Here is a 72,089-nt window from a genome sequence, read left to right as displayed (position 1 = left end):
TTCTATACTTCCATCGACATTTTTGTAAAATTAAATTCTCAGATATTTGCGGTAGACATTAACATTTTAAACTTTAGCTATTGCTCACTTGTAAATTGATTATTAATTTGAAAGCTATTAAACATAATTTACCATTGACTACTAGGCGCTAGATTTATTTATTTATTTTTTTAAAAAAAGAATGAAATTTATTATTGAACTACCGACACTAAATTCTGTGATTGACCATTGCCAACAACGAAAAAAGCTTACAAAAATACACGTCATTATAATAAGAAAGTTTCAAAATTCCAAATCCAAATCTACTTTTGGTTTGACAAATCTACCAAAAGTCACCCAACTCAGCACAATACAACACCCACTGATTCACACACAAACAAGATTGAACCTTTTATTGGGAATTTCATCTTATAAGATAGATGGTTATTCAATTGAATTTGAGATGGATACTCATGTTATATCAGAGTCGATAAAACCGAAACAAGTATTTGATTCAATAAAAAAAATCCAAGTACCTAGTAGATTCAACACTATGGGAGCGTTTCTGTAACTATGTTTTGTTCTTCAAGCAAGAAGAAAGTACCTGGAAATAGCCAGCAGTCAAACCAACAGCCTGATCATCAAGCCATTGCAGTCCCAAGCGCCATGGCAAACAACAAGACCAAGTAAAATTCAAATTTCCTTTGTCAACACGTAACCTACTCTCTCTACTTCTCTACTTCCCACCAATAAGCCCCATTCAAACACCAACCCATTTCCATTTCAACTATAAATAAACCTTCAACCTCTCAGCCATTTCATCAAACAATTTCTCTTCATTCCACCCTTAACTTCTCTCAGACATTTCATCAAACACCTTCTCTTCATTTCAACTCTTCAGTTCTTTAAACTTCGTTCTTTTCCTCAGACATTTCATCCAACACCTTCCTTTCGTTTCAACCTTCTGAACCGCAATTTCTTTCAGACATATCGTCGAACACCTTACCTTACCTTCACTCCAGACCCCACTGCAACCCAGAGGCTTCTAAAATGAATTTTGGGAAATTGGGTGTTTTTCTGATTGTCCTCGTTGTTGCCGTGGCGTTGCTGAGCAATATCGCCGCCGTGGACGCCGCTAGGGTGGTACCCGGAGACTTTGCTAGCGTCAATCACTTGGAGATGTACCCGTCGGCGTACGAGCAGGCAAAACATACGGTGTCGTGTTGGCTCGGCCGCTTGTCGTCCGGACCCAGCCCCAAAGGTCCTGGCCACTGATTTCTCCGCCGGCGGCCGACTGTCCTCCGCCGTTATAGGCCTTCGCCGAGGAAGCTCATATTTTTTTCCCTCTCCCTCTTTTTTTAATTCATCTTCTTTAATTCTTTAATGTATTTTTTTTCTTTTATTTTCCGACTTAAACATACAGACTGGCCGAAGACCGTCTTGACCAAAAAAAAAAAAAAAAAGTTTTTCCTTTTTTCCTTTAATCTTTTACTCGAAAATATATACATCATGTAAAGAAGCTTCGGATTCGAGTTTTCTATTGTAATGTTATGATGTTAAAAAAAATAGAAATGTCATACACAAGAAATATAAAATAGAGATGTTTTTTTAATTTATTAATGTCATGTAATTCTTCCTCGTTTATTCTTTAGAGTTGATTTGAACCTAATTTTATAGAACCAAATAATAATATCTTTATTAATTGTCGTAATTATAACTCAAACACGAACTATCTTTTTTACTATATATTGTTGAAATGACAATTCGAAAAAATAATTATAAGTATAAAACCAATTATAATCTCTAAACTTCTATGCTATTTATTCCATTGTAATATTTAAACATTCAAAATATATATTTTAGTTCTTACCTTTTTCAAAAGACATTATTTTCCTCCTCCAACTTTCACGATATCTATTATGAAAAAAGAACGATTTAGATCTTTTGTCTGCGCCAAAAATTTGCTTATGGTCCAATACTCATGTGGTTTTGAATACATACTCATGCTACCATGTTAGCACAAATACTAATCTAAGTTATTAATTTTTTTAAATCAAAATGGATGTAAGGACCAAAACAATTACTTTTTAAAAATTAAAAACTTAATGCTCCGTTTGATAACTATTTAGTTTCTGGTTTTTTATTTTTGTTTTTTTTGAAATCAACCCTATTTTATCTACATTTTTTACGATAATTTATATTGGTTGAATTGTTAGCCAAATTTCAAAAACAAAACAAAAAAAGTTACTTTTTTTAGTTCTCAAAATTTTGCTTGCTTTTTAAAACTATCGGTGAAAAATAGATAACAAAGGAAGACATTGGAGGTAAAAGTGATGTTCATAAACTTAGTTTTCAAATATATCTAATATACTTTATATTTTGTATATTATTTACAAAACTAATTTATCAATTTATGGTCAACATGTGCACATGTACTTTCTTTGTATTCATGTACATTTAAATTTTTATTTACTTCTTGAAATATTATTTTGTTATCATATTATTGTCGACTTATAATAGTTTAATTCATTCTATAAATAACCATTTTGAATTTTGAATGGAATGTACTATTATATTCATTCTATAAATAACCACATATATATATATATATATATATATATATATATTTCTTTTAGCGTACGTTTGATTTCGTTGTTATTTTCATTCAATTTAACAACGATATATTTCATGTGATATAATTCTTAAGTTTTGTTGTAGGACCATCATAGTAATCCTAGAGGAAATGAATACGATTTAATTAAACTAATTAATTTTTTTTTAATGTAGACCTAATTTAACAAATTAACAAACCTTTTACTAACAAATAATTTAAATAATAAATTCAATCCAAAATAGTCAAATAATTAAAACCAACACTCATCCAACCTAATCTTAATAAAAAGATTTGTATGAGATATGTAAAGATCAATTCAATCAACCTAAATGAACATTAAACAATTAATTTAAGGAACAAATATTGTGATTAATTTATGAGATTTTTATATGGATGACCCTTTAAGGTCAAATGAAAAATGGGTACTTTTTTTAAATTGAATAAAAAGTAGTTTTCTGCTTGTTTCAGCATCCTGTAAATTTACTCATTCGACCTTAAAATCATCCGCTTGTTAGTGTTGACAATCAACATACAGACACAATTTGGATCTTAAACACTCTAACTACATTAATTTTAGTAAACATGGAAGTTCATACTTTGCAGAAAATAGGGTTTAGAAAGACAACCATTGAAGAACTCCTGAAATGCTCCAAATTTCTTCTTGTAATCTTGAAGTAGACTAGCACAAGGATTTTTTCACTAAATTATTGGACTTAGATTGAGTGGTAGAACCCAAATTGAGATGGATTAGAGGTGAAATTTGGAATTAGAGAGTGAAAAGTGCAGAAATCTCAAAACCATAATATTTCTTCTCAATTTTGTGAAATCGCATGAAGAATTAATCTCATTAAAACTTAGTCTTTTATAGAATAACAACATGCAAGTGAGACTAACCATAAAATGACAATTAATAATGCACTAAAAAAATTGATTAAGTGGAAGAAGAATGGAAAACGTGGGAAAAACCCACTTTTCATTTAAAAACAATTAATTTTCTAATTTAATTTTAATCAAACTAAATTAAAACAGAAAATTAATTTTAATTTTTTTAATTCTTAAATTTAAAAAATTAATTTAAATAAATAAATAATTAAACATTTTAGTTAATTAATTTAAAATTAATTTAATATCAAATATTAAATTAATAAAACACCTAATCTAAATATGAATCACTCTTCATATATATATAATATTTAAATCAAATTTAAATATTTTCAACTCTCCAATTATGCTTAATTCGATAACTAAATGCTAATTATATTGCATATAATAATCCAAACCCGAATCCGAATTTGGACATTTTCAAATTCTCTCAACACGCTATTCTAAGGTTTAATCCATTTACGAGCTAGTAAAGAGACTTAATGGACCTACACATCATGAGCTCCAACGATTTGAGATTAACTGGCTAAACTCCTTTAATCGAATTAATTAATATTTGTTAACTATCGAGACACTTCACTATAACTTAGTAGTTGCACTCTTCTCACTCTAGATATATTTCTATCTACTTGATTTAACCATATTTAGTAAGTCGATCATTCACAGGCCATTCGTATTAACAGTTGGTCAAAATTACCGTTTTACCCCTATAATACACCTCGCTCCTTAAGTCTTCATTGATCCACTAATGAACAATTGGTTTATAATCCTACCAATAAACTAAGTTCTTCTCAGTCAGAGAGAGGGCGGGGCCACTTGTTTAAGACTAGGATCAGTACTTAAGGGAACAACCTATCTACCATCCCCAAAGTGGGTAGGAGAAAATTCCATCTTGCAAGACTATGTTCGCAGCTATCTACTCAATCTTACACCTAAAATGAGAGGCTTATTGAGCGGTGATGTTGAGCCACTCTTACCCATGTAAATTAAAGGATACTTTCGAATAAATAGGAGTTCATAGTTAGCTCAGGATTAAGATCAAGTTAGCTTAGGTCATCAGGTTGAAATAGTCAGTTTTAACAGTAAACGATGTTATAAAGAAATTTGACTATTTTGTGGTTTGATCTTATGCAAATATCTTTTGCATTGGTTGCTCTCACTCGCATGTCTCCACATGAATGATTTCGGGATCATATCGTTTGTATCAAATATAAAGCGGCAGCATCCATAGTGTCCCCAAGACAGGGTACCCAACCTTATCCTTATACTCATAGACCGTTTTGGCTATATACTCAAATCCGATCCTCTTTTTATGTCTCCACATAAAGTTTAAGCATTTATGCTATAACTAGGGGTTCGTTTAGTTTATTGGATTTAGGCTTTATATGTTCCATAACAATTTTATTGAATACACCTTAATAACAACTTTATTGCAAAATAGAATATGTTTAAAGATTACGAACGAACATACAACCCAACATACTCTCACTTGGACTAAAACTCCAGTAAGAGAGAAAGAAATACAATAAACTAGGGCATCAGATACCCATGAATTATCCCACTTGCCCTAGATTTATTTGTCTCGTAATTCTAGTCCGACTAGGTAACCCTCGAATACTTTAGTCGTGAAAGCCTTTGTAAATGGATCAATTAGATTGTCTTCTGAGGCTAACTGTGCGACAATCACGTCTTCTCGGTGTACTATCTCCCTAATGAGATGGTACTTGCGCTCGATGTGCTTCTCGCGCTTATGGCTTTGTAGTCATTTTGAGTTTGCAACTGCTCCAATTTTATCACAATAGAGAATGATTGGCAAATGCATATTTGGAACGACTTCCAAATCGGTCAAGAACTTTCTTAGCCATACTGCTTCTTTTGCTGCTTTAGATGCAACTACATACTTCGCTTCCACAATGGACTCAACAATACAACTTTGCTTTATACCCTCCATACTACTACTCCTCCATTTAAAGTGAATACTAATCATGAAGTAGATTTTTTAGAATCCACATCAGTTTGAAAATCATAATCAATGTATCCATTTAGAGTGAATACTAGTCTCTCGTTCTCCAAATATACTTAAGGATGTTTTAATGACAGTCCAATGATTATATCCAGGATTGGAATGAAATTTGCTGACTATACCAACTGCATCGCAGATATCTAGTCATGTACACGACATGACATACAATAAACTGCCAATTGCTGATGCATAAGGAATTCATTTCATAACCTCAATCTCTTGAGATATCTAGGGCATTGTTCTTTAGATAAATGAATTCCATGCCTAAAAGATAATAGACCCCTCTTGGAATTTTGCATCTTATATCTAGACAACATCTTGTCAATGAAAGATGCTTGAGATAAGGCTAGCATTTTGTTCTTGCGATTTCAAACTATTTGGATTCCAATAACATACTGTGCATCTCCCAAATCTTTCATTTGAAATTGCGATGCTAGTCATCTCTTAACGTCAGCAAAAAATCCTACCTCATTCCCAATGAGTAGAATATCATCAACATACAGTACCAGAAAAACTACAGTTTTGTGGATAATTTTTTTTTTTTTTTTTTTTTTGTAAATACAAGGTTCGTCAACATTTTATTCAAAACCATAAAATTTGATTGCAGGGTAAAATCTTATATTTTAGGATTTAGATGCTTGTTATAATCCATAAATGGATATTTTAAGCTTGGAAATCTTTTGCTCTTGATTTTGTTTAATGAATCCCTCTGGTTGAGACATATAGATACTCTCTTCACGATAGTCATTCAGAAAAGTTGTCTTGACATCCATTTGCCATATTTTATAATCATAAAAGGCAGCAATAGATAAGAGTATTCTAATTGACTTAATCATGGCAACTTGAGAGAAGGTTTCCCATCCCTTCTCTTTGGGTAAATACTTTTACCATGAGTCTAGCTTTGTAGGTTTGTATCTAACCAGCTTGGTCTCACTTTCTTTTGTAGATCCATTTGCAACTAATAGGTTTTACCCCATCTGGTTGATCTATAAGTTCCCAGGCTGAATTAAAGTACATAAACTTCAATTCGAGCTCTATGGCTTTTATCCATTGGTCTCGATCCACTTCTTCCATTGTTTGTTTAAAGATCAATGGATCCTCCAATTCATCATCAGGTATGATGACCTGAGTTTCTGTTAAACCCATGTAACGGTCAGGCTATTGAAGAACTCTCCCACTACATCGAGGCATTCTCAACTCTTGAGAATGATGCGATAGATCAGTTCCATCAACAACTCTTGTTGAACGACCAACCTAATCAACAACTCTTGTTGATATATTTGTAGTTTCTTTGGACATCTCATTTAATACTAGTTTACTGCAAGATTGATGATTTATTATATGGCCTTCCTCTAAAAATGTAGCATTTGTCGATGCAAATACTTTATCATCTTAAGAATCATAAAATATACCATCTTTTATTTCTTTGGGGTATCCTACAAATAGGCATACTTTTGAACGTCGTTCCAATTTCTTTGGATTTTACACAAATACATGTGTTGGACATCCCCAAATCTTAAAGTGACGTAAACTACCTTTATGCCCTCTCCATAACTTGTATGATGTTTTTGATACACTTTTCGAGTGAACCATGTTCAAAATATGTACTGCAGTCTGTACTACGTATCCCTAAAATGATTTAGGTAACTGAGCATAACTCATCATTGAACGAATCATGTCTAATAGGGTTTTATTTCTCCTCTCCACTACACCATTTGTTGTGGTGTACCGGATATTGTGAGTTGAGAATGGATTCCATGTTTCATCAAATAGTTTTGGAATTTCAAGTTGATATACTCCTCATTTTGATCTGATCAAAGTTTTTTAATCTTTTTACCTAATAAGGTCTCAACCTCTGCCTTATACTCTTTGAACTTTTCAAGAGTTTTAAACTCGTGATGCATTAGGTAGCCATATCTAGAATAATCATCAATAAAACTATTGAAATATTCATATTCTCCTCATGCTTTAACATTCATTGGACCACAGACGTCTGAATGTATAAGCTCTAGAGGTTCTTTGACTCTTTGACCTTTTCCTATAAAAGATATTTTAATCATTTTACCCTAAATACATAATTCACACGGAGGTAGAGTGTTGTCTTCTAATTGATTTAGGAGTCCACTATTTACCAATCTCTTAATCTTATTGAGATTTATGTGTCCAAGTCTTAAGTGCCAAAGATAAGTATTAGGAGAAACGAAAGATTTTGAATTTCAGCTGTTTTAAACATCTTTATATTTAAAATAGCATTTGTCTCCGTTGGTTTTAACATATATAAGTTATTTTCAAGTTTAACAAAACATAATTGAAAACCTCTTGAACTAATGAACACTCATTGATATCAAAAGTAACTTTATACATATGTTCTAATAAACAGGAGATTGATATTAAGTTCCTTTTCATATTTGGTACATAATATACATTTTCTAAAAAAAATGTAGGCATCTTCGGAAAATAACTTAAAATCTCCCACTGCATAAGTTGAAATAGCTTCACTTGTTCCCACTTTGAAAGTCATCTCTGAAGGAACTCTTACTCAAGAGACCTACGAGCGGAAGCGGATCTTTCCAATTCATTGTGACAGAATTACCGCATATACATTCAAACATACTTTCATAGTACTAAAGGGATCAGAAAATCATACCAGATGAAGATTTCTCGAGTCTGAAGCCTAATCGCCTACCTCGAATAGTCACCACTTGAATAGAAGGAATCGGAGAAGACAACACCACTTAGAGCCTTCAGTATTCTTGGAGTGAGAATCCAAAGTGTGGGCTTTGTTCGGATTTGGTAGAGGGAAGGAGGAAGAGCGACCGTATACAACGATCAAACAAGTGGGAGAAGAGGTTGTCTATCGCATAGACAGGGTGCTTGATTGTTTAGGTGAAGTATATGATTGTGTAGTAAAAGTAAACAATCGTGTAGAAAAAGGTAAACGATCGTGTAGGAAAAACTAAGCGATCGTCTATACGATCGTTTAGTAAATACCGGGAGCTAAATGACCGCTTAGGAAAAAGGTAAACGATCGTTTAGATAATAGCACGTGATGGTGTAATCGGTATGCGATCGCTTAGCAATATCGTATATGTAAGCGATCGTGCAATCCTATCGTATAGGCACTGATTTTCTAAACTTCACAATACTCGCACACCCCGAGATAAACATACCGTCTGCTATTTATAATGCACTCGTCCGTTATTTTAAACGAAGAGGCGCCTTCCCATTTCCTTTTAAAATCGTCCAATTAATGTGAACTTATCACATTCATAACTTATAAATTAATATCAAATATTAATTATAATATTTTTCCTCTACTAGATATAAATCATATTTATATCCAATTTTCTCCAAATTAATATAGCTCATACATAAAGTTAATTATATCATATTTAATTAACTCGTTCAATTATATCATATATAATCGAACTCCCTCTTGTCAATTTGAACATTTCAAATTGACCCAAAAATTGACTCTCAACTTGTATCCAAGCTACCAATGGGACCTTATTGACCTATGGCTCGAAGCTCCAACGGTACGTGAATAGCTGACTAAACTCTTTAGTCACGATATCCACCATCTGTTAACTGCCAGACATTCCACTAAAGACCGACAGTTGAACTCTTCTTGCCATAGAAGTATTTCTATATCTATTGGATATAACCAATCGTCAGTACGATGACCCTTCACAGATGCTCATAAGTACACCTGGGCCAAATTACCGTTTTGCCCCTTTAGTTACATCTCACTCCTTAAGTACCACTGATTCCTTTAATGAACAATACAACATAGTCCAACTATGTGTGAACACCTCTCAGGCCAAGAGAAGGTGTGTGGTGCCACATCGTTCAAGCCCCGAAATCAGCCCTTAAGGGAGCTATCTATCTACTTACCCCTGTCTCGGGGAAGGAGTGAATTCCATCTTGTGTAGCTAAGTTCCCAACTCCCAAATCAGACGAATCCCCAAAATGGTAGGTTTGAGTCGGTGTTCTGGCCACTCGCACCCATGCAAAACAGAGGACCACATTCAATGGCAGGAGTTTCCAACTCACTTAGGATTGAGGTCATGTTACCTATGGTAATCCTAGTGAAGTGAAGTCTCAGTTATGAACGGTGTTATATAACGAGACGTTAACACTTCGTGGTCAGGTCTTATACAAACTTTTTGTATAGGACGCCCCCGCTCGCATGTCCCCTACACGAATGATTAGGATCAGATCATCTGTAACAAGTCACAACACTTGTGACCATTCCACAAAGCGGGCTGCATCCATAGCATTACCAGGATAAGGTTTCCCTCCTATATCTATATACTACAGACCATTTTGGTTATCACTCAAGACAGGATCCACTTGTATGTCACCACATACATGCTTAAGTTACATATAGATAACCAAAGATTTTAAGTTTATTGGTTTGTGGTAAAATGAAAAACATCTAAATGTGCAAAGTCAAGTAGAGAAGTAAATATCATTTATATTATACATCACAAGTGTTCGTACAAAGTTGTTTAAAAACTACTGGACACGAGACTTTAGGGCACAACCCCAACAATCTCATTATCTGCCAGCTGTTTCCAAGAACTAATTTCTTGAATGAATGTGCAAATATGGTTAGCGGCATCTAAATCTAATATCCAGGTCAAATGAGAATTTTCTACTAAATATGTTTCAATTACTAGTAAATCAAATTTACCTTGTTTTGCCTTTTCAACCTTCTTCTCAGTAAGGTATTTTAGGCAGTTTCTTTTCAATGCCCATCTTCGTTGCAATGGTAACATTTATCTTTTGCAACTTTCATCTTGCTCTTTATTTGTAGGAGCTTTATTTTTTCCCCCTTCCTTCTAGAAGGTCCAAACTTTTTACCAGAAGGTTTAATCCCAGATGACGATCCCTTATGGAATTTTCTAGGGGTTACTGAAGGCAATTGAACACGAGGATTTTCATGAAGAGCGGAAAGATCATTCCAAATTACAATTGTCTATGAACTTTACAATTACAATCTAAAACAGAAACATACGGTTATGTATTAAATATAGAAATTACAGCATGTTATATATATGATCAAGAACAAGAGTAACACACTTTTGTCGACTCATCACAAAGCTTCTTGATCACGAACGCTCGATCACAGCAACACCGCAACACATGAACACTTGTCCAACACGGCCGCTACATTGCACGAACATCGCGTACTCAAACTCAGCGATCGCCTTAGTCATAAACACCCAGAACAACACGAACGGTCTCCACAAAACCTCGACAGTGTCAAGTGGAGTATGAAATCACCAACAAGGCTACCTTGGTATTCTCGATCTGAGAATCTAGAGGGTGGGCTCTGTGTGGACTTGGTTTGAGGCAGACAAACAGATGAAACCACAATCGTGTAAACGATTAAGCAAGTAGGAGATGGAAGAACCTATCGTATAGGTCGATGCCCAATCGTTTAGGAAAAGCTAAATGATCGTCCAGCAAAAGCTATGCGATCCTTTAGCTCATCGCTTAGCTGTGTGTCTGTTGCCTACTAACACTCCACGATCATTTAGCTAACTCTAAGCTGTCGCTTTGTAAATCCAATTTACTTGACAACTTATCGTGAAAATTTTTCTGAGATTGGAAATCTCAAATTCAACAAAATTCTTTTCTTACTAAAATTAGGAAAACATTTTTTCTTTTATCTCACGGTTACCATGAAACCACCAATAACCTCCCATTCAATTGGTTATTAGAGAAAAAGAGATAATTACCCAATAATTAATATTATTATAAATATAAATGATAACTAACTTATCATACTATATTTATAACGTATAGTTTTAATATTTTATCTCATGAAACATATAAACCATAACTTTTTTTCTATTCCATGGCACTTAATGTAAATCCCATTTACATCAATCCTCCACTAGATGTATCTCATACACCATACCGATCATATCAAATATAATCGAATTACCGCTTGTTAATTTGAATATTTCAAATCAACACCAAGAACTGATCGTCAATTGAATCCATTGAGCTACCAAAGGGACCTTATGGACTTATAGCTCGAAGCTCCAACGGTACGTGAATAACTGACTAAACTCTTTAGTCACGGGATCCACCATCCGTTAACTACCAGACACTCCATTAAAGACTGACAGTTGAACTCTCCTTACCACAGATATATTATGTGTCGATCTTAACCAAACAACAAGGCGACAGCCCTTCACAGATTGCTCGTAAGTACAGCTCGGCCAATAACCGTTATGCCTCTGTAGTTACATATAACTCCTTAAGTACCACTGATCTTCTAATGAACATAAATCATAATTCTACTATGACTGAGTCCTCACTTCCAAAGAGAAGCTGTGGCCACTATGTTCAAGCCCCGGAATCAGCCCTTAAGGGAGCAATCTCTCTACTTATCCCTGCTTTAGGAAAGGAGTGAATTCCATCTTATGTATTGAGTTCCCAGCTCCCAAATCAGACAAGTCCCCAAAAAGGTAGGCATGTTGAGTTGGCAATCTGGCCACTCTCACCCATACTAATCAAAAGACCACCCTCAAAGGCAGGAGTTTCCAAAACACTCAAGATTGAGGTCGTGTCACCTATGGTCGTTTAGGTGAGATGTAAGTCTCTAGTATCAACTGCGTTATATACAGAGTCTAGTCATCTCGTGGTCTGGTCTTATATAAACTCTTTATATAGGACACCCCTGCTAGCATGTCTCCACATGAATGATCAGGATCTACCATCTGTAGTAGTTTACAACACTTGCAAACCCCTACAAAGCGGGCCGTATCTGTAGTGTCACTGGGATCAGGTATCCCACCTTAATCCTTATACTACATACCTATTTAGGTTATCTTTTAAGGCATGATCCACTTGTATATCACATATACATGTCTAAGTTTACATAAGATAACTATGGAGCTTTGTTTATTGGATATGAGTAAATGCCAAAATGAAATAACAGTTATTTTATTCATAAAACAATGTATATAATTACAAACAACGAGACTCCGGGAGAATTAGGACACTAATCCCAACAGTTACAACATTTGCTTCCCCTTCCTGACCTTTATTTTTCATAAGAGATTGGTAAGTTTGAAACTCATTAAGAAGAGTAGTAAGATTATATTCTATTTTGTTCATTACTGCATTTGTATGAAATTGCAAGAAACTATTCGAAAGAGATTCCATGATGAAGCTGACTTGGCTTTTCTCGTTTATGACAACCTTATTTGCCTCTGCAATATTGAAGTGGACCATCATGTCCAGGATATGTTCTCTAACAGAAGTCCCCTTCTTCATACGGGAATTGTAAACATATTTGATAGCATCATGCCTAATAGATGTGGACGATTGTCTAAACATTGCTTGCAATGATTCCATAATCTCCTTAGTGGTGACCATACTCTCATGTTTTTTATTCAACACATCAGATATGCTGGCTAAAATATAGGCTCAAACTTTCTCATTTTCCTTAACCCATCTGTCATACGCATCCTGAACATTTCGATTTGCAGTTGAGTTGGAAAATAGAGGACATTCCTCCATTAAAACAAACCTCAAATCATCTACTATTAGTATTGTATTGATGTATAATTTTCAGGTTGAATAACCTTCGTCGTTAAATTTATTGGAAGTTAAAAGTCGGATAATTGAATTCAACATGCTGAAAAAAACAAACAAATTCTATTAGTAAACTGCTTCTAAATCCAATTTTTATTTTAGAAAAAAATAATAATGTACCTATATTTCATTATTAATTGCAACGATACTTTAGTGAGTCGGAATAGATTTTACTGAGGGGCAGTCAAATACTCCTTCACTGAAACAAGACATTCTTGACTAAATACGAATATCATAATAACTATTTATTCCTATAGCTATTTAGTTATCATTTTCGGTCAAGAACTTACTAACATTTAATAACTCTTGTAAGTGTGACCCTTCATTTTTAGATTTCAGGGAACAATATCAACAAGCTCTCGAATTGGAAAACAATATTGAAGATGGAACTAAGAAACCCTATTCATTTGTGAAGTTTGAGTTGTTCCGAATCCTATGTTACAATCTTCCGAGGGAATAGTCTCTGAAAAGATGACTAGCTAATACCACCTAAAAACGTCAGTAGGCGCCACATAGGAATCTCACGGTTCAAACTAATGGAAGAGACGCAGGATATGTTGACACATTTCCTTCACCCACTTACTATGAACTACTTCCCCCTATTCACCTTGTTATTGACCCATGCAAACATTTTTTGAATGGAGTAGTCACGGTAAAAACGACATGAAGCCGAGCATGGATCTCACGGTGTGAACTTTGAGGAACGAGAGAGCTAAGAACAATATATCGTATATATTATTAATCTCCCAATAAAGTGTTCTCTTTGTTTGGGTATATGTTTTACTCATGTATATTCTGGCTAAAAACAACCTAAGTTTAGATATATTATCCAAGTATAATGTTGATATTTGGATTTAACCTACGACGTCTAAGTGATAAACTAATTTACTACCACATCGCTCACACATGCTCATAAAACTGGGTTAAAAACGCTCAAAGGCCGGCTAAAATTCCCAGGTAGCAGGTGTTCAGTAAACTGTCAACTTAAGTATTTCCACCCTTAGACGGGATTATAGCCTGAGCGAGTTTATAACCAAAGTTTTACAAGAAAACGACCGATTTTAACTATTTAAAGCAAGTTGTTATTTATTAAACCTAAGTGAGCATGCATCTTATCTTTGTTATAGATTTTAAATCTCTAATTCATTTTATAACACTTTATAAAACTATAGACATGTTAATCAACCCATAACAATTGCCAAGCATTTCACAATTAAATATAACAATTTATATTAAATACATGATACCCTAAATCATGCATACAATATATTATAACTATTTATAACATACTTTCAATGCATGCTACATACTTCCTATGGTGGAATTTTAAATCTACATGACATACTTTATGCACATTCATGATTTAATTTAATTAAACATACATTCATAATGCATAAATAATTAAACATACATTGAAATGGACTGATTTTGGCATCCTAAGTAAGAAAACAACCTAAATTATTACAAAAAAATTAAAAACAAGTCTTGAACTAGTATTGGACTGCTCGTTTCGACCCAAATCGGCTCCAAACTGCCCAAACCGACCTGTAAAGCATCTAGATGGCTGAACCATCCAAGAACCATTTGAACCGGACCTCCAAAGGCCAAACTGGCTAAACCTAGTAACATCCGAACTGGCTATCTGGCGCGCGCACGTTTCTGGGCTTGTCGAAGAACAACGCTGTAACTGTTTATGAGCAGTGTTACAACGCTGTGAGACAGAAGCCTCTATTACTACTTCCAGTTGCTGAGCTTGCTTCATTTCTTCTTCAAATACAACTTAATCGCAACTCTATTGGCTCTAACAAATTTAAAGACTCTTAATCACACATTAAAACCCATAAACAAGGAGCCAATTACAACAATTACAACATAGTTGAAGAGAAAACTAATGCCAAAACCATAATATATCCATTTTAGTACTCATTTCATATATCTCAATTAAACACCCACCAAACTAAAACTAACATAAATTGAGTGCTTGAAACATGCTTTAATACCAGTTGTTGGTGTTGACAATCAACATATGGAAGCAATTTAGATCTTAAGCACTCTAACTACATTAATTTTGATAAAGAAATATGGAAGTTCATACTTTGCCGAAAATAGGGTGTAGAAAAACAACCTTTGAAGAACTCTTGAAATGCTCCAAATCTCTGCAAATTTCTTCTTGTAGTCTTGAGGTACACTACCACAAGAAGTTCTCCACTAAACTCTTGGCTTTAGATTGGGTGGTGGAACCTGATAACTTGTAGAAATACAAGTTATTTATGCCACCTTATCTAGATATTGCGGCCAAAATTTAGTAAATATGTGCCGATTGTATGAAAATTAGCCTAGTATTACAATAATTATAAATGTTTGCAATTACACCCACTAACACCATAAAGATGGAAGACAAGCCAAATTTTATTCTGTTTTGTAGGAGACCAAGTCACCGCTTGCGCTCAAGGTTCACGAGAAACTGATCAACGCATCTCTGTCACATTGCGCCCGTCAGTCAACAATGAAGAGACAATTACCGCAATGACGGCGCAATGCGACCGTCGATCCAGAGCTGTGTGCAACCGCATACGGTAATAAAAACAACACCGCATGCGAATCCATGATCGAAAGATGTAGCTGAGCAATGTAAAAGTGGAGGATTGAGACACGTGTACAATTAACGGTTGTGAAGAATTGACGGTCTGATTGCATAACAGAAGGAATAATATCCCTCCATCTTCAGAATTACCATAGCCATCAGTGGAGACCACAAGGCCGGAGTCAAAGACCTGCACCTATAAATACCCCATAGATTTCAGAGAAAATGAATGTTACTGGATACAGGGTAAATGCTACAAAACTGTTGAGAGAAAAGACTGAGTTGAGTGCTTAAGTGAAGAAATCCGGGAAGAAGACGAGATAAGGCCGAGAGGTGAATCTCATAATTAATCTACCAAACACCCGATTGAAAGCTCTGTGCAAAGATCCCTACTACCGGTAGAGCAAGCCTGAGAGGGAAGCTCTTCCTACCATCAAATCCATCCTATCCGGTAAGCAGATCTCCATCGAATTAGTGCCACGACATTAGCACTTGTTTGTATCTGTTCTATTTTTTTCATCGTTGTATTTCACTTTCTCATTCTCTTTTCATTCACCCACCATGTATCAAACGCTTAATAGACATATTAAATGTTTCGATAGCTTTCATATACCATTCTCTGTCTATTTCCGTTTCTCCATTAATCATTTTCTCCATTATGTCTTCCTAATTCCCTGATAAGCAATATGAATTAACCAAGTACTTAGTCTGTGTTAAAGATATAAAATGCGTTTAGCTAAGGCATGCTAGACGACATCTTCACATGTGAGAGCAGAAATGAAGATGTCATTCCGACCTATCGAGAGAAGGTCAGAAGAATGCGTTAATTAAAGCGAGTAGTACTTCCAGACATGGAAACAACCTTGCGTTCATTACGTTAATCACTGAAAGGTGTACGCCAAGAGAAGAGCGGAACAACATTTGTAGCTTCAACGCAATTGAGAACTTGCATTGTTATATTCTTTGTCTTTGTCTTTCTGTTCTATTCATAAGACTTGCCGCCGCATTCTACGTCTTTGCACAACTTTCACAGCTAGCCTTGACCCCAACATCTTGTAACATGAAGCCTATATCTTGTATCATCTAGCTTAGGTTTATTGTATTTCATTTTACTATCGCATCTTTACTGCTTTACTTTATTTTATCGCAATTTATATACCTGTACAAACACATTTTTAAAGATTGAAAACCTGGTCGCATATATCATGAACATACCACAATAACCTAAATCGGTCCTCATGTTCGACCTCGGATCACACCGAGAAACTTGCGGTGGAATTACACTTGGTTCTATCGTAAGGAAACTTGTGACAACGCATGGCATACTACGTGAACATCCATCATTAATGCATATCTAGCGGTAGTATCACATCATTTCAAGCATAGAACATCATCAATCATACCTATTAAAATCTGCGTTACAAGTCTATGGCGCCATTGCCGGGGACTTGGTTAACGTTTTATTGTTTGAGTGTGTTTTTGGTATTTTGCAAGACAGATGTCATTGTACTGGTTGTTCAACGTGGAGAGAAGCCTGACGGTTTATGAGGCCTAGTGCTGAATCGGAATTCATAACTGACCTTAAGATCGAGCGAATTTTCCATGCAAGGGTACGTCAGAATCGAATTAGGCGAAACAAGACAGCCAGCATGGCGAAAAATAACGATAATGCGGTATTGGCTGTGAACCAAGGGGCTTTTCGACCAGATCAGGATCCTGTCTTCATGGCGCTGATCGCAACATCCCGATGCGTAATTATGCAGCACCCAATTTGTATGATTTTTCACCTGGAATCTCGAGGCCGACTGTGGAAGAGAACGTGCATTTTGAGATTAAGTCGGTCATGTTGCAGATGATTCAAAATGGCGGGCAGTTCGGGGGTCTGCAAGGTGAAGACCTACAAGCCCATTTGACCAACTTTGTCAAGATGTGCGACAATTTTTCCTTACCTAGCGTGACCCCAGAAAATATAAGATTGTATCTGTTCCTTTACACCTTGAGAGACTAGGCTAAGAGGTGGGCTTACTCGCTTGAGCCAAATGAGATCACTTCATGGGAGCAATTGGTGGAGCGGTTCATGAAGAAGTTCTTCCCACCTGCCGTCAACACAAGACGATGAAAGGATGTGTTAAACTTTGAACAAAAGGAGAATGAGACCCTGAGCACCGCCTGGGTGCAATTCAGGAGACTGGTGAAAAACTGCCCGCATATCAAGATTCCCAATTGCGTCTTGATGGAAACATTTTACAATGGCTTGAACAGAGCAACGCAGGCTGTTGCTGATGCCTCCGCGACAGGAGGTTTTATGGATAAGACATACACGGAGGCCAAAGTCATCCTCGACCGTATCTCGCGGAATATGGATGATTGGATCGAAGATGTTTATGGAGGCCGAGGCGTCGATAGAAGGAAAACTGAAATAGCCATTGTCCCTACGGAGATAGTGACCACGTTGGCCGCGTAGATGGCCACGTGACCTCGATTCTTCAGTCAATGGCAATCAACCAAGGAGCCATTGCTCCACAATCAGCGCAACCCACTACACCGACTCAAATGGCCGCAATCAGTTGCGTCAATTGTGTAGGGGCTCACGGAGCTGATGTGTGGTTCCATTGAACCTTCAGCAAGTGTGTGCTATCCAGAACAACCCCTTCAGCAACACCTATAATCCGGGCTGGAGGAGCCATCCTAATTTCGGTTGAGGAGGTAAACCCAACCTAGGGGTGCCAATGAACCATCAAGGGGGAAATAGAGGAAATCCCCCTTTTCACCACAACCAGGACAATCAAGACCGCATAACCAGCAACCATCATGGTCTAACACCTCGGGAAGCTCGTTAGAGACACTGCTGAAGCAGTATATGGATAAAAATGATGCAGTGATGCAAGCACAAACGTTCTCTATAAGGAATCTGGAGATCCAAGTGGGCCAGCTGGCCTCTGAGCTAAGAACGGGAACATTGCCCAATAATTTAGAATCCCCGGGATCTACAGGGATGGAGTAATGTCCTTAAGACATTGAGTAGGCAAGCTTAACCGCCTGCGGAGATGTGGATTACGATCACCCAGGATAACACAATTTTCGGTCCATATCTCAATACTATGTTTAATGCTTTATTGAATTTCTGTCTCTTTAAATTCTGAATTTTGTTTTCAATTCTTCATTTAATTCAATTTTGACTTTATGAATTTATTTCCTCATTCAATTCTCTGCATTTAATCCTGTCTCATCTTTAGTTATTTGACTTTTTTTTTTTTTTTTTGTAATCAATGCGGTGTGCCTTAATTGCTAAATGATTAAGTAATAAAGGAAAATCTATTGCTGCAAGCCACAACACTTGCGTTGATGAAAAGATATAATAAAAATAATAACAAAAACATCTAACAACAAATATGCAAGGCGGTAATGGACGCATATCAAACAAATTAGGAATGCTTTGCGTTCACCTAACTCAACGGCATTGAGTTGAGGGGTGTGTTGCACTCGCATATGTCCTTTGCCCATCCTTAGCCAAATGCACTATGTTGAGGTATCGTCCAGAAATGCGTTGGTTAAGGGGTGTGTTGCGGGGATATATGCGTTGTTGCCCGTCCTCTGCAAAGATACAATTGCATTGTTGAGCATATTGCGTTATTCTTTTTCATGCGTCCATTTAAATAAAATATTAAAGAAAAATTCGTTTGGCAATTTGGGAAGAAGTTCAATCGATTCGTATCCTCAAGCAATTATGACTTGGCAGATGAAAGGACACTTTTTATGAAATTCTATAAATGAGAGATGTGGAACGACGTGCCTGTTGAGCTGCTCGAGGCTAGTCGCCGCAAAAATCGCGTTGGGCCCCACCACGACCCAACTTATAAATACGACCTCCTCCTTCATTGGAAACCATTTACCTCACTTTGGCAAACCAGAAACCCTAAGCGTCTTGCATCCCAAACCTTTCTGTCTTCCCAACAGCTCGAGTTTTTACCAGACCTTGCCAAGCTCGTATCCATGGCTGACCAAACCCCAAACTAATCCGCTTTACCTTCCACCCCTGATCAAGTAGCTAAGCGAGAGGCAGCATTCCTGGCTGCCAGTCGCAGGCTTGCCGCCCAAGCCCACACCATTCCCAGACTCGCCGGAAGATCCTGGAGAAATCCCTTGACCGTTAGGCCTCATGTGTTCAAGAGAGGAGGAAGCACCGAGAGCATTCCTACGCCAACACCTGCCATCTCTACTGAAAGCGAAAGGAAGAGACACGATGATATGGAGGTTTTTGGAAACATCCTAAGTACCTTGGAGCAAGAAGGTGGACTGCCTGAGGCAGGGGTTGTAAACCAACCACTGCCTATGGAAGAGGAGGTGGCGGTAGTGGCGGATGAAGTAGTGGTGGTGGAAGAAGTGGTGGTTGAAGAAGAAGAAACAGGGAATGATGTCTTGGTCCCAAAAACTCATGAGGCAACTATCATCGTAGAAGCCTATGACGGACCTCCACGAAGAGAAGAAGAAGCGATTGTGTGAGAAAGGAAAGAGAAGAAGAAGAGATTACGATGGAGGAGGTTAAAGAAGGTGAGCTTGCGTTGGAGACCCCTGTCATTACGTTGGAGGAGGTTGCAAGGGATGCGTAACCAAAAGGGGCTAAGAAGAAAAAGAAGAAGAAGAAGAGTAAGGGAAAAAAGATTGAAGAGGCGGAGTCTTCACATCATCGCAAGGAAAGAAAGAACAAAGAGCAAAAGGATGATGATGAAGATGAAGAGGCCAAGAAGAAGAGAAAGAAGAAGGAGAAAGAGGAGAGAAGATTGCGCCGGTGTGAAGAGAGACGCTTGAGAAAAGAAGAGGAAGCGAAACAGAGGGCTGCAAGCCCTGATAGAGAATCAACCTCCGTAAGGAAGGATAGGGGAGAAACGGCACAGTTATTGGAATTAGCGCAACCCATACTAACGAAAATAGTAGCGACCGAAGAAGGAGAAGAAGCAGAGGGAACCCCCCTAATATGACGTTGTAAGGAGAATGCGCCGCAAGAGTCCACAATTGACCTTCAAAGATTAATTTTGGCATTGGAAGGGAAAGAGAGAAAAAAGAAAAGAAGAGGAGGAGAAGCAAGAAAAGATGGAGAGGGGCAAGCTCATCATCGCATAAGGGGATAGAAGAAGAAGATTAGAGTTTGAAGAAATGCAACGCAACAATGAGCTTGCCAGACTTGAAGGGATCTATAAGGGCGAGAAGGAACAGCGCCTGTTGCTGGCCTCTGAGCAATTCGAAGAAGAGTTTGCGAAAGAAGAAAGAGAAGAAGAAGAAGGAAGAAGCGCGAAGCCAATAAGAAGTGCTTATTTAATAGCAAGGGCAAAGAGCTCACTGAGCGTGAGAAAGAAGAGCAACGCAGAGAGCGGGAAAAGAGAGAACGACAAGTAGCCCATCTTGCGTTGGCAAAAGGCAAGGCTATAGCAGAAAACAACGAACTCGTGGCGGCCAAGAAGCGATCATCAAAGAAAAAGAAGAACGATGATATGTTGATCGAGATGGGCTTTTATCCTGCGCCGAATCCACTACCTGGCCTCATCATGAGCGTAATTGTGGAGCATGGGTAGGACACATTCTGCCAGTGCCCATCGATCATAGTGCCTCAGGTAGTGCGAAGCTTTTACTGTGGGCGCTTACATGAAAATAGAGATGCGGTGACCTTTAAGGGAGAGACAATATCTTTCAACGCAAGGGACATCAACGAAATTTATCAAATGAAGGACAACCCTGATGCGCCAGGGAATAAGATTATTGATGATCCCACAGAAGAGCAGATGGAGGACGCGTTGAAGATACTAACGCAACCGGGCACGAAGTGGTCGGTCTCGCTCAAAGGCATCCGCACCCTGGAGTCTAAGTCCTTGGTGCCGGAGGGAAGGCTCTGGGTTTATTTGGTCAAGAAACGGTTGATCCCAACGACGCACGACAGAACTGTATCAAGGTATCGGGTCATGGCCGTGTACTGCATAGCCCGCGGTATTCCTATCGACGTAGGGCAGTTGATCGCGAGGCAGATCAGAGCATTAGTAGGGCATGTTCGGAGGCAGTACTTCTTCCTGTGGATTGTTTCAAGTCTATACCTATCTATGGGTGTAGGTGTTGATGAGGAACCCATGCCAGAAGTCCACGGCCTCATCAACATAAAAATCTTGAGGATGCTCCTCAAACTTCACACTGCCCCGAGCTGTCAACAATGAAGCCTGCGATCGATTTGAATGCGCCGCTGGGACTCAGACTAAAAAGAAGATGAAGAGAGGATAAGGGAAAAGAGAAGGTCTAGGAGTCACGAACGCAAAATCCTAAACCTTGGACCCTCTTCCCTTAGTCATCCGGCCTCCAAGCCCTCCGAGCCCGCCAACACCACCCTCTTCCCCCTTACACGAGCATTTTACAAACCTTCTTCTTGTCCTCAACTCTTCTGTTTACCCAGCAGCCCCACCTTCACCATTAGCATCATCACCGCAACCCACCATTCCACCGCCGCAAGTTGATGACCCACATGGTTTGGGTGAAGGCACCTCTGCCCAACCCCAAAACGATGTTGGCGAGACATCGCAGGCACAACCCTCCATCACCTCCATGGCTGCTAAGTTAGTAGAAATGAGATCCCTCTTCTCCCAACAACAGCAACTTTTCTCTCAACAACAACACTTCTTCAACAAGTGATTTGAGGTAGTAATGGAGCACATTAATGATATTCAATGCAGTGTCGCCATATCAAGAGAAGCGTTGATCAACATGCAGCACAACATCTATAAAGTCCATATGCACTAGAGAATGATTGCGGAGTGTAATCAAGAGTACTTCAACTTCGCGGAGCGTAATCAAAAGTACTTCAACTTTCTCACCGCATATCTTCATGGTCCAATGGTGCCCCTACATCTTCGGCAGCACTTAAATTTCGAAGGAGTGCCTCCTGCACCACCTCAAAATCCGCCTGATCCCCTGCTCCCCAACCTTAATATTTACACTTTCTTCTAATACGATCTTTTTATGCGGCCATTCTTTATTTGGATTCAATTCATTTATTATTTGTAATGTAATCAAATTCTTTGACTCTTGTACAGGAAATAGAAAATTTTGTAATGCGTTCATTTGTACTTTATTTGTATACATTGTTAATAGTCAATACAATCAGAGTATATATTCACTCCATTTTTTGCCTGTGCCTTTTTCTTTATCTTCCTTTGTTAATTTTTGTAATGTTATAAATCTCTTATTTTTACGATCTTCATTGCGTTGCTATGATGTGTTACATGTTTATACTTAGAAACATTTCCCATACTTAGTAAATTCTGACTAACACTTAGTTAATTCTTAGTTTAGCAGTACTTTACCTTTTATCTTTCAAAGTTTTGCTCAAACCTTCTTTTTGAAATTTTCTTTTAAGTGTTTGTCTAGTCTATCCAAACAATGTAATGAGGACCTTGCTCATCTTTAAATTTAGGGGTGGGGAAGGTCTGAGCAGATGAGATCAAGATTATGCTGTAGTTAAGAAAATATGTCCATTTTCATTTAAACAAAAAAAAAAAAAAATTATGCAAAACTCCAATGTAAGTGCAAGGGAAAACCTTAAAAATATTCCCAACCTGATAAGAGTTTAGTTGTGAAAGGAGTCTGCTCGTAGTTGGATGTTCGTATGACACCCGTAGGAGCAAGCCAAAACGAAGGTGGGTTTCCAAGAACAACGCAATATGAAAAAAAAAAAAGAAAAAAAATAATTAAATGCAAGAGACAACTCTTCTGATCCTCATGAGTTGAAGTTGAAATTGGCACACAACCGTAGTTGGATGTCCACATGACACCCGTGGGGATAAGCCAGAACGAAGAGTGTAACCATGACCAACAGTCTCTAAATAAAGAAATGACAAATTTATTTGCTCAACGCATGTAGATACATTGAGTTATTTTGACAAAGAAGAGATAAACATTCTATTTTGAAAACTAGAAAAGCATCTTTGAGCAGAATTTTGTCAAATAGAAGAATAAAGTAGGGCTCGCTAAGAATTAGCAAGGATAGAAGGAAATTGCGATGTCAAGTAATGTGCCTAGGTGCAGCATTCGAAGCAACCAATCGTCGCAAAAATAGAGGATAGGAATTGAGCATGATTGTCTTAGTAGAAGATATGCTTGAGGACAAACATATATCTAAATTTGGGGGTGTGATAACTTGTAGAAATACAAGTTATTTTTGCCACCTTATCTAGATATTGCGGCCAAAATTTAGTAAATATGCACCGATTGTATGAAAATTAGCCTAGTATTACAATAATTATAAATGTTTGCAATTACACCCACTAACACCATAAAGATGGAAGACAAGCCGAATTTTACTCTGTTTTGCAGGAGACCAAGTCACCGCTTGTGCTCAAGGCTCATGAGAAACTGATCAACGCATCTCTGTCACATTGCGCCCGTCAGTCAACAAGGAAGAGACGATTACCGCAATGACGGTGCAATGCGATAGTCGATCTAGAGCTGTGTGCAACCGCATGAGGTAATAAAAACAACACCGCATGCGAATCTATTATCGAAAGATGCAGTTGAGCAATGCAAAAGCGGAGGATTGAGACATGTGTACAACTAACGGTTGTGCAGAATTGACGGTCTGATTGCATAACAGAAGGAATAATATCCCTCCATCTTCGAAATTACCATAACCATCAATGGGGACCACAAGGCCGGAGTCAAAGACCTGCACCTATAAATACCCCATAGATTTTAGAGAAAACGAATGCTACGGGATACGGGGTAAATGCTGCAAAACTGTTGAGAGAAAAGACTGAGCTGAGTGCTTAAGTGAAGAAATCCGGGAAGAAGACGAGATAAGGCCGAGAGGTGAATCTTAGAACCAATTTGTCAAACACCTGATTGAAAGCTCTGTGCAAAGATCCCTGCTACTGGTGGAGCAAGCCTGAGAGGGAAGCTCTTCCTACCATCAAATCCATCCTATCTGGCAAGCAGATCTCCATCGAATTAGTGCCACGACATTGACACTTGTTTTTATCTGTTCTATTTCTTTCATCATTGTATTTCACTTTCTCATTCTCTTTTCATTCACCCACCATGTATCAAACCCTTAATAGACATATTAAATGTTTCGATAGCTTTCATATACCATTCTCTGTCTTTTCATTCACCCACCATGTATCAAACCCTTAATAGACATAGTAATGTATCAAACCCTTAATAGACATAGTAAATTCTCATGCATAATTTCAGAAAATAGTTTTATCTGAAATATAAACTTTTGCAGTATAAATATTTTCCAAGCATAAATTATATAAAGCTGTTTTAAATATAAAACAGTAAAATAATTTCTCAAATCAAAGTACTGTATAACTGGTAAAATAATCCCAACATCCTTTTGCTCAATCTCTGACTTTATTCACCTGTGGCCACATTAGGTACTACTGCTCAGATACCTTCTCCTTGTACTTCAGTATCGAGCTACTAGGATACCTTCTCCAACGTACTTCAGTATCCCGTTGGCTTGGTACCTTCTCAAACGTACTTCAGTACCAATAGATACCTTTTCCTTGTACTTCAGTATCTAGTTGGGTGGATGCCTTCTCCTTGTACTTCGGCATCGCATTTTACCAAAACTATTTATAAACAACTTTTCTCTTTAAAGCATGTACAGTATAACACATATACAACATGACTTTAAAGATGGTAATGCATGCTGGATAAAATCAATACATATACATATGTAAATAGTTTTTCAACAATATGCATGCGTTCAAATCACAATTCAAACTTGCTTGGAAACCACTTTATAAAACTAGTAGGCATGAGAATTATTTTCGTAAACATGCTTTTTGTAAATGTTGTAATCAAAACAGTTTAAAAATGTTTTAGTTCGAAAACATTTTAGCCACTCACCTTAAACTCTTAGGAACTTTTCACTCTAGTAGCTCCTCGGGTCCCTTTTTCACCCCTAGAATCCAGATTCAACTTACAACTTAGATTACTCATAGTTTCGTACCTTATTTGGAAATATTTCCTTCTACAAAATTATTCTAAAATGTCTTAAGAATCTTATTCTAAATTTTCAACTCAGAATTTCTAGTGGTTTGGCCGGAATCTCAAAATGTTCAAGACTAGCTCAGACTGATCTAACAGTCTGACCCTTCTGCCTTCTTCTCAACCTCCAGCCCAGTTCCTTTGAGCCTTTTCCTCCGTAACCCTACTCTGAAAACTAGACTTCTAGAAATTTCAGATGAATTTAGAATCACTCCAAACGCATGAGTAGATTGGAAGATCTCCCCGTCCGAAGTTGACACATTCCTCTGAACCCTCACTGCCCTCTACTTTCTCTACGAAATTTATGATTTTTGTGTGATTTGAAAATGAAATCCCAACTCCCTATTTATAGGTGTTCAAATTGCTCGTGGGATTGACAGCACCTACTTGGCTGCATGGCCAAATGTTTAATCCTCCCTTTATCAACATAAGCTGACTTCAACTTGGTTCAATGTGTTCTTCCCAAACACATCCAACACAATTTCTTAGGGTTTAAGAATTTCTCTTAATCGGACACCTAGATTTTAATTGACGTTTTCTCTTACGTCTTTAAGCTTTGTTTGTATTCAAATTAGAGTTTTTAAATGCATAATCCACCCCAACGCGTCCAAATACATCGCCCAGAAGCTTGCTCGACCGTTCAATGCATAGGCGAGGCGTGGGCATGACGTTCGAATTGGACAAAGCAAGGCTAACGCATAGGCACTCTCGCTCTTTCTGCTCTCGGTAGTGTCGCTCTCTCCAACTTTCTCGCTGGTCTTGGTCTCTCCACCTTCTCTCTCTCCCACTTTCTCGCTCAAAATGTCGCTCTCTTCACTCTCTCTCTTTCCAGCAATCTCGCTGGTCTTGCTCTCTTCAATCTCGCTCTCTCCAGCTTTCTCTCCAAATTTTCTCTCCACTCTCGCTCTCTCCAGCTTTCTCGCTAGTCTCGCTCTCTCCAGCTTTCTTGCTGGTCTCGATCTCAATGATCTTGCTCTCAACGATCTCGCTGATCTCACTCTCAATGATCTCGCTCTTAGCTACTGCGAACATTGTTCGTCTCCGTGCAATTTCTACACGATTGTTCCACTAGTCACCTGCCTTCTAGTGCTTTGTGCACAACACGCATTTCACATAAATTTTCCATACTTGGCCAAATTTTCCCAAATTTTTCAAACTTAATTTCCATATTTTTCTTTTTCAAATCCCCATTCCTTCTTCACCATTCCACACTAACTTTCTCATCAACCTACTTATTATTCAAATTTCATTATAATTTTACCAATTAAAGCTCAACTTAAATTATTTAAAGAAAAATCTACTTAATACTTAGAAATTTCCCTCCCCTTAACTTAGGATTTAACTTTCACTTAGTTAATTCCTTTTAACACTTGCTTAAGTAAGGAAAATAGAAATCCGGGTTTCATAATTAATCATTTTCTCCATGATGTCTTCCTAGTTCCCTGATAAGCAATATGAATTAACCAAGTACTTAGTCTGTGTTAAAGATATAAAATGTGTTTAGCTAAGACATGCTAGACGACATCTTCACATGTGAGAACAAAAGTGAAGATACCATTCCGACCTATCGAGAGAAGGTTAGAAGAATGCGTTAACTAAAGCGAGTAGTACTTCTAGACATGGAAGCAACCTTGCGTTCATTACGTTAGTCTCTGTTTCACCACAGACATGTGGGAGCGCGGCCAATCACTGAAAGGTGTATGCCAAGAGAAGAGCGGAACAACATTTGTAGCTTCAACGCAATTGAGAACTTGCGTTGTTATATTCTTTGTCTTTTTCTTTCTGTTCTGTTCATAAGACTTGCCGCCGCATTCCACGTCTTTGCACAACTTTCACATCCAGCCTTGACCCCAGCATCTTGTAATATGAAGCCTGTATCTTGTATCATCTAGCTTAGGTTTATTGTATTTCATTTTATTATCGCATCTTTACTGCTTTACTTTATTTTATCGCAATTTATATACCTGTACAAACACATTTTTAAAGATTGAAAACCTGGTTGCATATATCATGAACAAACCACAATAACCTAAATCGGTCCCCGTGTTCGACCTTGGATCATACCAAGAAACTTGTGTTGGAATTACACTTGGTTCTATCGTAAGGAAACTTGTGACAATGCATGACATACTACGTGAACATCCATCATTAACGCATATCTAGCGGTAGTATCGCATCATTTCGAGCATAGAACATCATCAATCATACCTATCAAAATTTACATTATAGAACTCAAATTGAGATGGATTAGAGGTGAAATTTGGAGTTGGAGAGTGAAAAGTGCAGAAATCTCAAAACCATAATATTTCTTCTCAATTTTGTGAAATTGCATGAAGAATTAATCTTATTAAAACTTATTCTTTTATAAAATAATAACATGCAAGTGAGATTAGACATAAAATGACACTTAATAATGCACTAAAAAGATTGATTAGGCGGAAGAAGAATGGAACATATGAGAAAACCCACTTTCCATTTAAAAGCGATTAATTTTCTAATTTATTTTTAATAAAATTAAATTAAAACAAAAAATTAATTTATTTTTTTAAATTCTCAAATTTTAAAAAAATAATTAAATAATTTAATTAATTAGTTTAAAATTAATTTAATATCAAATATTAAATTAATAAAACATCTAATCAAAATATGAATCAATATATATATATATATATATATATGTATGTATAATATTTAAATCAAATTAAAATATTTTTAACTCTCCACTTACGCTTAATTAGATAATTAAATGCTAATTATATCGCATATAATAATCCAAACCCTAATATGAATTTGGACATTTCAAATTCCCTCAACACGTTATTCTAATGTTTAATCAATTTACGAGCTAGTAGATGGACCTAATGGACCTACAGATCATGAGCTCCAACAATTTGAGATCAATTAGCTAAACTTCTTTAACCGAATTAATCTATGTTTGTTAACTACCGAGACACTCCACTATAACTAAGTAGTTGCACTCTCCTCATTGTAGATATATTTCTATCCACTTAATTTAACCATAATTAGTAAGTCAATCCTTCACAAGTCATTCGTATTAACAGTTTGGTCAAAATTACCGTTTTACCCTTGTAATACTTTTTGCTCCTTAAGTCTCCATTGATCTATTAATGAACAATTGATTTATGATTCTACTAATAAACTGAATCACTCTTAGTCATAGAGAGGGCAGGGGCCCCTTGTTTAAGATTAGAAGTCGGTACTTAAGGGAAAAACCTATTTACTATCCCTAAAACGGGTAAGAGCGAATTCCATTTTGCAGGACTATGTCCCCAACTATCTACTTGGTCTTACCCCTAAAATAGGAGGCTTATTGAGCGGCGATGTAGAGCCACTCTCACTCATGCAAATTAAAGGATAATTCCAAATAAATAGAAGTTTATAGTTAGCTTAGGATTAAGATCAAGTTACCTTAGGTCACTAGGTTGAAATAGTTAGTTTTAACAGTAAACGACATTATAAGGAAAAGTGACTATTTCGTGGTCCAGTTTTATGAAAACATCTTTTGCATAGAATGCCCCCACTCGCATGTCTTTCCACATGAACGATTTTGGGATCATATCGTTTGTATCAAATACAAAGCGGGTCGCATCCATAGTGTCCCAGAGACAGGGTACCCAATGCTATCCTTATTTATAGACCGTTTTGGCTATATACTCAAACTCGATCCTCTTTTATGTCTCCACATAAAGTTTAAGCATGAGTAGGGGTTTGTTTAATTTATTCGATTTAGGCTTTACATGTTCAATAACAATTTTATTGAATAAACCTTAATAACAACTTTATTGCAAAATAGAGTATGTTCAAAGATTACAAACTGCAAGTTTTAGAACATACAACTCAACATCGTGGTGATTCATATATTTTCTTGATACTTGATACTCGATCCTCGATCCTCGATACTTGATGCTTGATGCTCGATGTTTGATGCTCTATGCTTTATGTTATATATTAACTACATGCAACTCGATCCTCGATCCTCGATATTAGATGCTTGATGCATTAAGCTCTATGCTCTATGTTAAATGCTTCATGCTATATACTAGCTATATGCTACTCGATCCTTGACACTCCACGCTCTATATTGTATGCTCTATGCTCGATTTAGAAGTTCACTTGATGCTTGATGCTCTAATGCTATATACTCTATGTTTGATGTTTGATGCAAAGAAACAAAAAAAAAAAAAAAGAAAAAAAAACGCAGAAAAAAGGGAAAAAAAGAACAAATGTAGAAGAAAGAACCAAAGTTAAAAAAAAAAAAAAAGAAAGAAGAAATGCATAGAGAAAAATGCAAAAAAAGAAAAAAAAAAAAAGAATCGTTGAAAAAAAAGGAAAAGGGAAGAAGAAGAAACTAAAAAAAAGGAAAAAGAAAAAAAATGCTGCAAAACGAAGAAAATAGAAGAAGAATGCATTTAGGGTTAAAGTGATAATTTTATATAGTGATGACATAAGCAGAAGGCCAAAATTCATAGTTTTCAAAAGGGTACCCATTTTTCGTTTGCCCCCCAAAAAGGGCTCATTTGTACAAAAAAACAGTTAAATTTCATGCATTAAAGTATAACAACAAATTAGTTGCAAAGTTCAAGTAGAAGAGAGATAGAAAAATTAACACCAGAAATTTTATAGTGGTTCGGCACAACCGGCTTACATCAATTTCTCAAGCTCATCTTGGGCACTCATTAGAAGTTTTTGACTCTTTCCAAAGCTTAGAGTTGAACTGCTATAACGTTCTTTTTATAGACACAAGAACAAACTCGATCATTTCCATAGTTGACGATCAAACCGTTACAACAACTCTTTTTCCGGGATCAAGAGCAACCTTTACAAAAGTTTGAAAAAAAAAAATTAAAGAGTACATTTACAACTCTCTCAATGGTGTGGATTTACAAGTTGTAGCACACAACAAATTAATCTTCACAACATAAAATATCTCTCTCAAGAAAAAGATGAAAAGAAGAAATATTGAAGCTTGGAGAGAGCAACAATGGAGGCTTTATGTTTTTTGATAGAATTGAAAATCATGACATTCTGTTATGTAATTTTAGAGAAGAAGATAAGTTTAAAAAGAGAGGGAAGAGGAGAAACCAAATTCAATTTGAGTCTTTAAATCTTGATCAAAAAGAAAAATCAATAGTGAAGTTTTTTTTTTTTTTTTTTTTTTTTTTTAACAACTAGCCACCCAAATAAAAAATAACATTAAATTTATTTTCTTTTTAAAAATCCAACAAAAACCAAAGGTACATTATATGTCTAAAACTAGCCATTAGACATTAGGGGTGTTCGCAGGTTGGGTTGGGTTAAGTTTAAAGACTTTTTAGTCTCAACTCAATTGTGCGAGATGTGAATTTCTTCAACCCAAATAACTCTTATTAAAAAAAATAATCCTAACCCAACCATGAAATATTTGGGTTGGGTTGGTTTGGGTTCCTCGAGTCATTTATTTAAAATTTTGTTCTAAAAAGAAGTAAAATATAAATACGCAAAAATCTGATTGAATTATTTTCATAGATTGAATTAATATTAACAACTCAGTTTCAATTTATATAATGAAAATTTTCTTTATAAAGTATTAAGAAACCATCTTTAAGAGTTGTTGGAGAATAAATTATTAAAAGAAAATCATCAAATCAAATAAAATTAAAATTAACATATGTATAAATAATTATATTATAAGTTACAATTTTTTTTAAAGTTAATAATAAGGTTTAGATTCGTTTGGGTTATATTAGGTGAATCCAGGAACCAACCCAAACTATAAAATTTCGTTTTTTGAATCCAATCCAACCCAAAAGATGTGATAACCCAACCAAAACCACATAGATTGGGTTGGATTGATTGGTTTTTTCAAGTCATCGGGTTTTTTAAACACCCATATTAGACATAAACATAAAATAATATTAAATTCATTTTCTTTTTAAAACCAATCCAAAAATCAAAAGTCCACCATGCATCACTCATCAATTGCTCAAAGTGGCACCTTTCAATTGGTTCACTTTGATGAAAAATAATCTACCACGTCATCAACTCAGTTGTTTCCGTTAAGCTTATTTCACCTATATCTTCTTCGTTTGAGCTCCGATTTAAGTGATTCAAATTGCATTGGAATCATTGTTCCGACCTCTACGCAATGGACACTTCAAAACACCAAAGTTGTTAGTGAATAAGAGAAGATTTGTTATCATCAAAATATTAATTAATTAATTAAAATTAAAGGCCAAAAAGTCAACATTTGTTAATTTATATATATATATTAAATATAAAATACATCAATGGTAGCCTTATGTCTATTTGATATAGATATATCAATACGATGTATCAATATGATACATAAAGTGAGGTATATCAATGATGTGTCTTAAACTCATTTGATGTACCTATTAATGATAGGTTCGTTAGTTAATTGTAATGTAACCATGTATGTCAATAAATTGTATTTAATTAATTGTCATCTTAAAAAAACTGTTGACATATTTACTAATAGCTTGTGTTGTATAAAGAAGGCTATAAACTGCGTCAATAATGTTATATGTACATATATCAGCTACATAATAAATTGTAGTCTATCAATGAGGAACATACGACATTGATATACTCAATATAAAATATATAAAAGAGAAGCGTATCAATTATGTATCAAATATATGTAATTCATTGATATGAATAGTAGTGTATAAATGATGTTATAGATGATATATGAATGGAAGTATATCATAAGTAATATATATCAATACTCATTTGAAACTAAATTTCAAGTAACCAAGACGTAACATGTCGATATCGATAAAAATATTGAAGTCTCAGTTAATTTTTAAAAAATACCGATAAAATGTTATCAATAAAAATTTCTAAAAAAGTTGCAACAAAGTAAAAGATTTTAAAAAATAGATTAACATGTTACACTATTTTAGTACAATCGAGGTTGAGAAATTTGAACACCCAATCTTTTGGTCGCTAAGTCATACACCATGTGAGGTATGCTCACTTTGCCGCATTTTACACTTTTTAAATAAGTTAAAATATCTATTATTTATATTATACTCACATTCGTAATATTTGTTGCTTATTTTCTTATGTTTCATAGATGTTTTTTTTACAATATTATAGAAATATCGGTTCACTCTTATGTCGATGGCGACTCCATAAACATGAGAAATATATCAAGAAAATGTCGATATGTCAATATAAATTTAATACTCTAACGACAATCAGTCAAGTTCTTTTAAAATATAACATCAATGTATCAACAATATATTAGTACTAATTAAAAATAAAATTTTAGATATATCTATAATATAAATCTACAACGAATACAAGTCAACTTGAATATTTTAGCTCAATTGTTATAACAACACGTAAGTTTGGGTCTCTCTTACTTTATTATAGTACAAAACGATAACTTAAACTTCTAACTTCAAGAGAATGAGTTCATGCTAACCTCATTGCTTTTGCGATTTTTTTGACTAACATTGTTACATACGACACATAATATGTATGGTGTAACAGAAAGCGTGGATTTAAAATATTAAAAGTTATAAGGTCATCTTTTTAATTTTTCTCCATAAAGAAAACAACTAACGAGAATATTCTTCAAGGCAGGCAAAAGCCACGTAGTTGGGAAACGACCAAACAGCCTTTCATCACAATGGTAGATAAGAGGCAAAAATGGAAACTCCCCATTTTCAGTATGTGAAAGAAAAAGTGCTTTGCCCATATACGCCACTATAACTACCACTCTCCATTGAGCACAATTCCAGTGCTTGCGTACTCCTCTAATCCATTTCTCCGCAGGTAAGTGAGAATTTTTTTTCATGGGTTTTGGTCATACCCCTTTTCTTCTTTCTTCCCCACTTCAATTTCAATGTTTACTTTGGATAATTCATATACCCTTTTCGTGGAATTGATGAACTTTGTTGTTTTTATTGTAATTTTTTGTTCTGGTTGTATTTTAGAACCGAGGTGACTGGAGAATTGGAGTTATTGCTCTGGGGTATACCGTTTATGTGCTTCTAGTGTCTTTGGAGTTGGAATTGGGTTGATATTCAGGCCTGACACTGAGGAAATAGACCATTCTAGAAGCCTACAAGTGATTTCTGGTCGTAATTTGGTGGAGGGATTAATGGTTGTCTTCTTCTGTTTCTGAGCTTGTGTATTGAAAGGATTGGAGCTAAGATTTAGTTGTGGGAAGTGGGATTTTGGTGAAATGTCACTATGTGGGTCTGTCTCTGCTCTGAACTTGAGGTGGGAAAAAGGTAATTCAAAAGCAACCTCGAGATGCTTTTCTCCATTAAGTTGTAAGAAAAGCAATGCTTTAGCGTTTTGGGGTAGTGAGATTGTGGGCGATGGCTTGAAAGCATCTGGCAGACATGTTAGTAGGAAACTATCTAAGGGAAACCTACCACTAAAGGTTTGTCTTCGTTGAGAGTCCAAAATGTTTTTTTCTTGTGTAGTTGTTGAATGGAATTAGTTATTGTCATCATTTTTCATGAACAGGTAGTTTGCGTGGATTACCCTAGACCATGGATAGATGATACTGTTAATTTCATTGAAGCAGCTTCCTTATCTGCTAGTTTTCGCGCTTCTGCACGTCCCAGTAAACCATTGAAAATAGTGATTGCTGGTGCAGGTCGGGAACTCTCCTTGCCTAGCTTGACTTAACTTCTTATTGACAATGAGATAGATAATGCCGATTACAAAATGTGTTATGTCTTTTCTTTATATATAATGGTACAATCATGTTTTTTAAACTCTATAGGATTGGCTGGTTTATCGGCAGCAAAATATTTAGCAGATGCTGGCCACAAACCTGTTTTACTAGAAGCTCGAGATGTTTTAGGTGGAAAGGTATGCTTGGCAGATGTAATATTGTTTGCTTATTAATTCTATTATAGACTATGACTATCTATTTTGCCAGAATTAGTTGCATAGTGTATTTCTCTGAATATTTTGTATAGAACTTGTATATGTATGCGCAGAGTCTTCAAGTGTTTCATTTCTTATCCACTGTACTTTAGTCAAATTTGAATCTAGCTATACTTTCAAACTATTAATCTTTCTGAACAGTTGAGTCTCTTATCTTGTTAATCATTTTAATGGCATATGCATCATTGACTCTTCAGTTATGTTTTAGGAATTTGTATTTTGTTTAACAAAATAGTGAAGAATACACTAGGGTATCTTGGAGCAGAGCCCTTTCCTAGGCCATTAGGTGAGGCCTCTTATATTCTTTTTTTCTCTCCTCCAAGAAAATATGATTTTTTTCACTAAGAAAAATAGGGTTATTTGAGGGTCTACTAAGATCTTCTATAGTACATGAAATACCCAAATCTGCTATCCTGACTTGCACACCCCCATCATACAATTGCCCCTCACATCACCCCCTGTTCAGTTACCATAATTAGTTGTAAAAGGTTAATTAATGCCTAAATTAGCGCATATGATAGACTTGGAGTAGGAGGTTTATCATTATCTTAATCCCCAAAGAGCTGCATTGTCCTCAAGGTGGATGTTGGAAAGCAGAGTGGAAATATGATTGTGAGTTCCTATGTAGCATAAAAAAAGTGGTAATCACATAAATAGGGAGTGAATTTACACCAGGAAAGAGAAATATATAACACGTATTCAGAAAAACATGGGAAGTCTGAATCTTTGTCTTCAAAGATGCAGTTGTTTTGTTCAATCCAAATTAGCTAATGGTAGGCTTTGATGATGAAAGTCCATAAAATTTCCTTTTCCTTCTTGAATGGGCTGCCATTGAGCAGCATTTGAAGAAGAATGAGAAGATCATTTGGGAAGACCATGTGATAATTGAAGGCTGCCAGGATCCTTGTCCAAAAGTATTGTGCATAATCACAAGTGATCAGGATGTGTAGGAGGGATTTACAGCTCTTATGGCAGAAAGCGCACCAACTAGGGGCAGACACAATCCATGGGGCTTTTTTGAGCAAAATGTCAGCTGTATTTATGCTTCCTTGGCTAACTTCTCAGGGATAGAATTTGATATTTTTAGGAATTGGGTCCCCCCAAATGTTCTTGTACAAGTCTGCATTGTGTAAACTGCCTTCAGAGGCTAGATGCTGTGATAGAGATTTTGCTTTGTAGTTACCCAATTTGTCAAGGTTCCATTTCCATTATCTTCCACCAAGGATGGGCCTAGTTGGGGTTGTAACAAGGTAGAGATAAAATAGACCACTCAAATGATCTTGGGTTCATTTAGGTGATGTCTCAAACCAAGGTTCCATGAAGCATTTTCTCTGCTCCATAAATGGCAATAGATGCTTCCTTGTGATTAGAGAAAGCATAACGTCTTAGGAAGGCTTCCTTTAGGGAAGAAATGCGAACCCAACTATCTTTCCAAAAGGAAGTGGATTCTCCATTTCCAATAATGCTGACAACATCATCAAAGATAAAATCCAGCTGTTGCACAATATATTTCCATGCGCCTTTGGATTGCTTTAGAACGCTTCGTTCTGGAAGGAGAGATGAATCATATTTAGCAGTGATTAGGCGCCTCCATAGAGCATTCTTTTCCCTGTGAAATCTTTAAATCCATTTTGACCCTTGGTTTTTGATCTTGAGATCAGTTAGTCCGAGACACCCTTCATGTATTGGAAGTTTTACTTTCTGCCAATTAATCAGATGAATGCCCTTTTTATCCTTGTCACAGTCCAGAGGAAGTTCTTGTAGAGTTTTTCTTACCTTACTTCCCTCATATGACAATGAAATGCTATTTGTAATCTCTCATGGCTATTTCGGTCTTTTTGCAATTTCATACGATCACGGACCAAGAGTCTCTCATAAAAAAATGGAGCATAAAAAAAAGGAGTCTGCCTGTTGCATCAGAACTTTCATGACAATAAGAATGTGTTAGTATGCCTTGAACCCTAAACCTAATTAGAATTGGTATTTCATATATTTAATTATTTAATCTTTTCCTTCTCCACTTAGGGTTTAGAGAAGTTCACTATATAAACTCTCTAACCTTATAGACATTATTTGACAAATTCTTTATTTTCTGTAACATTCTCTCTAATAAAATTGTTCTTCCTTTGCCTTGTGGACGTAGTTAACATATTGTTAGTGAACCACGTAAATCCGTATGTCGACTTTTTCTATTTTTTTAACGTTTTTTTGTGTTCTTTAATTGTCGATTTTGTAACAAACTGGTGTCAGAGCCTATTTGTTAGGGTTTCAAAATTCCGCATTTGTTCAAAAATTAAAGATGTATCGCTTGAATGTAAAAATTGACAAATTCATCGGGAGAGCAGTGCAGTACGGGTTTTTCAGGGATAACTTCCACAAAATTGTCGACTGCCAGAGTTTCAATCATTGGATTGTGCTGAATTTTGGCCAGCCTTTTGGGGACACATAGGGTCTCGTTTTGAACGGTTGGATCATCATTTTGAGCTCTGATTTTGTCTATAGTCGCTGCTGAACAGAATCTGTAAAACTGCCGTGTAGTTCGATTTTTTCAGGGACAGCTTCTACAAAGTTGTCGATTGCCAGATTTCCAACCATTGGATCGTGTTGAATTTTGGGAAGCCTCTTGGGGACACATGGGGTCTCATTTTCAATGGTTGGATCGCTGTTTTGATGTTTGGTTTTGTCCGTAGTCGCTGCTGAACAGAATCTGTAATATTGCAGTATAGTTCGGTTTTTTTCAGGGACAACTTCCACAAAGTTGTCGATTTCCAAAGTTTCAACTACTGGATTGTGTTGAATTTTGGTCAGCCTGTTGGGAACATATAGGGTCTTGTTTTGAACAGTTGGGTCGTTCTTTTGAGCTTTGGTTTTGTCCGTAGTCGCTACTGAACAGAATCTATAGAACTGCAGTGTAGTTCGGTTTTTCAGGGACAATTTCCGCCAAGCCCTTTTGCATTATTTGCCTCCGTCAACCGACGGAGGAAACCTGTTGCCCATACAAGGTTTTTTCTGTCCACGCGGTTGCCGCCATTTGAAAGTTTCCTACCGTTGTGGTTTGTTCTTGGAACTCGTGGAACCTCTTTTTTCTGCTGTGGGTGTTTGCCAGCACCGTTCGTGGTTGTGGCTCCCAATTGGCTGTTCGTGGGTTTTGTTTTAGATCTCCCTATAAGGATCTTTGTTTCTAGCCTAGAAATTCTTGTTTCCCTTCATTATAGGTTTCTGTTTCCTGGCCAGATCTGCTAATTTGATTTGGAAGTTTTTCTTTGCAAACTTAAGTTATTCGTCATTCTACCACCTTGAGTTTGAGGGAGAAGTTTGAGTACATCTGACAATATGTTTTATGTTGTATTTGGTACATTTGTTATTTGTGAGAGAATTCAAGTCAAGGTGGAGATTTGTTGGACTGCCTTGCTGAATGTTTTGAATTGTTAATGGTTCCTTATGGGACATTTTGAGGCATGAGGAAGAAGTCTGAGTGCATTTGACAATGTGTTTTATGTTGCATCTAGTACATCTGTTATTTGTGGGAGAATTGAAGTCAAGGTGGAGATTTATTAGAATGCCTTGAATCCTAAACCTAATTAGAATTGGGATTTGTTGGAATGCATTGAATCCTAGACCTAATTAGAATTGGTATTTGATATATTTAATTATTTAATTCTTTTCCTTCACTTAAAGTTTAGAGAAGTGCACTATTTAAACTCTCCAACCCTATAGACATTATTTGACAGATATCATATTTTCTGTAACATTCTCCCTAATAAAATTGTTCTCCCTTTGCCCATGGACGTAACTAACATATTGTTAGTGAACCATGTACATCTATGTGTCAATTTTCTCTATTTTTTTACGTTCTTTTATATTCTTTAATTCTCAATTTCGTAACAGAATGAGTTGGGTTGTCCCTAGAATTATTCTCAACTGTGAGCTCCTTTGGCAAAGGAGTGATATTATGTGTATTATTGAACTTACTAAATATTTTTATTGCTTTTATTTAATTTATATAATAAAATGTGGAAAAAGTAAATGTGCTTTGGGGTTTTGTCTTGGGCTGGTATTGTTTTTACTATGAAATAATTTTCCCATTCTCCTTTTGTGCCTAGATAAATTAGTGGCTGCTACAGCTTGTAAATATAGGTTTTGCAACTTTATTTGAGAATATTACATCATATATGGGGTGGGAGATTTAAACCTAAAACCTCTTAGGTAGGGATGCCTTGACCACTCAGCTCATGTTGGAAAGTAAAAATTTTGCAATTAATAAACTTCTATTTTGAGTTTACTTCAATTACCCATGGCCTGGTGTAGTTGGGAGATACAAATTATCAGATGAATGGTGGTGTAGTTATGTAGAATCAACTTGTAAGCCACTAGACTAATGTTCCACCACCAAAGATAGGCTAAAGAATCTTGTTGTTACCATAGTTTTCAGCATCTAACAAGAGTTACTTGGACGTAAGCATTTCTCCCACCATAAACTGGACGTGAGTGTTTCTTGTCTACGTAGGCACCATTTTCTGCTAGGGACAATTCAAATGTTCTTTCAACTCACTTGTCATAGCATTTCTATCATAGGTGTGTATTTGACTCACCTCAAGCATGTGGATTAAGAAGAAGTTGAGGTCTGCTATAAAAAACTTGAACGGATTGTGCTCGAGAGAAGTGTAGTAATGTAGGTAAGTTTCCAATCATGTATTTATGACATTTGTTTGTCAATCCATTTGGAGTAATGCTCTTTTTTAATTTCTTCTTAACGCCCCCTCCTCTTTTCCCCCCATTTTTCTGGTATAAACAATAACTTTCATTGAGAGAAAATGAAAAAAAATACAAGGGCATACGAAAAAAGTAAGGCCACGAAAACACCCCTACAAAAGGAAGAGGTTCAACTAAGTAAAATGTTACCAAGTTAATATTTACAAAAAAGCTTTGAAATTGACGCCTAAAGGGACACATGAAACCTCACTAAGGACCAACATCACAAGGGTCCCTATCCCTATCTTTGAACACTCTATTGTTCCTCTTTCCCCAAATATCCCATAACACTGCACACAATTCTGCAAACCACAAAAAAACAACATTTCTCTCCGAAAGGCGGATGAAGGAGGAACTCTCCGATCGTCGCATAAACGTCCCTTTGACCGGCAATCCGTACATCGAACTTCTACAGAAAGCAACTCCACACAACTCGCTTGTATTGATAGGTCCGAAGAAGATGATCCAGGTCTTCTTCCACCTTCCGACAGAGAATACAGTAGATAAGCCCCACAAGCAAGGTCATCCTCCTAGCAAGCCTTTATAAAGTGTTCACTCGACCTAGCAAAACTTGCCAAGTAAAGAATCTAACTTTCTTAGGAATCTCAATCCTTCAAACTACATAAAAATAGACTCCCAAATGGGCGAAGGATTCAACAACAATCCGAAAAAGGATTTACAAAAAAATCCTTCACTAGGATTTGGACTCCAAATGTGAACATCCCTCCTCCCACCACCCTAAAATTGCACAGGTTCTCTTGAAGAAATACATAGGAGCTATAAAGGATCTCTTAAAAATACGCTAGTAAAATTGTTATCCCAGCAAAGAATAATGCTATAAGGAAACTTTGGAAGGGGTAGGATCTCTTGAAGAAATACATAGGAGCTACAAAGGGGCGTTAACAGAAGGAAAAAGGGTGGTGTACCACCGCAAAGTAAGTTTGGATCCTACCCTTTTGGTTTGAATAAAATCCATTCACCTCTAAACTTTTAAACTCAAGCTCTCTCTCTCTCTTCGATAGGAAACGAAGACTTTTATTGATATTATGAAATGGAATACAAAAGATGTCCTATCTGATAATAATTATAGGGGAGACAATTTGCTCCAAGTAAGTGCCAAAAGAGATTAGTTCCAAAACACAGTTTATGTTGCAGTTCTTATTTGTGAAAACGTGGGCATTGTGTTCCAACTAAAGGTTCCAAGTAAGTGCCAAAAGAGAAGTGGATTGAAGTGGATTGAAAAAACTAGTTTTTGTTGCTGTTTTTATTTGTGAAGATGTGAGCATTGTGTTCCAGCCAAAGGTTCCAATAAAAAGCTCGAAGATGATTAAGCCAAAGGATCTTTTTATCCTTTTGGAGAGGATTCCCCAAAAGAAGCATGGATACAAGAGTGAAGTTATGTCTCAATGTGTAGCCAAGAAATGTAGACTTTCCATGTCTATGAGTAGAACAATCTGAAATCTAATATCTTGAGTGTTCACATCATCAATTGTATACTTCCTAACCCCTCCCCTATGTAGCTGTACTAATAGTTGTACTTATTAGTTACACGGGTCCTGTCATTCCATGCTCGAATTATAATTACCACTATTGCACCTTTTTCTTCTCCATCTATATAGACTTGGAGTTTAGGGTGTCTATCTTTTTGAGAGGCAAGGACACGTTTCAAGATGCAAAGTGGTGGGTAAAAAAGGTGGTTTGTGCAGGCCTATGAAGATGCTGTTGTTGGGAACCATCTTATGTAATTTATTTAATATATATTATTAAAAGATAGAAGAAAAGAACATAGGATTGACGTGAACCTTAGTACAGGGAAAAAAAACCATGGTATGAGGATACTTTTTATTATTTTCTGCACACTACATACAAGAGATGACAGAGATATAAATAGGCTCTAGAAAACCCCAATACAGAAAAGGAAAAAATTAGGGCAAAGTAAAAAGACTAAAATTCCCTTGGGGCTAAACACATAACAGACCCTTATTTTCAACTCTCTCCCTCAAGTTGGGACGTAGATATTAATTAGACCTAACTTGCTAATACAAGAATCAAAACTTTGCCTGAATAATCCTTTGGTGAGAATATCAACAACTTGTTGACTAGAAGGGATGTAAGGAATACAAATACTGCCACTGTCCAGTTTTTCTTTGATAAAGTGTCTATCGATCTCCATATATTTTGTCCTATCATGCTGCACAGAATTGTTGGCTATGCTTATAACCGCTTTGTTATCACAATAGAGCTTCATAGGTAGATTATTGTCTTAGTGAAGATTCGACAAAACTTTCTTCAACCAGATTTCTTCATAGATTCCCAAATTCATAGCTCTGTATTATGCTTCAGCACTGCTTCTAACAACAACACCTTGCTTCTTACTTCTCCAAGTAATAAGACTACCCCACACAAACGTACAGTACCCAGAGGTAGATTTTCTGTCTATAACAGATCCTGTCCAATCAAAGTCGGTGTAAGCATTAATGCATTTTCTGTCAGTTTTCCTGAACATAAGCCCTTTACCTGGAGTTGTTCTTAAGTATCTCAGAATCCGATTCACATCTTCCATATGTCCCTCGTAGCGTGCCTGGAAAAACTGACTTACCACACTGACAGCGTATGATATATCTGGTCTAGAGTGAGATAAGTAAATCAATTTTCCCACTAGACGCCGGTATCATTCTTTATTAACAAGAACTTTGTCAACGGAATCTCCTAGCTTAGCATTGAATTCTACAGAGGTGTTGGCAGGCCTACATTTAGTCATACTCGTTTCTTTCAACAAGTCAAAGGTGTATTTCCGTTGAGAGACAGAAATCCCTTCTCTTGATCTCGCTACCTCCATTCCAAGGAAATACCTTAGACTCCTAAGGTCCTTAATCTCAAATTCATAAGCCATTTTCTTTAAGTCTGATAATCTCAGCAGCATCATCTCCTGACAAAACATTATCATCTACGAACATAGTTAAAACAACAATTTTCCCTGATTCTGACCTTTTGTGAACAAAGTGTGATCAAAGTACCCATGAGTAAAACCTTGGGACTTAACAAAGATAGTAAACTTGTCAGACCAAGCTCTCGGAGACTGTTTCAAACCATACAAAGACTTCCTGAGTTTACAAACCTGATGGTCAAATTGAGCTACAAAACCAGGGGGAGGACTCATATAAACCTCTTCTTCCAATTCACCATTTAGAAAAACATTTTTTACATCAAGTTGATGGAGAGGCTAGTCTAAGTAGGACTCGAACTGTATTTAGCTTCGTTACAGGAGAGAAAGTTTTAGTGTATTCCATAGGTCTGTGTAAACCCTTTAGCCACCAATCTGGCCTTGTACCTGTCAAGAGTTCCATTAGACTTATACTTTATAGTGAACACCCATTTGCACCCAACAGTTTTATGCCCTTTAGGAAGAACCAATGTTATTGTTATTGTACCCAAGTTAGTAGTGAATGCCTTAAACTTAGAAGACAAATTACTGTAAGATAGAAAGCTATGCATGTGATACTTAGTGCATGACCTGGTGCCTTTTCTCATAGTAATGGATGGTGGTCACACTCTGTTACCTAAGGCAAAGCCTCACCCTCTTGCATTTTCTCCTAATGACTCATCACTGCCTGCAACTCTGTCATTCTCTGAAACTATCATATTAGTTCTGTCACTCTCAACCATATCACACATATCACCATCAACACATACATCAGTATTATCAGGAATAAGAGTACCTTGAGCTGGTGCTGGTTCCGATTCATGGATCGGAGCCGGTGGAGCAACAAGTGACACTATTTCCTTTTTGAGATTCTTCCTGTAGTATGTTATCTATTGGAATTGTTTAGTAGGTAGGACAGTATCATCCGTACGCAAGATGGGTTGGGAAGAAGATTAATAGGAACCAAAGATATGGACCAGTTAGCCTTTTCACTAGTATTCTCCCCCTGAAAATGACTAATAGGGAAGAAAGGTTTATCCTCAAGGAACGTTACATCCATAGAAACAAAGCACTTTCGTGAAGATGGATGAAAACACTTATAACCTCGCTGGTGAAGAGGATACCCAACAAAGACACATTTATGAGCACGAGGGGTAAATTTAGTGCGATTAGGACCATGACTATGGACAAAGGCAGTGCACCCAAACACCCAAAAAGGAACATCAGGAATAAGACGCGTTGTTAGGTATGACTCTTTAAAGCATTCAAGAGGAGTTTGGAATTGGAGAACAGGGAGGCATCTGATTGATAAGATGGGCTGCAGTCAGAACATCTCCCCATAGGTAAGAAGGGAGAGAAGTGGATAGCATGAGAAACTGTGTAACCTCAATAAGGTGACGATTTTTTCATTCAGCCACTCCTTTCTGTTGAGGGGTATAAGCACAGGAGCTTTGATGGACAATGCCTTTAGAAGTCAGAAACTCATGAAGGGTGTTGTTAAAGAACTCACGACTATTATCACTACGAAGGATGACAATTTTAGTGTTAAACTGAGTTTCCACAGTAGTATAAAATTGTTGGAATATCGATGGTACCTCCGATTTATCAGTGAGAAGAAACACCCATGTAAGATGAGTGTGATCATCAATAAATGTCACAAACCAATGTTTCTCGGAAGAAGTAGTGATGTTTGAGGGACCCCAAACATCACTATGGATAAGAGTACATGGCTGGGAAGGTCTGTAGGGCTGAGATAGAAAGGTGACTTGATGCTGTTTTGCACGAATACACACGTCACAAGACAAAGAGGAGATATCAACATTATGAAATAAATGGGGAAATAAATACTTCATATATTGAAAATTCGGGTGACCAAGACGAAAGTGCCATAACATATAATTTTTTTCAGAAGTTGAAAAACAAGAAGATAACAAACTAGTCCTATAACTATTCCTAGAGGAAGCATTATCGTTAAGGAAATAGAATCTCCTATTATGCTGGGCAGTGTCAATCGTCGTTCCCGAGCTCAAGTCCTGAAAGAAAACATTATCAGGTGAGAAAGCGACTTGACAGTTCAGATCTCTAGTTATCTTACTAATAGATAGTAAATTGTAAGATATTTTAGGGACATGCAACACATTCTGTAAAGTTAAACCCTTAAAGGAGAAAGATGTCCCTTTCTCGCATAAGGAGCAAAAGACTCGTCTGCAATCCGAATTTTCTCATTACCAACGCTTGGAAAATATGAGAGAAAAAGATTAGATGAACCAGTTAAATGATCCGTAGTTCCTAAATCTAACATTCATGGTTTCTTACCATTAATACTGAGGAGACTTAAGGACTGAGAAGTACTTGATTGGACAATAGCACCGACCCCAACAACACTAGGGTCATTCTTGTTCTTCACCTGAGATTGAGATTGTGAAGCACCATTCGTAGAATCACTCGCAAGTGCTCGGCCAGGGTTTGACTTGTCGTTTGGAGGACGACATCTGCCATTCGGAGGTTGACCATGTAACTTCCAACACTGATCCTTTGTATGCCTAGGTTGCTTGCAATCTTCACAAACTGGAGGTGGTTTTTCATTCTGTTTGTCACCATCAACCCTAGATGACTTTGCACTAAACGCAGCAAAATCATTAGCAGAAACAAGGGTTGTTCATAACGCTCGGTCTATCTTCCTCTAAACGAACCTCAGAGCATACTTCCATAAGAGAAGGTATCGGCCTCTGTCCCAGTATTCGACTGCGCATTGCATCAAACTTGGAATTCAAACTAGCAAGAAAGTCATGAACTCAATCAACTTCCTCAATTTTTGAATACTGAACTCCACTACATGGAAAATCCCAGACAATTTCACGACATAGATCCATCTCCTACCAGATTAAAGACAGTCTATTAAAATAGGAAATAACATCCATTATTCCCTGTTTGCACTCATGAATCTATTTACGCAAAGTGTACAAACGAGACGCATTCTGCCTCTTAGAGTACAATTTCTGTACTGCATTCCAGATATCTCGAGCAGTTGCAACATATAGTAAGGGTTTTCCTATCTGTGGTTCCATACTGTTAACCAACAAAGATCGAATCAAGGAGTCTTTCCCTTTCCAAATGCGCTCTTGAGGATCCCCTGGTCTAGGTCTTGGTATCTCACCAGTTAGATACCCAAACTTGTGTCGCCCCTCAAGGGCCATCTTGATTGAGACCAAAAGAAATAATTCTGACCATTCAACTTCTCCCCTGTAATGAAACTTGCAAAGTTTCCCATAGATCCAGACAAAACATGTGTTGTAGGTAAAGTAGGAAAGGCGGTAACCGGATTCTCTGAATACATTGGTAGACTGGAAGATAAATCTGAATTAACGGAATTCGATTGGAGGTTTGTGGTAGCCCCAAGGGCTGCCCCAAGTGTAGCAATCTGTTGTTGAAGATTAGCTAATTGTTGTTGGACCACCATTGGAGATAGACCCATTGAACCCGAAGCACCATGGCTGGCCGACGCATGTTAAGGGAGGCTCGGATGTGGCTGCACGTGATTGGTTGTGGCCGACACGGCTGGTTGCTGTCCACCATGATAGGATGTTGACTCACCCATTTCAAACACATATGGGTGGCGGTTGTCAACGTTGGTGTCGGTGCTGATCGGGTGGCCGACGCTAGATAGACTGCGATGGGGTAGGCCACACTGGAAGTGAGTGGCAGCAATACGAGCGGCAGCATCGGCGTCGGACCGAGATGGAAGGTCTGAAGGTAGCGGTCAACTGCGGCTGAAGTGATAGCAGCAACGACGATGTTGGCTTTGGTGAAGGTGGCATCGCTGGTTGGGTTTGGTTGCAGAAGCGGTGGTTGATTTTCGTCAATGATGGTTAGGGTTTCATCACCATGCTCTGATACCATATTAAAAGATAGAAGAAAAGAACACAAGATTTATGTGGAAAATCCTAGTACAGGAAGAAAAAACCACGATAGAAGGATACTTTTTATTATTTTCTGCACACTACATACAAGAGATGATAGAGATATAAATAGGTTCTAGAAAGCCCTAATACAGAAAAGGAAAAAATTAGGGCAAAGTAAAAAGACTAAAATGTCGCCCTTGGGGCTAAACACATAACAGCCCCTTATTTTCAACATATATATTTTGACAACCATACTGTCTCTGTATCCTACTCCCACACTTCTATCTTTTTCTCAAGCCTAAACAAGTTTGCTTTTCTTAAGCTACAAAAATGTGTATATTGTTTCTTATTTAGAAAAACAATGGTTAACTTGTTATATAACATGACAATAGTTTAAATTTATCATGGAGGCAGTTGTATGGATTTTATTGTAAGAGTAACTCTTTAACCATACTTGATCATTTTCATAGGCCTTAAGGAATCTTGATTTTTCCTATAAAATTTTGTTTCCTCTTTCTTTATAGGTGGCTGCTTGGAAAGATGATGATGGAGACTGGTATGAGACTGGTTTGCATATATTTTGTAAGTATTCTTGAGATAGTCAATTTTCCTAGTGCTATGATCAGTTGATGTTAGAATATATTATTGTTTGCATTTGATTCCCGAACTATCAGTACAATTCAATTCGGTTCCCTTTTTCTAATCTGTCCCCGCTGTATAGTATGGGATCACAAGTATTTTTCATATATTTTTTTCCTACCATCATCAAAACTGTTGCATGATGGAGCTTCCTAGTCTTCTTCTTCTTTGAGAATTCAGATATGAGGTTAACCTTCAATCATTATGTTCTATAATCTACAATAGACTCCACTTGTACGTAAATTAATATTTTACCACAGTTCCATTTCTATTTCTAGAACTGTCTTCTACCTGATGAAAAACTAAGGTCAATTATGCATTCATCTATTTACAAACCTCTAGATATTTTATATCTCGTTTGCATGAGATGCTAATTTCTGATCCTTTCTTTTTCTATTCTTGTTGGAAAGTTGGGGCTTATCCCAATGTGCAGAACTTGTTTGGAGAACTTGGAATCAATGACCGATTGCAGTGGAAGGAACATTCAATGATATTTGCTATGCCAAATAAGCCAGGGGAGTTCAGTCGATTTGATTTCCCTGAAGAACTTCCTGCACCCATAAATGGTAGGCATGGGCAAAAAGTTTATTAATACTGCATACTTTGTTGGAATGTGACTGAAGCAAGCTTTATGCTCTTGAGAGGGCTAATCATGATTTGCGATGATGTTTCTTGTTATGCATAGTGTAGCCTGGTTCATTCAGCTAGTTTGTTAGTCTGTTGGAATTAATTTTTAGATTTGTTTGTTCAGTTACCTAACAAAATTCTTGTGTAAGTATATGCCACACGGCTATAATGGTTACTTGGGTTCATTCTGTTAAATTCTTTATTTCTCCCTATGGCAATGAAATGCCTGAATTGGTGTCAACTCCTTGTGCATTCTGAATGTGAGTCACACTGCCTGCCGATGAGCTGGTTGTATGCATTTCTTTATTTGCTAAATCATCATATTGTTCCCTTTTTTCTCTGGAAGTATTTTATCTTACCAGAAATGTAGCTTTCCTAAAACTTTGAGAATTACTGACAGGGATATGGGCTATTTTAAGGAACAACGAGATGCTTACTTGGCCAGAGAAAATTAAATTTGCAATTGGGCTCCTGCCGGCAATGCTTGGTGGGCAATCTTATGTTGAGGCTCAAGATAATTTAACTGTGCAAGAGTGGATGAGAAGTCGGGTATGATTAACATGCCATAATCTTTTATTGAATCTCTGAGCAGCATACACTGAAAGAAAATCTCAGATTCTAGGTGATACAATTGCCATTGGAAATCTCCAAAAGCAGAATTTCAAATTATGGTAGGCAGCTTGTGCTCGATGTAGAAGTACTCAAGTTTCCATGGCCTCATTGCACATGATAAATTATGAGAAGAAAATTGTAAAGAAGGGTTCTTTCCCTGGATTCTATCGATAATGTTGATTTTACAGTGGGATAAAGTTCCAAGAAAAAAAAAAAAAATCCAGTTTTTGATCTTTACATCATCACCAACAACAGGATGCCAGAAGTGAATTAGGCTGTTGACCAAAATTTGCTACAGAACACCCCATTTCCCATTTTTTTGTTGTTATAATATTTATGTTTTTAAAATGATAAATATTTTAAATTATAGTCAGAAAAATATTACAGGGGAAAACTTTTCATTTGTTAATTATTTGGTGTACTAACTAATTGTTTTATTTGTTTATTTCATCCAATTTATTACAATTGATAATTTAAGGTAGTTAAAAAATACGTGTATTCATGGGCTTCTCTTGTCAATAAATTACTAGTTTGGTTTAAAATGCCTTCTTTTGGCATTGATTTTTTCTGTTATCCAGGGAGTACCTGATCGTGTAACAACAGAGGTGTTTATTGCTATGTCAAAGGCTCTGAACTTCATTAACCCCGATGAACTTTCTATGCAATGCATTTTGATTGCCTTGAATCGATTTCTTCAGGTTTGATTATTTCTTTGCACAATAAGATTATTGGGTTAATTTCTTTTGATAGCTTTATGGAATTGGTTCTTTTTAGCTCTTCATTGGTGTACATGTTCACACCCTTACTATTGTAAATGTTCATAGCCTTGTCAAGTTTATAGTCTTTCGACTTTTTCTTTATGAGAAACAATATAGTCTTTCTATTTTAGTCACTAGTTGTAGATTTTTTTTTAACAAGAAACAAAACTTTTCATTGATGTAATGAAAATAGACTAATACTCAAAAATTACTAAACTTTACACGGGAGTAAGCAAAAAAAGAAAAAAAAAAAGCATAAAACCCTACAAAGAAAATATAAAAGCACTCTAGGCAAATTTCCTGTAGTGAAAGCCCCACGATTGACTTTGATAGGGAACACCAAGATGAAGCCTTTCGAACGAGCTAATTCAAAACGATGGACCCAAGGAATTTACTTGTCATGGAAAATTCTTTGATTTCTTTCCGGAACAATTATGATTATATAGCTTTCAGCCTTTCGCCGCATTAATCCAAAGCAACTTTGCTTGGAATTTACAATTTAATTTTGTCATTAATTGAACAATCTTTGATTCATCCATATTAATGCCACATAATGCTGATTTCTCCTAATTTACCTTTAGCCTGAATTAATTTATTATGCATACCATCATAATTCAAATAATTCAACTGCTTGAATTAATTTATTATGCATACCATCATCATCCTTGCAATAATTGTGTTGTAAGCGAATTGGAGGATTGAGATGTGAAAATTGTCTTGGCCAACTAGAAAACCTTCATATGCCCCTTTGTTATCAATTAATCACATGATTTAGTCAGAGATTCCGTTATCTACTGTTGGTGATGGGGATCTTTTTATCTCCCTTTTTGTACATTTCATTCACCAATGTAATTCCTAGTGTTTCCTCTTCAAAAGATAAGATTATTAGATTGAGGAATTGAATCTAAACAACAGTACGTGGAAAACCCTAATCAGGGAGAAAAAAACCACGGGATAAAAAGATTCTTATTAGAAGACTGATACAAAAAAATACAACAGACGACCAGCTTAAATAGAAAAAAGGGAAACCCTAGGGTACAATGAAAAATACAAAAAAGCCCCTAGAGTACAAAACCCTAATTTCAACACTCCCTCTCAAGTTGGGGCGTAGATGTCAATAAGACCCAACTTGCTTACACATGCGTCAAACAGTTGTCTGAGCAGTCCCTTTGTTAGGACATCTGCAATCTGCTGATTGGAAGGAATATAAGGAACACAAATGTTGCTACTATCAAGTCTTTCCTTGATGAAATACCGATCAATCTCCATATGCTTTGTTCTGTCATGTTGAACAGGGTTATTTGCTATGCTTATTGCAGCTTTATTATCACAGTAGAGTTTCATTGGACCGGTATGCTCTTGATCAAGGTCTTTCAAAACTTTTTCAAGCCAAATCTCTTCACAGATTCCTAGACTCATGGCCCTGTATTTTGCCTCGGCACTACTTCTGGCAACAATACCTTGCTTTTTGCTTCTCCATGTAACAAGGTTGCCCCCACAAAGGTACAATACCCTAATGTTGATTTTCTGTCTACTACAGATCCTACCCAATCAGCATCGGTATAAGCTTCGATGCATCGCCTTTCAGTTTTCCTGAACATCAAGCTTTTCCCTGGAGAGGTTTTCAGATATCTCAAAATGCGCTCCACTGCCCTCATGTGTTCTTTGTATGGAGACTGCATGAACCGACTTACCATATTTACTGCATAAGAGATGTTGGGTCTAGTATGTGAGAGAGATATTAATTTCCGAACAAGTCGCTGATATCTTTCTTTACTAACTGGAACACCTTTACCCATATTACTTAACTTTGCATTTGCTTCTATAGGAGTATCAACTGGTTTACAACCTGTCATACCTGTTCCCTTAAGCAAGTCCAGAGTATACTTCCATTGGGAAACTGAAATTCCTTCTTTCGATCGAGCTACTTCCATTCCAAGGAAGTATCTTAGTTTTCCAAGGTCCTTGATTTTGAATTTCTCAGCCATCTTTGCCTTCAATCGGTCAATCTCTGAGGTATCATCGCCTGAAATAACAATGTCATCAGCATAAACAATCAAAACTGCAATTTTCCCAGATACTGACCTTTTAGTAAAAAGAGTATGATCAGAATGACTTTCTTTATATCCTTGTGACTCTACAAACATAGTAAACCTGCTAAACCAAGCCCTTGGTGACTGTTTTAACCTATATAAGGTCTTTCTTAATCTGCAAACTCGGTGATTAAACTGTTTCTTGAATCCTGGGGGAGGACTCATATAGATTTCTTCCTCTAACTCTCCGTTAAAGAAGACATTCTTCACATCAAGTTGGTGAAGGGGCCAATCCTTATTAACTGCAATAGAAAGGAGGACCCGAACTGTATTTAGCTTTGCAACTGGCGAAAAAGTCTCGGAATAATCAACCCTGAAAGTCTGAGTAAATCCCCTGGCAACTAATCTGGTTTTATCTGTCAACTGTTCCATCGGGCCTATACTTTATTGTGAACACCCATTTACATCCGACTACTTTATGACCACATGGAAGATTGACTTGATCCCACGTATGATTTTTCTCGAGAGTTCTCATTTCTTCCATGAATGCGGCTTTCCATTCAGGACTTTCCACAGTTGTGTGTATACTGTTTGGTATCACCACTGTGTCTAGAATTGTAGTGAGGGCCTTGAACTCAGGAGACAGATTACTATAGGACAAGTAACTCTGCAATGGATATTTTGTACATAATCTAGTACATTTCCTTAGGGCAATCGGAAAATCAAGGGATTCATCTTTGTCTTTACTTTCTTCTGACATACTGCACTCACTCTTCGGTTCTGTTATTTTTCCACTTTCAACGGTTTTTTCAGTGAGAGTAAGAGACGCTTCTTTTCCAGGTTCTACCATGTTCTCAAGAGTCACACAATCATCTGTCTCTGCACCATCATCGACCTCAATAACATCTTTACTGTCATTGTCTTCCCTGCTTTTGCTCTCAACATTTTCAACAGAAGCATCAGTTTTATCACATTTATTATCATGATCAGGGATAGAACTATTAGTATCTGGAACTGATCTTGGAATTGATCTCTGTTCAGACTCATGGACTGGAGCCGGAGAGATAACAGGTAGCGCTATTTCCTTCCTGAGATTCTTCCTATAATATGGGATTCAAGGGACTTGTTTGGTCGGGAGGATAGGTGCATTGGTACTGATACTGACTTAAAGGATGTGTTCAGGTTCAGGTAAGGCAGAAAGACTGAGACCTCAATTGGTTTCTTCACTAGTATGCTCCCCCTAAAGAGAACCATTGGGAAAGAATGGATGATCTTCAAAGAATGTCACATCCATAAAGATAAAGTATTTTCTGGAAGGGGGATGATAACACTTGTACCCACGCTGATGTAGAGGATACCCCACAAAAACACATTTTTGTGTCCAAGGGGTAAACTTGGTACGGTTAGGGCCGTGTGTATGGACGAACACCACACAGCCAAAGACACGAAGGGGTACATCAGAAAGAAGTCTGGTATTTGAGTAAGACTCTTTGAAGAAATCTAAGGGGTTTGGAATTTTAGGACCCGGGATGGCATGCGATTTATTAGATGGGCTGCTGTCAAGATAGCATCACCTCATAAATAAGAAGGAAGGGAAGTTGACAACATAAGAGATCGGGCAACTTCAACTAGGTGACGGTTTTTTCGTTCGGCCACTCCATTTTGTTGAGGGGTGTACACACAGGAACTCTGATAGACAACTCCTTTTGAGACTAGGAATTCTCGTAAGATGTTATTAAGGTACTCTCGACCATTATCACTCTGGAGAATAGCGATTTTGGCGTTGAACTGGGTTTCTATAGAATTGTAAAATTGTTGGAAAACCGAAGTAACTTTTGATTTGTCTGTCAGAAGGAAGACCCAGGTTAGTCTAGTATGATCGTCAATAAAGGTTACAAACCAACGCTTCCCAGTTATGGTAGTAACAAGTGACGGACTCCAAACATCGCTATAGAACAGGGTGAATGGTTTAGAGGGCTTATAAGGCTGAGAAGAGAAAGAAACACGAGGCTGTTTGGCTTGGACACGCACATCGCATTTCAACTTAGAAATATTAATATTGTGAAAAAGAAACAAATAATTCATATATTGGAAATGAGGATGGCCTAGGCGATAATGCCATAACATATAATCAGTTTCAGAAACAGAAAAATGGGAAGAAAACAAACTAGTCCTATCACATATCCTAAAGGAGGCTTCTTCAGTAAGGAAATAGAGTCCCCTGTCATGCCGGGCAGTGCCAATCGTCATCCCCGAGTTCAAATCCTGAAAAACAACAACATTAGGTAAGAAGATAATACGACACTTCAAATCCCTTGTAATTTTACTAATAGATAACAGATTATAAGAAACTTTTGGCACATGTAATACATCTTGGAGGATTAAGCATGCAAAGGGCGACACCCGTCCTTTTCCAGCGACGGGGGCAAAGGACCCATCTGCAATTCTGATCATTTCATTTCTAGCACCGGGTTGATAAGAAAAAATTGATCAGAGAAACCAGTTAAGTGGTCTGTGGCTCCTGAATCAAATATTCAAGGTTTATTATCAGTTATACTCACAAGTACAAAGGAGTGAAAAGTACTTGATTGAGCGATAGCACTTACTCCAACTGTAGTAGTAGTGCTCGGAGTGGTTTCCTGATACTGAGGCTGAGTATCTCCAGTAACAGATTCAACAACAAGAGTTCGGCTTGGCTGTTGTTTCTTACCATTTGGCAGTCGGCCGTGAAGCTTCTAGCACTGATCTTTAGTGTGCCAGGTTTCTTGTAATGTTCACACACTGGGGGCGGCTTACCGTTTTGTTTATCTTGGACAGGGCCAGATGTTTTGAAAGCAGCGGAATTAATTGGTGTTATAGGTGTACTGTTCATGGCCCTCGACCTATCTTCCTCCAGGCAAACTTCAGAACAGACTTCCATTGGGGATGGTATAGGTCTGGTCCCCAATATACGACTTCGCACTGTATCAAATTTAGAGTTGAGTCCGGCAAGAAAGTCATACACGCGGTCCGTTTCCTCAGACTGATAATGTAACACTCCTCTACAAGGACAGTTCCAAATCATTTCACGGCGCAAATCCATCTCTTGCCACAAGAGAGACAGCTTGTTAAAGTAAGCAGTAACGTCCATTGTTCCCTGTTTACGTTCATGGACCTGCTTACATAGGGTATATAAACTAGAGGCATTCTATCTCCTGGAGTAGAGTTTTTGGGTTGCCTCCCAAATATCACGGGCTGTGGCTGCATACAATAATGGTTTTCCAACCTGAGGTTCCATATTTCCAATCAAAATCGATCTCAACAAAGAATCCTCTCCTTTCCAAATTCGCTCTTGGGGATCATCGATCCTTGGTTTTGGTATTTCACTTGTCAGGTATCCAAATTTGTGACGGCCCTCAAGGGCCATTTTAATAGATTGGGACCAAGAAAAGTAATTATCACCATTTAACTTTTCTCCTATAATAAAGCTAGAAGAATTGCCTATAGCTCCAGAACATAAATTTAAAGGGTAAGTAGGGAACGAAGTTACCGAGTTTTCAGGATATGGGTTTAGATCTGGTTGGATCTTGGATGTCGATCCCAGGGCTTCCTCAATAGCAGCTATCTGCTGCTGGAACATCTCGTTCTGTCGTTTAATCTGCAACTGCAGCTGGGTAACTTGATCTTGGATTATACTCCCTTGGTCTTGGTGGTATGATGAAGAATCTTCCCCTCCAAACTCACCCATGATTGGCGAAAACTGCCCCATTCGATTGCTCATATTCGGCTGAGAGACACCTACACATCTTCCATCGGTCTTTTGGTGTGACAGTGGTTGAGGGAGGAAGACCGGCTGTGACGGCAACAGGTGGGAAGCGCTGGGCAGCGCCAATCTCGCATGGTGAAGCACTGGGCATCGCTGATCTCGATTAGGCGGCGCCGTTCGGCTCTGTCTGATAGCGACCGGACCTGATCGCGGCTGGGCAGCTTCGTTTGTCTCCGTCTGACCGAGATAGAACCGGATCGCGATTGGTCTGGCGGCTGGTCATTCCTTCTTCGAATGAACCGGTCGGCAAGTGGTAGGGCGGCGGCGGCTGGTCGGTCCGGATCTGGTTGGAATGGGTTGGGTGATCGTCACAAAAGTGGGGAAGAAGATACTGAAAATATCTGTCAATGGCTTTATGGATAATACTGATTATATCTGGGTTATTGGTTTGGGATTCTCCTATTGGATTTTCCTCAATGGTGGCCAGGGTCTCGTCTCTATGCTCTGATACCATGATGAAAAACAGAGTAGAGAAAGAAGAAAAACACGCCAAGATTTTACGTGGAAAACCCTAATCAGGGAGAAAAAAACCACGGGATAAAAGGATTCTTATTAGAAGACTGATACAAAGAAATACAACAAACCACCAGCTTAAATAGAAAAAAGGGAAACCCTAGGGTACAATGAAAAAGACAAAAAAGCCCTAGAGTACAAAACCCTAATTTCAACAATCTTAAAAGACTTTTAATGAACCTTATTCTTTTGATTAAGTTGAACTTAAAAATGAACTTTTTCTTCGGTATATAATTTATTTTAAGACTGTTCTTTGCTTTACCATTTTATACACGTGTACCTGCCTTATATATGTGTGTGTATATAAAAGTTGGAAGTTTATAACCTTTGAACATTTATTCATTTTCATTGATGTAATGAGAAGTTTCTTCTTTTGGAAAAAATAAAAAGAAAAAATGTGTGTGCGTGTGTTAAAAAACAACCCATTTACTTCCTAAGGATTTTCTAACATGTGCACACCATGGTTTATGTTTGAAGCCATTTGAGGTTTTCCCCCTTCCGTTGTAGGTCTATAATTGGATGGCTTAACCGTCCAATTAATTTCAGTTTCCACACCCTCTGTGCTACTGTTATGGGAGATAATTATTCCTAGTAGGAACTAGGAAATGCATTTTTCTTAACTCTTTGGTTTTCAAAATAAATTCGAGGAAGAAAAATACTTAGGCGCATCTTGGGGAGCTTTGTGCATCCCACCAAATTGTTCTATCATAATTTGGCATGTGGTAAATTATTCTCATTTATTTTTTAAAATAATTTAATTATTTTTTGGTGTGAGTGATGGGAGTGGGAAGCTTAGAGATGGGTTCATCTTGGGATGCACCTAAGTATTACCCTTATATTAATTACTATCTTATTACCTCTACTATAGTTTCAGCAATTCTTATGTTGGCTGTCATTTAAATCATGGCAAGTCTTCGAGAATTGAATAATGGATTTTTCTTATGATCCAAGCCTTACTATAGTTTACATGTAACTCCTATAGGAGAAGCATGGCTCTAAGATGGCTTTCTTAGATGGAAATCCACCAGAGAGACTTTGTGAGCCAATTGTCGAGCATATTCAGTCATTGGGTGGTGAAGTACGACTTAATTCAAGGATACAAAAAATTGAGTTAAACAATGATGGAACAGTGAAAAGGTTCTTGTTAAATGATGGGAATGTAATTGAAGGAGATGCTTATGTATTTGCTACTCCTGGTAAGTAACATAATTTTTGGTGAAATCTTATACATAATTTTATCATATTTTTTATATTTCACTTAAATTGTAATGCATCTATCCCACGCAGTTGATATCCTGAAGCTTCTTCTGCCTAACGACTGGAAAGCGATCCCATACTTCAAAAAGCTGGAAAAATTAGTTGGAGTTCCAGTTATCAATGTCCACATATGGTAGTAGTACCCTTCCTCTCCCGGAGATTATTCATGCTAACTGTGTGACGGTCCCTATCTTTTTAAATACTCTTTCGTTTCATATCTAAAGTTCTTTTCCTATGAGTTATGTGCACGTTTCTTTCCCTGAAAATATGTATGCCAGATTGACTAGTTGACTCAAGTGGTAGAAGCAGTTTTTGATTGTTCGGAAGAATGTCATCTGTGATTATATGATGAGACAAAGCATGAGTAGTCCTTTTCAATTCATACTTTTGTTGGAAATTTGAATTGGGTGTTACATATGATTTTTTTTTATCATTAAGGAACTCTCTCACTTCAACTTTTCAATTTTCATATGGTTCATTTCATTTTGTGATTCATATTTAAATGACAACATGTTTTATGATGTGTGTTTAGATATGATTTTTTAAATTTTTTTTATTAATAAATTGGTTATTTGGATAATTATCTTAAATGATATTTAAATTATTTAAAGAATGATTCTAGAAGATATATGATTTTAAAATTTTTGAATTTTAGGTAAAGACTGTACCATAGAATCTACACAATGGCTTCTCTTTCTCTACTTCCTAGTCCCTCGTGCTCCCTCTTTCCTCTTTTCTATCTTGTCATTTGTTGCTTCTCATCCTCTTAAGTCTGGTTAGGGAGTTTCTCATTAAGTTTACCATATGGTTCCAATGATTGATCATGCTCTTCCTTGTTGTTTTGTCACATTGGAAACAGCTCTTGTAGTCTGGTCAGTTAAAAAGTTCAAAGGTGAAAGAATTATCAATGCAGTAATTGATAGATATAAATCTTTGCAATTTTGTTCGAACTTTCATCACTTAGATACTCCTAAAGACTCAAGATCGGATAGGTAATTGTTTTTTGTAGAGTAACTTCATGTAGAAAAGGAAGTGTTGTGAAAATATGGCCTGAAAACTGTGGGAGGATATGCTACATCATGGCTTGGATGGCTATGAAAAATCTAAGTGGTGGACTAGCTTCCTGAGATTATTGAGGACACGTGATCTTGTGGCATTTAATTTATGAGTGTTTCGAGGCATAAACATGGGGCATGTGTATCTCAATATTAATGTAACCAAATATATGTGCCTTTTTATAATCAGTAATTTGGTGATATTATTTTTCTTTGCAGGTTTGACAGGAAATTGAAGAATACATATGATCACTTACTTTTTAGCAGGTCTGTTGTTTGTTCATGTTTAACATGTTCTGTTTTCGGTGATAGAACAGTTTTTGTATCACATAATGCATTTTTGTTATTCGATAAAAGGTGGTTCTTGGGCAAACTATATAACCCCCTCCTCCACCAAAATAATTATAATAATATTAAGGAAAGAGAGAAAAATGATCAAGCGAAACCAGAAAGGTAGTTCGAAAGCATGTTAAATTTAATATCTTGGGTGGTAAGATTTAGATGCTTTTATTGGCTTCGAACTTATCACTAAATATTTTCTATTTCTTTACCTCAATATGCAGGAGTCCGCTTCTTAGTGTTTATGCTGACATGTCAGTTACATGTAAGGTATAATTACAGCTGAGGCTGTTTCTATTCGGTGGCTTTTGATCCATGACTTATGAGCATACCCGTAATCATTTTATGTTTCCATTTTTAATATCAGGGAATCTGATCTCCAAGAGTGATTATTTTACTATTTTATCTTTCATTTAAGTCTTCAACCCAAGGGCCTTTAAGTTTTTCCCCTTGTCTTCTTCTTTAGAACTTATGTAAATATGGCCAGATTGTTGATCTCTATTTTTGTCATTCGAGCAAGATATATGCAATTCCTTTACTGTAAGCATATCAATACCAGGTTTCCGATTGTTCTGTTCAGGATTTGTTGTTTCTCTTATTTCCATCTTTTGAAAATTACAAAAAAGTTATTAAATTTGATTTATGGTGTATGAGAATGAAATTAAAATGCAATCAAGAATGCATTTGGTTAATCATTGTCCCAGACTTTAAATTTCTCATTCTCCTTGTCATATTATGGGATTGAGCTTCGGAACTTTTGGTCTCCTTGCGCTCTCAACTTTGGTTCCTGGAGCTCTTCTAATCAGCAATTGTAGAGTGTAGTGCTACCAAGGGTCTATACCATCACATAGGCTTACATACCTCAATCAGCATATCTTTCTGGGTGTTTTCAGTTTAAGGATTTCTTACCTCTGCCATTTTCCATCACTTCACTCTTTGTTTACCGAGGGTCCATTACCTGCTTCATCAACTCCACTTGCTTTTAGCTAGGGGGGTTATTTAATTCCCACATTTGGCGCATAATCAATTAATTGGAATTTGAAGAACCTTAAATTGGGATGCTTAGATCAACTTGTTGCTCATTACTTTTTAATTGACCATGTCTTTCAGAGCTTTTGACTAGTAGTTTAGTATTCTGAGCAGTGATATTCCCCCATGCTTTTCTGATGCAGGAATATTACAACCCAAACCAATCCATGTTGGAACTAGTTTTTGCACCTGCAGAAGAGTGGATTTCCCGGAGTGACTCGGAAATTATTGATGCCACAATGATGGAACTAGCTAAACTATTTCCTGATGAAATTTCTGCTGATCAGAGCAAAGCTAAGATTGTGAAGTACCACGTTGTTAAAACCCCAAGGTAAACATTAACTTATAGTCTGTTCACGCTTTTCTAGAAAAATTGGTTATTTCTATCAACAAAATTAAACATTGTCAATCTCTACGCTAAATTATGAGAACTTCAACAAAAAGCAAGCATTTGTATGAACAACTGAATGGAAAAGCTAACATTTGATAGATGAGTCTTGAGGCTCCATTTGCAGATGAATTATGAATATAGGTAATGTAGTCTGCATTAAAAGCTTGACACAGTGATTGGCATACATATTCTATTGTTTCGTATTCAAATGAGAAGTAAACTTTCATCAAGACCAAAGAAAGTACAAAAAGGTCTACCAAACATGGCTGACCAAGAGCGACGACACAAAAACAAAACAAAATTACAAGAACCCCAGCTCTTGGTTATAAAAAAATAAATAATTTAAAAAGTTTAGAATTCGGAACCCCCCCAACCCGCCTTCCTACCTGTGGGAGCCAATCCCTCAACTTAGGCTTAGGACCTCTCATCTCTAAGGTCTTTAAGTTGTTTCTTCTCTTTTGATCAATAAATTTTGTATTGTTTCTAATTATAAAATTAAATAAAAACAACTTGGAAACCTATAGTTATTGAATAGTTTTTTAAGAAAAAGAAATTGTTTCTTCAGATGTTGATTGACACCCTAATTTGATATTGGTTTCAGGTCTGTTTACAAGACTGTGCCCGACTGTGAACCCTGTCGTCCCTTACAACGATCTCCTGTTGAGGGATTTTATTTAGCTGGTGACTACACGAAACAAAAGTATTTAGCTTCTATGGAAGGTGCTGTTCTTTCGGGAAAGCTTTGTGCACAGGCTATTGTGAAGGTAATTTCCCTGATAACCTTGTTATAGAGAAACTTACATTTAAATGCATGATACAGATAGTTGATGTTAGTTTTAACCTACGTTGTTGAAGATTAGTTAGATGAATACTTCTATGATCGAATTATGCATTTTGTCTTTCTGTGCTATGGAAGATGAAGGAAGGTTTCATTATTTTACTTCGTGGACAAATGAACTTACCTTCCACTAGGGGAGATGTGTTAGATATTATAAAATTAAATTTACCTTCACCCATTAGCTTAAGCTTTTGGGTCAATTGGTGATTTAAGATGGTTTCAGAGCAGGTTGCTTCAGGATGTCTTAGGTTCAAGCCCCTACAATGTTGTTTCCTCCCTATTTAATATTGATTTCTACTTGTTGGGTCTTCTTCATATTTCGAGCCCACAAGTGAGGGGGAGTGTTAGATATTATAAAGTTAAATTTACCTTCACCTATTAGCTTAAGTTTTTGGGTCAATTGGTGATTTGAGAAGGCATACCTTTCAAATATCTGAGTCTCTTGTATCCTTTCCCTAGGGAGTATTTTCTAGCCATTTCTAGATTTGAACGCACATTCTTCTTGAATGTCTGTGAGTTAACTCATCCTTCAAATCAATACCAGTATCATCTCCTTCATAGTTCTATTCTTGTGTACGTATGGTTCCTCTCTGTTAGCCTACAAGCGGAGGCCATGGCTACAGTGACAGTCTTTGGCCCCTCATAATCAAAACCAAGACCTTTTCAAAGTTGCATCTCCAACAAAGTTGCCACGGGCATATGTGAAAGGTGAAGACTCAAGGTCGGGAGGCTCGAGGAGGAGACTTTGGAGAAGTAGAATAGTGAATCAACTTGCTTCTATTAGGCTAGGTATTGACAAAGATAGAATCGTGGGTTGAAGGAAGTGGTTTCTTTAACTCTTTTCTTGTTTATCGGCTACTTTCAAGCTTAACTCAATTGACCTTGCTAATTTGGGATGTAAATTCCCTAAAAATGTTGGAAGTTTCATTTATGGTCTACAGCTTCCAGCTTCAAGTGTTCATACTCAAGGTAGAATGCGAAGAAGAATCCTTCTATTTTCATTTCTCCTTAAACCTATGATTTGTGTAGTAAGGATGTGGAAACTGTGAATCATCTTCTCTTTCATTGTGATGATAGATTTTTGGCCGGAATATTTGTCTTCAAAAGACATTGTGGATTGGTTTTTTGGAGGTGTTCTCAGGTTTGGTGGGTCAAAGACAAAGCTATAATTTTGTGAAATGCTGTTATGAAATGTCACAATTTTGTGAAATGCTGTTACTTATGAAAGGTCACTGGGACCTTGCTCTGGCCTTGTGGTTACAAAGAAACAATATGATTTTTCATGACACCCAAAATTTTTTTGATAATCATGTGCTGAATGTATATATCACCTGGTCTCTAATGGAAGTGCTATTCATAGGCGAAACTTTTTTAATCTCCTTGACCCTCTCCCCTTGGAGTACGAGGAAGAAGAAAAAAAACAGAAAATAACAACCCTTTTTAAAAGTGAAATGGAAGTCTTATATAGTATTGTTTGGAATTCCCTGCAACTACTTTTTATTGTGTAGTGTAGCTGTTATTCAGTGTCTAACGGTGTTTGGAACTCAGACAAGGACAAGAAAAATTAAAACAATGTCCAAATCTGAGTGGTTGATTTTTTCTCCTGTGAAAATTTTATCAAGGATGTGGATGTTGGAATGAGTATCATGAAGTTTGTAGCAGTAAAAGAAAATCATTTAATAATTTACTTGCAGACTTTCTGTTACTGTGTCTCTCTAGAGAAATAATCTTAGTGATATTATTTGTTTCTTCATTTTTTTTTCTTTTTTTGATTCGAACCATAAACTTTTAGATCACTAACACATGATAGATGATAGTTGAACTATGTTCACTTAGCAATATTATTCTATCATTGATATCATGAAAAAGGAAGAAATATTGATTATATCTGTTCATTGTACGCATATTGTAGGACTATGAAGTGCTAGTTGCTCGAGAGCAAAGACGGGTCGCTGAGGCTGGCGTTCGTTGACAAGAACTTTTAAGGTAATTTTGGAAGAAAAGGATTAAAAAATACATATTTATACTGCCCACATACATCAACCATGGAGACGCGCTGCTCCAATGATACAAATTGTAATGTCATATGTTTGATTCCACAGTTATGTAATTTTAAACAGTGTAATTTGATATGACATTGATTGACGAGTTAACATAATATCTGTTTTGTTTACATGTTTAACCATTTGTAGATTGTTGTGAAAATGAGAACCTAAAGCAAATTTTTGTTGTAATCTTGGGGGGAAGAAATTACTCACTACTACAAAACTGGGCTTTAATTTCGGTTTAAAACTAACATTATAAGGTTACAATGACAACCGACATCAATGATCGTGTTATAAAAGGTCTTTAATGTCGGTTTTAAACCGACATTATAGATGACCAAGATTTGACATTATCTTCCACGTTGGTTTTCAATTGATATTGAATACTATTTTCAATGTCGGTTTTCAATCGACATTGAACATTGAAGGTCGTTTTTCACTTACTTTTTGTAAGTAGTTGTCTGATATTAAATGTCTGTCATCGTTTTGTCATTTAAAAAAAATAAAAAATCTATCACACTGTGAATTTTTCATAAAGAAAGAACTTTTTCAGGAAGAGAACGTAGAAACAACAAGATTTTCCTCTGTAAAAACGTGGAATTGCCCTTCGTAAAGAGATCGATGGAGAGATTAGGGGGAAGGGGGGTTACCAAAATAATTTCCTCACAAATTATCTAAAATTCAAAAAATAAAAAAATAAAAATTTAATATATATTAACCAACTTTATTATATAATGTTATATCACATATAACACACAATCTATACTTTATATTATATTAATATAATATAACCTGTAGTTTATTAATCTCTCATATAACTTATAGAATTAATATGAATCACATTTATATTAATTTTAACCTATAGTTTTTATATGAATCATATTCATATAATTAATATTTAAATTATATTCAAATATTTATTTCTCTCATTATAATGTGTCATATATATTGTATTAATTATATCTTTATATGATTCATATTCAAATATTCATCTCTCCTTAAAACTTTATAGTATATTAATTATATCATATATAATTAATTTAAGCAATTCAAATTAATCCAAAATTAATTTGTTTCTCATTAATCCTAATTGAACTAACGAGAGGATCTTATGGACATATAGATTGAAGCGTCAATGGTACCTGATTAATTAATCAAACTCTTTAATTAAATCAATAAACTTCCATTAACTGTCACTCACTCTACTAAAGATCTACACCTGCACTCTTTGCACTATAGATATATTTCTATGTCCATTGGATATAACAAATCGATAGTGCGTTGACCCTTCACAAATTGCTCGTAAATACAGCTAGATAAAATAATCATTTTGCCTTTGTAGTTACATCTAACTCCTTAAGTACCACTGATTCTTCTAATAAACAATTAGTTATAATACAATTATAACTGAACCTTTCTCTGATCAGGAGAGGGTGTGGCGCCACATTGTTCAATTCTTGGAATCAATCCTTAAGGAAACAATTTTTCTACTTACCTTAACAATAGGGAAGGAGTGAATTTCTTCTTGTGTAGTTAATTTTTTTAGCTCCCCAATTAGATGAATCCTAAAAATGGTTGACATATTGAGTCGGAAAAACCAACCACTCTCACCCATGCAAATCAAAGGACCGCCTTTATAGACAGGAGTTCACAACTCACTCAAGATTCAATTCAAGTCATCTATGGTCATCCCGATGAAATGTGAGTTTCTTCTAGCAATGGTATTATAAAGAAAGAATTTTCATTTTGTGGTTTGAACTTATACAAATTCTTTGTATAAGATACCACTACTCACATGTCTCCAGATGAATGATCAGGATCAGATAATTTGTAGCACTTTACAACACTTGTAACAAAGCAACCCGTATCCGTAGTGTCACCAGGATTAGGTACCTAATCTTATCCATCTACTACAGATCGTTTAGGTTATTATTTAAACATGATCCACCTGTATGTCTCCACATACACGTTTAAGTTACATAAAATAACCTAGGATCTTAGTTTTATTGGATTGGATATATACATATATAATATCAATTATTTTATTGATAACATTTTGTTTATAGAGGTTTATAAACCACGAGAATACAAGAGATTTAGGACACCAATCCCAACAATCTCTCACTTGTCCTAAAGTTAAGAGAGTGAGGTGTACAATACAAATAAAGTACAAAATACAATAAACTAGGGCATACACTATGCCCCAGTAACATCTATCACTTGCTGATGTGTTGATTTATCATGCGATGTAAGGATGTGTGGATACGATAATCATGCAAGTTTTCCTAAAAAAGCCCAAGTATAAGCCTTCTTAGGGTCTTGGTAAGTCTAGGGTCGAACGTAGGGATTACTAAATAGATATGTGACAGACTCTTTTATCTTATTGCGATGGTGATAAAGAAGTAGACGGTGATTTAACTTAGATTTTCTAATGCGATGGAATTAAATGCGAAGCGATGAAAGGGTGGTGTTGTAACAAGTATGCGATGAAGGGGTTGAGAAGAGATTTAGCTAGCATTTCTTAAGATTTTGTACAAGTCATGGGATCATGCTATACACAAATATTATGCACTACTTTCTCAATGCATAATGCCACATTTCCTATTTCTAGGATGCATGCAATGTGTATGGAATGTAGCAGATAGAACTTATTTCTAAGTCTCTACTCTTACTTATGCGATCTAATCCGACTCTCTCAAGCTTAGATTCTGTCTTTAGACTACTCTCTCAAGTACTCCAAATGATGAATGAAGCATACATAAGACAAGATGATCGCATAAAGTACATAGTTTAAGTCATGCTAGCTAAGTACTTCTCAACCCATTCACAAATTTAGTTACTCATGCATGGTGGGGAGAGACTGATCATAAATTGAAATGAAGTTTCCATTTTTTCAAAAAAAGTGTTGAGTACAAAGTAATAAATGGTGTAAGAAGTATTGAGCCAGGTAAGCAATGTCTTGCTTCCTCTGGTTTTTTACACTATTCTTATCACTCAAACTCTTTTTCAAATTGTAGAATCTTGCTCTTGTAAGGGTTGGGTGTCTCTCCTTCTTGTTGTTTTTAGCAGTCTCTCGACCTCTCAGAAAATTAATTTCCTCTCAAGAATTCCCTTCCCTCGGCTTCGCCTTGCCTCCTCTCGCATTCTCCTTTTTGGTTTGGTAGCATTGGGTATTTATAGACTTCTAGGTAAAGCAGTTCTTCTCACTAATGATTGCGTGGATGTGCAACATTAATTTTCATACCCTGTTGCGCCGTATGATAGTCACTAGAAGTTCAATGTATTTGCAATGGTATAGTGTTTCAACAGCCGTCAACTGTATTTCCGAATTGACCGTTATTAGCTTTACATCCCATCATGTTTTATTATGTTGTCGCCTTTATGTAAGGTTTTTACGCCATCATCTTTGAGGTACCCTTGGATCGCCAACTCAAATGCGCCATCGCATTGTGCCCTTGGATCGCAAACTCAAGCGCGCCATCACATTGTACCTGCACAGAATAACGAAATTTTAAATGAGCGTTAGCGATCACAACTTTCTTTTAGTTTGTCGCATTGAATCGTAATATTGCCTATTTTACCATCACTTTCTCCCATTGTTTTAATAATTTGAGCTTTAATAACTTGTATTTCTACCAGTTATCACACCCCTAAATTTAAAACAATGCTTGCCCTCAAGCATAAACTAAAAATTTCTCAAAATTTCAATTGTCTTCACCCTGCCTAGGCTTCTCATGATGCCTTATTCAAATCACTGAACCAATGCCTTATTAATTTCTATCCTAATCTCTTCCTAAAATATTTCTAACCTTTAGGGACCGCGAGCTTAATCTTCAAAAAAATCTTTACTCATTTCCCAGGACATCACATGATTTATTTCAAATTTTATCAAACCAGGGTGTTCAAGCGGTTTCGGCCTTTGCATGATTCAGATATTCGTTTTGTGATCTTGCGCAGATCTGAGTACCCAACCTTCATTTTGGCTTGCCCTCACGGGTGTCATACGGACATCTAACTACGAGCGAGGTGCTCTTTTCAGTCAAAACTCATGCCCATCTCTTTATTTGACAGCGGAGTTATGATTACTTAGCTTCTGCGTTAATCACGATTCCCATCTTCGTTTTAGCTTGCCCCCATGGGTGTCATGCGGACTTCCAACTACGAGTGGGATCCGATCTCAACAATTTTTTTTTGGTAAATGAAATGAAGTTCTGAAAATAACGAGGCTAAAAATAACACTCCCCCTAAATTTCACACGTAGCAATGTCCTTATTGCTGAAGATGAAATAATTCATGCGATGGACTCATAAAATTTTGTAAAAAAAACTTGAAGTAAAGCTGGTAGACCACTAAATTTTAGAAATGTTTTGTGAATCGATTGTCTTGAAATTTATCTGACCTAGTTCATGTGATAAGAAAAGAAGCATATATTTCATCATTGAAGTCATAATGGGCAAAGGATGAATGCGGCGACCAATTAAGTAATAAAAAATTCAAAATTGAGCCAAACGAGAGAGAATGCAATAGTAGAATTCAACAATATTTAAATTGAAAGTGAGAAGTACAAAAATTTAAATAAGATGAGGCAAGGAAGGACACATCCCCCAAATTTAATTTTTCGCCCGCATCATTGTGATCGCATCCTTCTTTGTGATGAGCTGATATTTTGATTGCGATGGGTTGATAATTTTTTTTTTTTTTAAATTGAAAGATCCACCGATCGCATGTTTTAAGCCCATCTCATTACTTCGTTGCATTCGTTTATTGCGATCAAAATGATGAAATAAAAAAGATTAGAAGTACCGAAAAAAGAGTTGACAATCATAAAGAATAGTAAATATGTAGAAAGTAAAATAGATTCTTGAAAGAAAAACAAAAAGGAAACTCAAACCAAAAGGATATACTTCATCCCAGATGAATGTATGTCGCTTATCATCGCAGGGACTGAGTATTTCTTCTTTATTCTGGCTTACCCAAGTCAATGGAGGTTTTCTCGCGTTGGAAATCTCCTCCATGATACATCTTTACTCTTTGTCCATTCACTTTAAATGCGTTGGTCCCATCTTTTTTGGTCAATTCCACCGGTCCATGCGGGAATACTTCCTTGATTATGAAAGGCCCGGACCAACACAACTTTAGTTTTCTAGGAAAGAGACGCAACCTAGAGTTGAATAGTAATACCCTTTGACTTGCCTTGAGGTTTTTCTTACAAAGATGCTTATCATGTCATTGCTTAGTGCGTTCTTTGTAAATTTTGGAATTCTCATACACCTGTAATCTACACTCGTCCAGCAATAGTAGCTGAAGTTTTCTTTCTTCTCCTACAGCCTTAAGATCAAAGTTAAGTTTCTTAACTGCCCACATCGCCTTATATTCCAGTTCCAACGACAGATGACAATCCTTTCCAAATACCAATGCATATGGTGTCATGCCTATGGGTGTCTTATAAGCAGTCCGATATGCCCACAAGGCATCATCCAATTTCATGGCCCAATCTTTTCGCGATGGGTTCACCACCTTCTCTAAGATTGACTTGATTTCTCTGTTAGAAACCTTTGCTTGCTCATATTTTTGAGGGTGATATGCAGTGGCGATCTTATGGTGGACATTATATTTGATCAACAATTTACTAACAATGCGATTCACAAAGTGGGTCAATTCGTCACTTATTATGGCACGTGGGGTGCGAAAACGAGTGAAGGTGTTTTTCTGTAAGAACTTAGAGACTGTTGCCGCATCGTTTGCAACGCTTGAAACAACTTCAATCCATTTGGAAACATAGTTGACAGCCAATAGAATATATTTATGACTATTTGACGATGGAAATGGTCCCATGAAATCTATTCCCCAGACGTCGAATAGCTCTACCTCCAATATGATGTTCATTGGCATAACATTTTTTTTTTCTGAAATGCTTCCAGTGCATTGGCACTTATTGCATTTCATGGAGTATTCTCGTGCGTTCTTAAATAGAGTGGGCCAGTAATACCCACATTGCAAAACTTTTTTTGCTGTGCGATGTGATGCGTTGTTTTATGCCGTGAATTTATGAAAGGAATTGCGGTGATGGAAAATGCGTTGTGCAACAAGTTTTCTCAGTAGAACCCAAGTATAAATTCTACTGAGTTTCCAGGTATGTCCAGGGTCGAACTCAGGGACTAAGGAAAACAATATGCGGTAATAATTTTTAAGATGACTTTGCGGTAACCAATAAATCAAAGAGTTGTTGGGTTGTTGTTTACAGTATAAAAAGTTTGTGATGGATTTGAGAAAAGATTGATTATGCGACAAATACACTGAGTATGCGGAGGAACGGGTTGAGAAGGTTTTTAGCTAGCGTTTCCTGAGAATGCGTTCAAACTATGCGATCATGCTACACTCATGCGACAACAAATCATTTTCCAATGCAAATGCAGTAACTCCTAATTCTAGGACGTATGCAATGAATGCGATAATGTCCATAGAGCTTATTTCTAAGTCTCTACTTCTTGCCTATGCGATGATGCAAGATGCACACAAAGTCAAGGTGACCGCATACAATCATAACCTATCTCTAGGATGCATGCGATGAGTTAATAGCAAACAATGCTTATTTCTAAGCTCCTATCTTTTGATTATACATTTTTAATCTGACTCTCCCGAGCCTAGATTCTAACTCGACTTTTTCAAGCCTAGATTCTATCCCTAGACTACCCTCTCGAGTATCTCGAATGGATGAATGATGCATACATAATACAAGATAATCACATAGAATGACGATCCCCAGTTATGCTAGCTAAGTGCTTCTCAACCCATTCGACAGATTTAGCTACTCATGCGTAATGTACAGAGAGTAAACAGATATAAAGATGTAAATTCCATTTCTATAGATAAGTTTAGAGTACAAAATGACAATGGAAGATAAGGGTAGAGAGCCTGATAGCAATTCCTTGCTTCCCAAGGCTTTTACATTGTTAACTCTATTCTGCTCAAAAGATGTTCTTGCTTCTGCAGGAGTTGGCCCTGTCTCTGATCTCGACGCTTCTTGTATTCTTCAAGTTCATCAGAATGATCTCTCGGTACAATCTCACTTCCCTCACTTCCGCCTTCTAAATAAAAGAAAAAATAAGAACAAAGCTACTTCTATCTAAAGGGAAAAATTATCTAACTAAACGAACTCCTTCACTGAAGATGCCCTCTGATATTTATAGAGCTTTAGGGTGAAAGGCTTCTTCTCTCTTATGATTGCAGTGATGGGATAACATTAATTCTTTGTCTGATGTGCTGAATATTTGTCACCAAAAAGTTGAGTATACTTGCTATAGTAGTTCGTTAACGGCTTGTCAACTTAATTTGGAATTGACTGTCATTAGCTTTCTGTCCCATTGTGATTTATTACGCTTTTCACCCGAATGCGCCCACCAAGTTGTGCTGGCTCTATGCGGCAACCTTCTTGAGCAGATATTTGTGAGCGTAAATGACCGCATAGCCTTGCGTTAACGCAATCTTTTGATGTGCTCGGCCGTTGATTTCTTTAGATCGCATTTTTTGTCTTGCGTCAACGCATATTTTACACAAAAATACATAAGTTAACTGTTTTGGTGCGATTGACGCATGCGGCCACAATATTGTGAACTTAATGCTTTTGGACGTAATCTTGTATATTTTTATCAATGCAAACTTGCATTTTTTTATAACTTAGCACTGTAATAACGTGCATTTCTGCCAGGTATCACACTATCCACCGAAATGCCCTCCATAGGGTGATTCATGACATTCAAACAATATGCGATGGAAAGAAGTTTCTGGAATATAGAGTCTCAATATCTGGTTTGGTCCTCTTTTATAGAGATTCGGATCGTCCCAGTAGTAAAATTTGCATTCATGAATGAGCCTTTTCTTTTGATGGGGTGTGTAGTTTTCAAGGAATTGTTTGTAGACCAAGAAGTTGACAATATCTACATACTAGGGTAGTTCTTCAATCTTAAGCAATTGCTCATCAGGAAATGAGGCATTCACCACCGACTGGATGCGATCCACTTCTGGATTCTCTAATTGCGATAAATGGTCAGCGACCTAGTTCTCTGTTCCCTTTCGATCGATTATTTCCATATTAAATTCTTGGAGTAAGAGAACCCATCGGATTAGTCTAGGCTTTGTATATTTTTTGGTCATCAAATATCTTATCACAGAGTCGTCTGTGTGGATTATCATTTATGACCCCAACAAGTAAGGTCTGAATTTTTCAATCACAAAAATTACCGCTAAAAGTTCTTTCTCGGTGGTGGTGTAATTCGCCTGCGTGGAGTTTAATGTTTTGCTAGCATATACGATGGGGTGTAGCATTGTCTTTACATTTTGTGCCAAGACTACCCCCATCGCATATCCACTAGCATCGCACATCATTTCGAATGGCTTTGCCCAATCGGGAACGATCAGAATTGGCGCTGTAGTTAAAGCGTCCTTTAGTGTTTTGAATACAGTGAGGTAGTATTTATCAAAATCAAAGGGTCTATCAGCTTCCAACAACACATTCAAAGGTCGAGCGATTTTGGAAAAGTCCCTCACAAACCTTCTGTAAAACCCCGCATGTCCTAGGAAACTCCTCAAAGCTTTTACATTCGCTGGAGGTGAAAGTTTTTCTATTGCTTCAATTTTTGTTTTGTCCACCTCTAACACATTCTTTGAAACCTTGTGCCCAAGCACAATTCCTTCTTTGACCATAAAATGGCACTTCTCCCAGTTCAACACCAGATTAGTTTCTTCACATCTTTTCAGTATTCTCTCCAGGTTTTGCAGGCAGATTTCATATGTTTGCCTATAGACTGAGAAATCATCCATAAAGATTTCGACTGAGTCTTCAAGGTACTTGGAGAAGATCGTCATCATACACCTTTGAAACGTACTGGGAGCATTGTATAATCCAAAAGGCATGCATCGAAAGGCGAACATTCCATATGGACATGTGAACGTGGTATTTTCTTGATCCTCTGGTGCGATCATAATTTGGTTATAGCCTGCGTACCCATCAATGAAGCAGAAATAATCATTCCCTACTAATCGGTCAAGCATTTGATTAATGAAAGGCAAGGGGAAATGATCTTCCTTTGTCGCTGCATTGAGTTTCCTGTAGTCCATACAAATTCACCAACTCGTGACGGTTCTCATGGGGATCAATTTGTTGTTTGCGTTAGGAACTACTGTCGTCCCACCCTTCTTGGGAACACACTGCATGAGGCTGACCCACGTGCTATCTGCGATAGGATAGATAATGTCGGCATCTAACCATTTGATGATTTCTTTTTTGACAGCCTCCTTTATTGCAGGGTTCAGTCTACGTTGAGGTTTTATTGAGCCCTTCTGATTTTCTTCAAGCCGGATTCGATGCATGTAATACGTCAGGCTAATACCTCTGATGTCTACGAGCGTCCATCCAATTGCTCTAATATATTTCTTTAGAACACTAAGCAGTGCAGTTTCTTTTTCTTCAGGTAACGTAGAGGATACGATGACTGGTAAGGTTTCATTCTAGCCGAGAAATACGTACTTCAAGTGGGTTGGTAGAATTTTTAGTTCAAGTGTAGGTGGTTGCTTTAAAGAGGGCTTCTATGCTTTTCTTTCTTCATCCAAATTCTGCATTTTCTCATCCTTCAATATCTCTGTTATCGCATGGAAAGTCTCTATGGATGCTGCCGCATCCTCTCTTTCTTCATTCTCTTCCTCGGACTCCCAATTTTCAATGCAAGTGTGTTCATCATCGGAATCTGATAAGCCTTCCTCATCTGGGAACTTCATTGCCTTGATAATATTGAACTTGAGCTTCTTTCTGTTGATGCTCATTGTGATTTCTCCCTTGTGCACATCTATCTGAGCACGATAATGACAAAGGATGATAAAGAAGAGGATATTGCGTACTTGAAAGAATTG

The 72,089-nt window shown here is 36.8% G+C and overlaps 2 protein-coding genes and 1 long non-coding RNA gene across 3 annotated transcripts in view; 1 reads left to right on the top strand and 2 right to left on the bottom strand.

Moving 5' to 3' along the window:
• LOC150038913 (uncharacterized) overlaps nt 1-1,364 on the bottom strand; it is a 2,582-nt gene extending 1,218 nt beyond the window's left edge. Inside the window, exon 1 of the long non-coding RNA XR_016531920.1 lies at nt 584-1,364. This is a non-coding gene — a long non-coding RNA (uncharacterized LOC150038913). The remainder of the gene's footprint in view (nt 1-583) is intronic.
• Nucleotides 1,365-33,262: 31,898 nt separating this feature from the next.
• On the top strand, nt 33,263-62,372 carry PDS3 (phytoene desaturase 3). The gene is made up of 15 exons (XM_039041409.2): nt 33,263-33,534; nt 33,696-34,150; nt 34,237-34,369; nt 34,499-34,587; nt 46,767-46,824; nt 47,292-47,447; nt 47,909-48,057; nt 48,699-48,818; nt 56,212-56,425; nt 56,517-56,619; nt 57,761-57,808; nt 58,105-58,150; nt 59,053-59,240; nt 59,902-60,064; nt 62,051-62,372. The coding sequence occupies exons 2-15, from the start codon at nt 33,947-33,949 to the stop codon at nt 62,108-62,110; spliced, it is 1,731 nt and encodes a 576-aa protein (XP_038897337.1). The 5' UTR covers nt 33,263-33,534; nt 33,696-33,946; the 3' UTR covers nt 62,111-62,372.
• Nucleotides 62,373-67,409: 5,037 nt separating this feature from the next.
• LOC150038912 (uncharacterized) lies at nt 67,410-68,069 on the bottom strand. The gene has a single exon (XM_090315000.1). The coding sequence runs from the start codon at nt 68,067-68,069 to the stop codon at nt 67,410-67,412; it is 660 nt and encodes a 219-aa protein (XP_090171126.1).
• Between the last annotated feature and the right edge of the window lie 4,020 nt (nt 68,070-72,089).

This window comes from Benincasa hispida, chromosome 1, assembly GCF_027475165.1.
Source record: "Benincasa hispida cultivar pf3 chromosome 1, pf3_genome.v1.1, whole genome shotgun sequence".
NCBI lineage: Eukaryota > Viridiplantae > Streptophyta > Magnoliopsida > Cucurbitales > Cucurbitaceae > Benincasa > Benincasa hispida.
Note: the sequence above shows the minus strand (reverse complement) of the source record. Positions and strands in the feature narration are given on the sequence as shown.

Excerpts from the sequence above, each read along its gene's own strand:
- LOC150038912 (XM_090315000.1), bottom strand. The coding sequence starts at position 68,069 with ATGAACATCATATTGGAGGTAGAGCTATTCGACGTCTGGGGAATAGAT.
- PDS3 (XM_039041409.2), top strand. The coding sequence starts at position 33,947 with ATGTCACTATGTGGGTCTGTCTCTGCTCTGAACTTGAGGTGGGAAAAA. Across the intron at positions 47,448-47,908 it reads ACTTCCTGCACCCATAAATG|GGATATGGGCTATTTTAAGG; the intron begins GTAGGCATGGGC and ends AATTACTGACAG. Across the intron at positions 60,065-62,050 it reads GTGCACAGGCTATTGTGAAG|GACTATGAAGTGCTAGTTGC; the intron begins GTAATTTCCCTG and ends CGCATATTGTAG.